Raw genomic sequence first — 72,089 nt, forward strand, 5'->3', positions numbered from 1 at the left:
GGTAAACAGATGGAAATATTATGTGCGGAGGTTGAGGTCTGGAAGGATAGTTGTGGGGGACTGTGGGGTTCAATTGTTTGGTCGCAGGTGATTCTGGTCATCCCCAGTGGTTCTTCAATCGTTCATTGCTTGTCGGTTGGACTGTGAACGTTGCCTGGAATATGAACCTTGCCCAAAGGTGAAGGTTGTCTTATACTCTTATTTTACAGGTTTCTTCTTGTGTAATATATGATTTAAGAAATAAAACTTGGCTTTAGGTTGGGGTTTAAAATTGTGCTTTTCGCCCTTCCTATATTTTATTATTTGTTATAATGATAATATATTTTGTTATATGGTCAACTTATTAGTGATTGCTTTATTGTTGCATTTGATGATTTTGCACTTTCAAAGTGAAATATAACCTACAGAGATTTTATCTCAAACTTGATCTGAAGTGAAGAGTTTTCATGAAGTAAGGTAGGTCTACAATGTATTGTCTGCCAGTGAGAATATCACATAATGTGTTTCCATTACGATTTAAGCCTAATGGAAGCCAATAAATCACTTGTTAAGTTTTTTCCTAAAAGGGTTTCATGCAAAAATTGAAGGTTGCTTTAGTTCTCTGACTTAGCCTAAAGAAGTTGGTCTTCTGCATATATTGGATCTCTCACCAGCTTAATTGAAAGAAACATGGATGCACATAATTTGCTAACTTGGATTAGCTGATTGCAATGGCTGTGTAGTGGGCTGTAACCAATGATAACGCCCGACACCAGTCATAAAATGTTTGGCATAGTGAGAGGTTGAATAGTTGTGGCCCCATGTATTTTATGACTGGTCTGGGGCGTTGTCATTGGTTCCACAGCCCACTGAACAGCAATTGCATTCAACTAGTCCTATCTCATAGTTTGCAGAGTTATGATTGATATGCACAAATACATTATTGGTTTAGTTGTAAAAACATTTATTCTTAACTACTGCTTACACAAAGTTAGAGATAAATTTAATCTGATGGATCTCAGGAGATTTGAAGAATATAAGCTTGAAAAAAAATGTTAGCACCACAAATTGCAATAAAAATTCTGGTGACTGTTAATGTGAAGGTCAGGATATGAGGAGGTACTGCACTAGATCTGTGTTACCAGTAGTTAAAGTTGAAGTTTATTGCTATAGAGATCACTTGACTATATCAGAAGGAGAAAAATTCAAAATTAGGGTGATTGTTAAGATGGGTCTCACAAAGCATCAATGGGTTCCACAAGAATAGCTTCTTTGTTAGAGTATCAACCATGCTCTGTAGCCTGTAATTGTGGTATTTGGCCTATTCATGTTTCAGTATTTGATTTTCTTCAAATTTTTCCTCGATAATGATGTTTCCATAATTTCTTTTTATAAATCATGGTTGGTGAATCATCAATCCAAATCCTTTTAGGGTTGGCACTAAAACTGGTATTTGAATGAATGGAGTTCACATCTTGACAAAAGGGATTCTCTCATGGTTTGCATAATACTTCATGGTGGTTGCTTGCCTGTTTGGATATCATGCATTGTCCATTACAATATGGTTTATTTATTTACAGGTCCTCCCATTAGAATAAGTGGTACCGTGTCTGTAACATCCTACCCCTTTCTTTCTTTCTTAACAGTCAAGTAATTGTAATAAAGTACCTTGTGTCTTAATTTCTTTTAATTCTTAGTTTTATGTTCTATTATATTCAACCACTTGTTTCACCCATGAATTTACATTTACTCCAATTGTGCTGCTAGATGGGCTCATTTCATTAATTGGAGCTAGTTCATTAAAGAAAATCGTGTATATGCATGTTCACCTATTTTGCGTTAAACCACTGGATGTCCACAGTTTTTCTTGTAAACAAGCACCCATTGCCAAAGGTTAGGTTGATATTCAGTTCTCCCCTTCCAAGTCCCTGGAAAGATGGGGCTAACATTGGGTATTGGCCCTTTTTTATAGTAATCTGGTAAAATTTTCATTTAAAGGAAAATGATTACGATCCATTGGAGAAGAGATTTCACAGCAAACTAGGCCCAAAATAGTCTCTGTTTTAAGTCTTTAAATTCCAGATGAGCTAAAGACCAATCCACACTCAATAAACGTATTTCAGCAATCTGCCCTTCTAGAACAATATTTTGGAAAAAAAATAAGGCATATATCCTTTCTCTTGTTAGGTAACATGTTTGAGCTGATAAAAGTGTGTGGTAGGGAAGCAAAACTCTTCCGGTGGCAGTTAACAGGATTTCAGTTGGATTATCAGAATTTCTGCATAGTGTGGTAGACTTAGAAACCCTGTAGAATTTTCTATATGCCTTCCGGTGACCTGCAATATCACATATCTAGATTTTATTAGGTTTGAATCATCATCGTCGTCATAATCCATGCCTTATCAGGGTCGGCTACATGAATCCTGTTTTCTCCGATCCGTAAAGCCATATCCTCTGTTAAATTATTAGCGTTTATGCTATTAGGTTGAATGATGTACATTATTAAATGCTTCCTTAGTGAGCCAGAAACCCACTAATTATCATCATTAAAGAGCAGGTTGAGGCATTCACATTGTTCTTCTGGTTTGCCTGAGATGAATGGCTAAGCCTCATAATCGGCAGTTAGACTTTATGGTGTGTTTTCCATGCATGTTTTATGGTAAAACAATAACCAGACCTTGCACCATGTCTGGAGTGGATGCCATAAGGGCAGAAGAATTCCTGTAATGGCTTGTAATCGTTTTTTTTTTTACCTTTTTTTGTTGATGCATAAACAAAAATATGTACAAATGGTCCTCCAACCATACAGGTGGCATCAAGTAGCAGATAACTGTTGTTTACCAAACTGGCTAATTTATGGACTGGAGCATTAAAATTTCTAGGAACATGTAAGAAGTCTACAGGCCCAATATCGACACACTTCTTAATTTCAGCTAGCTAGACTGCCATGAAATACTTTAACCAGCAGAATTTAGAGCCAAAATAACAGCTATCGTATCATAGAACAGTGTTTTTTTTTCCAATTCTTAGCTGTTTGCAGTGCTTTGAAATTGCTAGGAGCTCTGACGTTTACTTGCAGAGGCACCCAAAAATTGGAGATGATAGAGAGAAGCAAATAAATAAATAACAACAAGAAGAATCGAAAGTACCCCTATCACACAACAGATGACACTCTGTCCATGAAGAAATTCGATTTCTAGAAAGGATCACATGAATCGTCATGTGTAGGAGCAGTGGGTTCAGAATTATTATCGCATTGGCGGTGAAAAATCCATTGAAAAAGAATTTGTTTATTGTCAAAGATCCTTCTGTTTCTTGCAAACCATTAACCATATATAATAAGCTCACACCACAACCATTTAAGCAATTGTATGGCCTCCTTTTCCTCTTCAAAGTAAGAAGAGTGAAGAAAATTATCAGGCCAGGAACCCATCAAAGGACCAGATGGTCGAAGGTGAGGCAAACTAAATAGTAGCAAGCGAAAATCACAAGAAAGCAAAATAAATGTTCAAGGTCTGATGCATTCCAAAGTTGGTTTTTACCATGAGAAAATCATTGATGAGTCGCCACAAGGCCCACAACAAAAAGTTTAAAGGAGGAGGTAACTTAAATTGCCAAATCTAAGGCTCAATTTGGAAGGGAAAATCCTATGGACAGAAGAATTAACACCACTTGTTTAGAACAAGAGAGGACTTTAAAAGTAGGAAATTTCCAGATTACACCAACTTGTTTAGAACAAGAGAAAACTTTTAAAAGTAAGAAATTTCCAGATTAATATCTTGTACTATTTGAACTCTCAAAAACTGTCAATTTAGTCCCACCCTTAAGCAATTTAAAACTTTTGAAAATAGCTTAGAAACTACCTTTGTTATTTATATCACATGTTGATATGTGCGATTTAAAACTTTCGAAAATGTAAAAACTACCCTTGGAAAGAAGACAATAAATCTATTCACCTCTCAGGTCATCATAATGTTCCTTCGGGAGGCCTGGAGGGCCTGAGCACAGAGGCGTAACCATTTCTGATTCTTGGCAGGATCGTCCTTGGAGTTGGATACTGTTTAAATTGTGGGTGGTTATGGACAGTAGTTGACATGGCTACTTTGCCCAGCTGAAATCTAAGGGGAATTTGAAATCAGATCACCTAAAGGAAAATCTCCATTGCAGTTGCAGGTTGCTCTTTTAGTAAAGCCAGAGATAAGGGATGCATTTTCCGATCACAGCATGGTACAGAGGGTGAGTGGAATTCGAAATCAGATCAAAATGGTCAGACTGTTAAAGAAACAAAAACATTGTAACTAAAGGAAACCCGTAAAAATTTAGCTACCATATAACACTTGAGGAATTATTCCTCTGACTATAACTCGTTTTTTCCACCTGTTGTTTTATCAAAAATCAGTGTTGCTCCACCTGAGATGGTAGGCGGGGATCCATGAGCCCCATAACCAAGTTTTGCAATTATTTTAAACTTCCGCTTCTCCCCCACACACATTCCCAAAAGCCCTTTGTTTAATAACTTGTCCAATGTCCACTGCCAAAGCTCAAACTCAATTCGGTCACCTCTTTCAAAACTGGAATCAAAGACAGTTCCATCTGTGAGTTTGCCCCGGTAGTGTACTTTGATTCTCTCACCTCTGTAGGAGCATCACAACATTCTGGCTTAAACTTCATGCCAATTGCAGATCCGTAACGTCACCAGAATTCTTGGTAGAAATAAAAAACGTTGAAAAGACCATCACATTTAGCACTGATACTACAATCATCAGTAAATAGCAAGGCTCCATCTTTTCCATGCTCTGTCGCACCCATTCTTTTTCCTTCTCTGGTGAGTGGTGGCCACTTCACCATGTGTACTTCATGAGCATGCTTTGCAAATGAACCAGCTAGCTAACTTCTCAAACAACTGTCACCGGGAAGGGCCTCCTGGAGGAGACCGGATCTACTTCTCACATACATATCCTACCATGCATTGGGAACATTTCCCGTACTTATTAGTTATTATTCACGGAAGATGTTTCCAATGCACGGTGGATGTGCCTGTGAGGCACCCATTTGTGAGAAGCAGATTCCGCTTCCTCTTGGACAGCCTCGTAGGTGCATCTCAAGTCTCAACCAACTGTTATGTCTGTCATTATTGTTCGTCAGAGGAAGCCACAAGGCTGAAAGAGTAGTGTCCACATGTACTTCGAAGATAATTCTGGGGTGATTGTAAATTGCAAGGGAGAAATGAAAGGGTCTGCTATCACTGGACTAATTGCGAAGGAGTGTACAGACTTGTGGCCAAGGTAGAAGATTTTGCAAAACGAATCTATGATCTCCATTCTCAATCTCAATCTCAAGGAAGAAGACAATGAGCAGTCTTCTTTTGAAAGGTAATTTTGATATTTCCAAAAGTAATTGAGGAGTAATTAACAGTGTGGGCTAAATCGACAGTTTTTTAGAATTCAGGTATTACAGTGGAAAGTTTTGAAGTTTGGGTACTAAATTGAGACTACAATATACTAATCTGGAATTTTCCCTTAATCCACAGCCATCGAAGTTTGGGAAGTATTGTGAACTGAAAATTTACCCGTGTATTCTTAATCCACAGCCATCGAAGGTCACAATCAACGAATAATGAGAGTGGACAAAATCTACTCAAATGTAATGAGCGTTTGCCATATCTCACAATGATCCCAATATATATTTAGATCAATTGGATTTTGATTCAAAATTTCCATCTCCTCCAAACTGAGTTTGTGTTCTCAAAACTTCCCAAATCTCAAATAATCCAATATTGGTGTCCTAATTCTCACATACTTTTTTGCTTACATTGAAACAAAAATTAGCATTTTACCATGAATAGGTCCATTGGCCAATTCATACCCTAAAAACTGAAAATGATGAAATATTGGCCGATCCAACTGAAGAACCAGTGAATCAGTCCTGGTTTCATAAAATAAAACTGCATTGCTTTTAATTTTATTTTTTTAGTTATATGCACATTTACAGAGGCCGTGACTTTTTGCTCAGTTATCCAATTAGAGTGATTTTTTTTTCGGAGAAATACGGACAGGCCCGATGCAGATTTCTGATTTCCACAGCAAAACTATAAATATTCAAAAGATCAAAAATCTATATTCTATGCACCAATACCCACCCGTGAATTGGCATCAATTCCAAGCTGGCACTTACCCAAAATGTACTTTGAGCCTACAAATTCTGACCCTGGGCTGAACCATCATTCTCCCTTTTTTTTTTAATCAACTTTTTCGCAATTGATATGTTCCCAAAAAGCACCTTGCCCCACTATTTTTGCCAAAAAACTATCTTTTTTTGTCTCAAATCTTAATTTATAATATTAAAAAATAATAAAAATGAAAATTATGGTTTATCCATCTCACAAATTTTTATTTATTTTTTATTTATTTTACCCTCCCCTTGTAAGTGACAAATTTATAAGGTGGGGGAATCAATAATTTGCCCATAATTTGGGGATTGACAGAATAACCTATTACTTCACAGCAAATAAGGGCCTAGAAGGCTGAAGTTTTGGTTGGCTTGTTAATTTGGGTGTTTGGAAAACCTTATTTTTTTCTGGCTGAAATATAGCTAATTTGGGCTTTCATATTTGTTTTTACCATACAATGCTTATAGGCTACCCAGGTGGGATCCACCTTGCAAATCCAAAAAGCCACATGAAAGTCCTCCCAAACAGGCACTAAAAGCCCCAATCCAACCTCTTTATCTTCAGCATTGGTTTAAGCTTGGAATATCTGTATCCAATTCCCAGGACATGAACAAAGGCAATGCAGATGGTTCTCACAAAATGGTTAGGACTGTGGGTAAGCGAGAAAAGTACTCGTTAAGAAAAAGATAGGAAAAGAATGAATGAATAAATACACAGTCACTAGACAGTAGAGATACAAACTTTTACCAATAGTCATTGCAAGAACACTTGCCTCCTCTAAAATGATGAAAACGAATTCGATCTCTTATGGTTATATCCCTCTTGTAGATACCAGATATCAACTTTGTGACCGAATGGCAATCTCTACAAACTCGAAGGTTTTTCACTATTCGAATAGGAGACCCCTCAGGCGTTCGAAGCAGTCCATAAGCTATTGCCAGCCTCTCACTGTGAAGACCCAATGCGTGCTCTTTCTCCTCTTCATCTATATCATGCAAAACATCGTTTGTGGTTGATGCATATCCCTCCTGCTTCAGCCTCCTACCCATCTGATCTAACATCTCATAGATCTCCTCTGTTTCAGGATGCGAATCATCTCCCATCACAAACTCGTGCACAGTGAAGTTCACCTCTATAGAGCTCCAACCATGCTCTTTTCTTGCTTGTTTACGCTTCATTAATCTCCTAATCTTGCCTACATCAGACCATTTACCCAAGGAAGCATACACATTAGACACAAGCACATAGTTCTGGCCGCTGTGAGGCTCCAGCCGAAGTATCTCCTTGCTTATGTGCTCCCCTAATTCTTTATAACCATGGGTCTTACAAGCACCAAGTAAAGTCCGCCATAGCACGACGTTAGGTTCAATAGGCATGTTCTTGATTAACGCATGGGCCTGGCTTATAAGCCCCGCTCGACAAAATAGATCAACCATGCAACCATAATGCTCAATTTGCGGAGCAATCCCATACTCAGAGCACATGCTGTTGAAGTTCTGAAAACCTTCCTCAACCAACCCAGAGTGGCTACATGCACATAAGACACTAGTGAAGGTAACACAGTTAGGTATCACCCTAGCTCTTTTCATGCCTGCAAACACTTCTAAAGCTTTCTCGCCATGACCGTGTATTGCAAACGCTCCAATCATGGTAGACCATGCCATGACATCCCTCTCACTCATTTTTTGAAACACCCGATGTGCATCATCCAAGCTACCACACTTGGCATACATGTCTACGAGTGAGGTACCCAGAACAACGTCAACTTTGACACCCTTTCTATCAATATAAGAGTGCACCCATTTCCCCAAATCTAGAGCCCCCAAGTGTCCACAAGCACCCACAACGCTAGCCAAGGTGAACCCATCAATCTCCACATTTTCAAGCTGCATTTCCCTGAACAAAGCCAGTGCCTCACGTGGGCCACCATTTTGAGCGTACCCAGAAATCATCACATTCCAAGAACCTGCGTCTCGGTCGTCCATTTCATCGAACAAGATGCGTGCAGAGTCCGTAGACCCACAACTTACGTATAATCTCATTAAGCCGTTGGTCACAGGAGTTTCAGAGTCCAAACCCATCTTTATAACTTGAGAATGGATCTCCTTCCCTTCATCTAATCTTAGTAACCGACAACAGGCTTTGAGAACAAACCCAACGGTGAAGCTATTCGCATAAAGGCCAGATGCGTGCATGTCCCTGTAGAGGGAGATGGCCGTGGCAGATGAGTCGCTGAGTGAGTAGCCTCTGATGATTGTGTTCCACATGAAGAGATTGGGATGGTGGGTCCAGTAGAAGATGCGGTGGGCGTAGTCTACGTGTCCTGTAAGTGAGATGGCTGAGGACTCGATCAGCTTGCTCGTTAGGAAGAAGTCTTGGGTCAGACCATTTCGTACCATGTGGCCATGGATGGTCTTCAACTCCCTAAGTGACCTACATCGCTTGATCACGGCAACCAAACACCCATGCTCTAACATGGGCTTCACTGTGATTGACATATTTTTCTTTTTCTCGCTTCTATGTACACAACTATCACTTTAAATACCTAATTGCCAGTCTCATCAATTTCCAATACCCAAACCGCCTTAGCCTTTATTAAAACTTTGATTTAAATTAGGGTCCGTTTGACTCATGGGAAGAGGGGTTTGGAATCCGAATCTAACTGTTTTGAAATCATTCATGGTGAAATAATATTTTCCCATTTGAAGCAATGGTCATTTGCTCCCCCTCCCTTTGGAATAAATATCCATTTCAGTTGATTCCGATTTTAGTCTCAACCAAATGGATAGGAATAATAAACCATTCTGGCGGTTCCAATTTGATGGAATACAATTCTGATTTCAATTATAAACCAAACAGACCTTTAAAGGTAAATCACCAAACAGACCCTATCACCAAACGTTGGGAGGTTAAAGGGCTTGGGGGAATCTATGATAGCACTAAGTTATAATATCTAAAGAGCTTTGACCAATTAAATATGAATACCACTTGACTTGATTAGTTACAATTTTTATGATATCAATTGATTGGTTATAAATTTTTCTGATATCATGTATTTTCAGTATCAAAGAAGACCGAGTATTTATCTGAAGAATTTTTTACTACCACGTACTAGACGGTACCATGGGTAAAGAATGGCTATTAATGTTCTGTACAAGTAGGGCTGTAAATGGATTGGATGGAATCATATTGAAATTCGATTTTATGATATGATATTCATACTTAAATTGAATGTTGTTCGTCCGATTTAGATTGGATTTGGATTGAATTGGACGTTATATATATATAATTTATTAATAAATTAGACTAAAAATAATTTTGATATTATATATTACAAAAAAATGACTTGAAAATAACTTTTATGAGACTTGAATATTATAAATATGATAGCCAATCAGGTGTTATTTACAAAATTTATAGGTTTGTTTTGTATAGATTTTCTATACAAAATGCATTAATAATACACACTTTTATATATGCTTAGAATTTGAATTTTGAAATTGTTTTAATTTGGGTTGAGTTAGTCATAAAAAAAAAAGAAAGAAAGAAAATTGGGTTGAGTTCGAAACAAGTGGATGACTTTGGCGCCTAGTTACGAATTCACATCTGCGTCCCAATGGAAGGCACCCCACAGCACATCCCAACCGTGTATTGGGAGCATCTCCATTGGGATGTGCTGTGAGGCACTTGTAGGGCGCAGATGTGATTTCCCTAATTACCATCTCAACTACGGGTCATTTGCAATAGACATTAATGTCTGCAATGATTGCCCTAAGAATGAGCTCTTTAGTAGCATTAATGTGCCCCATGGGAAATCTTTGTTGAAAATTCCCCCAATATGTCCTTTTGTGTTTCTTCTATGACGAGAATATCCCTCATGATGATTGTAAGGCAATGAAATCAGGCAAAGTTTAAAGGGAAAGTGAATGATTTCTTTTTTCTTTGTAATGCAATTTTATTGCACTAGTACCAATGTATAAAGTATAAATCAAAAGAGTGTAAATTCTGGTCCACCCTTGGTTTTTCTTTGCTTTGCATTAAATTTTAGGGTAAATAACAATGACCCCCTTATATTATGGGTAACTGACAATTACCCCTAAACTTTTACTTTGCAATAAAAGTCCCCTTAACCGTTAGATCAGATGATAAAATGTGTTAAATTATTAAAATATCCACTTGAATTTTACTTGTTTTCTTTGCCCTTTTTTCTTAAGCCTTAATTGACCTAAAAATACCTCCATTTTCTCTAGACAAAAACTAGCTAAAATAACAAGAATCATTTTACTAATAGAGAAACATAAGTTTCTTTGAATTCTTGTTTCATTTTGCTAACATGAATGCCTCTCTTAAACTTAAAATATAAAAAATATCAACTCATTTCTCTAATAAATTAAGAAAAACCAAACAAAACCTTAAAATTATATCTATCAAAAAGAAACTTCTACAATTTCATTTGAATATTGAATCTAGAAGACTTTAATATTATATTTTAAAAACTAATCAAATCATAAACCGTCAAATAAATAAGAAAATGGCAGTTTGTGCGGTTTTAAAAAAATAAACAACTGAATGGGAATCTTTTTTGAATTTAACAGAACTATAACAAAGGGGGTATTTGTCATAAAGTAAAAATTTAGGGGGTTTGTCGCAAATTAATGTTCAAGAAGGTAATTGTCATTGACCCTATAGTAGAGGAGGGGGTCTTTGTAACTTACCCTAAATTTTATTTTGCTCTATTTACACTATAAACAAACAAAGTAGATCATAACTTGAATGTACATTTGCATTTCCTATGCATTTGCACAAATGAAATTGCATTACAAACAAACTAGGCCTAGGATTGAAATCAATGTTATTGGATTGGATTGGATATATTTAATTCAATAATAATCAGATATAAAAAGAAAGTTAATTTATCAATACATTATACATACATTAAAAGCTCATATTAGGGTTTTAGGGTCATCAAACAAACCTAGTCAACACTCAAACAACAATTATCGAGATCTTCATTTCCATACATCGTTTTTGAATCCATCCATCTTCTCCATCAGGAATTATTTGTAGAATTCTCATCTTTTCATGGTGATCTCAGCCAAGCTATTCAAAATAATGTGATTTTCAGTACACAAAGTTGTACTTTTCTATGTTAAAAGCATAGCTAAATACCAACAAAAAAAATGATATACCTAGTCTAACCATGTTTCTGGCAATGTGCCAACTGGTTTGGTAAGGCCTCCTGGTTGTAGTGGAGACTTGGGATCAAATCCCACATACACTAGGGTTGGAGGGTTTACAGATTTGGGGAAGGCCCTTATATATTGGGAAAAAAATCCACTCTAAGCACCCTTCCAAGCACTCTACCGATGGATACAAACCCATCATTGTATTGAAGTTAGAATTTTTGTTTTTTCAAGGAGACATGAGAAGTGGCTTATATGTTTACAAGTCTTGAAAGGATTGACAGTGAAGATCAACCCTCATTTTTGTTATGAAAAGGGAGTGATTTAGACGTGGATGATAAAGGAGGCAAACTCTAAGTAGGTGTTTGGCACTGGAGAATTCACAAGTTTGCTTGATCTTTGCTACAATGATAGTTTCAGGATTTGAGAACATAGGTATTTCTTGAATCGTTAAATTTGATGATTCTTAAATTGCGTTGGTGATATTGAATTAATAAGGTGATGCGGCACATTGAAATTTGTCATGGAGTTGTCATCATAAATATATTTATACTATATATAAAAGTATTGATGAAGTGTGAAACTTTTTTTTAATAGAATTACCCTCTATTTCTTTGTTTGATAAAGAGTACAAAAGTCATTTTATTATAGTTTAAATGGCTACTAATTGTATCCATTTAATAATTGAAAATGTAACTTCAATTATTACTTTCCACCTCATTTAATCTTTTCTCATTAAGTCTTATATTTAAGGTATTAAATTGTATTTTCTCTACTTAAATCCTATATTTAAGTTACTTTTCACTAATAAATGCTACTAATTAGATCTATGTCAATATTTTTAGCAATATAAACCCATATATTTTAAAATTGACTCAAAAACAAAACCACTCTTTATCCAAGTGGTGGCTAAGCAATTCAACATTTGAATCAAATTGACCAACCTATGAAGTCATAGTTATGTGATGAAAAAATTTAAAATATAAATAAATATAGAAAATTACAAAATGTAGAAAAAAATATTTATAATATTTTTGTTAACCAAATGAAAAAATAAGTGTAATAAACAATAATTACTTTCATTGATAATGAAAATGAAATACATAATTTAGAACTGACCAAAAAGTGAAATATAAAAATTAATAATAAATAGTTCAACTTTTGGGTTAAACGTGTTAACCTTTAATGTCATAAATAAATAATGAGAATTAATAAAACATAAAAATACAAAAATGAAAAAATACATAAATTTTGCAAAAAAAGCATTCAAGCACATGTCTTAATATCATATTTTTATCATATTAAACAAAAAAGTATGGGTGACATATCAAAATTATTTTCATACACAAAATACAAAAAAAAATATAGAAAAAATTTAACACATCTACAATTCTATTTTTACACTACTATTAAAAATATGAATAAGATTGTGAAACTTTCTTATGACTAAAATACTCATTTTTGAATTTAGTCTCTATTTAATTATTCAAACTAAATTGTAAACTGAACTACTACTTTTCACCTTATTCAAATTTTTGGATGAGGTGTTTATGTAATTAGATTTGGATTTTGCAATTTGCATACGAATAATAATAAAGCACAAAAAATAAAAAAAAAAAATACATAAAGTTTATAGAAAATGTTGGATATATTATTACTATCATTATCATCATCTAGAATTGTCATGTGCAATGCATGTGCACACTTACTAGTTATAATAATAAATCAAAACACTTTAAACACCCAATCAACCTACTTCTACTATTCTACACCAAATGCAATTTTCTTTTGTATTTTTTTTAAAAAAAAATAGGCCCGTTTGGTGCGTCTTTTTGTGCGGTCTTTTGGCTATTTACAAGTTAGGCATACCGCACCGCAGTCTTTTTTCCATTTGCTTTGTAACAAATCTAGCCACCAAAAGTTGGTTCACTGAAAAGACGCGAGAATCCCATTTTGGGCTGATTTCGGGAAGCTCTAAATGGAGATTTTTGCGTCTTTCTCGCTTTATTCTCATGCAGAAAGAATGGAAAGAAGTTCGATAACCAAACTAGCTCTGGGTTGCTCAGATCTTCCTACAAAAATGCAATGCATCTTTTAACTGTCAGAACTACCAGAAGATCTTCCCAAAAAGACTTGCCAAACGGCCCTTAGATTAAACACTGAAACCAAATGCTTGTAAATCAATAACGCTTGTAAGATGCTATGGTGGCAAACACCCACTAAAAAAAATTAATTATATTGGATTTAATTTTTTTTTTAATTTTAGTTGTAAACTTGTAATGAGGGGTACAACTTTGCATGGACTTAAGATGGGCTTTTTGTTAAAATTTGAATAGGTCCGGCTCGAAACCAAAGCTTGAAACTTTGTAAAATGTTAATTCAGGCTGATCCCGATTTGCACCTGTATTACAATGGATCAAATCGAATATGAAAGAATGATTTATATAATAATTTGGATCAAATAATGGTTTTGTTTCATTTGATCCATGTATTTAATTTTTAGTATTAAACATCTCTAAAAAATTAATTGGGTTTGAGGTTTATATAAATTTATGATAATTTTATATAAGCCTTATTGATATTTTAATCTAATTGGATTGCCTTGACTATTAAATATGTAAACAAATTGAATTCGACTCTATGGTTGCATTTGGAAACGACGCAATAAGTGTGAATGCAAATATGAAGAGTGTAAAACGCTCCATATAAATTGCAAAGTTGGGTTAGTTTTACATTGACAAATTTACCTTCTTACCAAACATACTTATAGTTATAATGGATGCAAATACAAATTTTAATAAAGGATATGCCTATTTTTACCAAAAGCCCACTTGAATGCAAATTTACTTCTTTTTTTATTGATGTACTTTTACATATTATTATCAATGTAAATATGCATTGGTCTACCATTTGTCAATGCATAAATGTAATGTTGCCAAACACAAGCAAAAGTGAAGCAGAGTGCAAATTTACCCTGAACTGGGATTTACACTATTGGAAGGGTTAGGATCCATCATATGGATGGTCGTATCATGCTAGATGGTTGGACGAAATTTCAAAAATTTTTTAATCCTTCTTGGAATCGAATTCCCTATGTTTTGAAAAACTGCATTTTTCAGGGTCGGTCTTGCACTGAATTAGACCAGATTTTAAACCAATCAAAGAGTGAGATTTATACCTAATATGGATACCACAAATGCAGATCCCAAGGTGGAAGTTCACGCCCAAATCAGTCCTAAAACCAGCCTTCACTGAAGATGGCATAGTATGTAGGTGAAACTAATTCAGCAACACGGTTTTCAACAAAATTGTAACTCAATTGCTTGAATTGAACTAGGGGAGTTGAGCCTGATATTTCTAGAATTTTTCTTGCAAAAATCATAGGAAAAATTGATCTATATCAATCCTAGATAGTTGAGGTCGAACTGGAAAAAAAAAAACTAGGAGACAAAAGGGTACAGAGAATGACCAAAAACTACAAAAATATGAAGTTGTCTTTGACTAGTCTGCCCCCTCATCTTTTATAATCTCTTATGTAGCTATCTCCTAATCTAATTAGGAGATAATCTAGATCTAAATCAGATCTAAACTCTAATTAGAGATATACCTTATATTCTTATAAGATTAGGTGCTTCATACCCAATTCCAAATCCAAATTCACCCCATGTCACGTGACAGGTTTATTAATCATATTAATTATGGGCCTTAGGCCCATCAGATATAAGGCTCACAACCCAAGGGTGTTGCATGGCCAATTTGGACTTAATTTGTATGGCATAGGACTCCATAATGACCTCACATAGGTTCACGTGGGTTCGACCTAGCCTTTATGAAAATGTTTGGCCGAATTCATTGCTAAACGCAGTAAACCCTTGAGCACATCACTATGGACCCAACATTTACACTTAAATGATCATTGAATTCAACCATCCTATGAAGACCCAAGGATAATGTACTTAGTAAGATAAAGCCCATCAGGTAATTAACCTTGTAATGGTCTCTTACACTTAACCTCTTAGCCCATAATAATCACACACTGCTCTATAGGGAAGGACCTCTCCTCTAGCTACAAAGTGCAGTGTCACACTCTCTATTCGGATGGATATCGAGAATTAAAACCTTTTGCAAACATTTTTCATAAAACACTAATATATATATTATATATATATATATATCATATAAATATATTTTGCAAAACCAAATCTCAAACACAGTTGAAATCAATTGTCGACAATTTAGGTTTCCATCAAAGAGAGTGTAAGCCCTATTATTCATTTTGTCCGACAAAGGGGCCGATCCTATCATTGTGATCGCCCACTCAGATGAATTCTCAAACTGCCTCAACATACCCAGGTTTTGACCATCAATGGATCTCACCGATCAGCATATCAAAGACAACCAAATTCAACACCTAATGCAGTACCATAATCAAGTATAGGGATTATGTGTAACTTTTCAGTTTTGCCTATCAATCTTCAAGGTCTAGGGCATATCTGGAAAGTGGTCTGGGTTCAGTGTTTTAACCAAACACAGTGTTTTGGGTCTAACCCTAACAGATAAGACAAGCTACCCCAACTTCTTTGGTAGCATATAAGTGTCAACATCGGCAGGATAAACTCCCCAAATCTATCCAATGACTAAGAACATTTTAAAATAACACGAGTGTCCAGTTTAAGGTGTAATTTCATAGAAACATACTAATATCAACATGAAACAATAATGTACTTTTATTCATTTACAATAAATGTATCTATACATCAATCTGATTGGAGCTAAGGGCATACACTGTCTAACATACACTCCATTTGCATGTTTTCAAATGCAGATTATGTTTCACATATTCGTCATATATCAAATTAAGTTTAACTCTGAGATTAATCTAATTTGGATCAAAGCTGGAAAAATAAAAGGAAAAATTTCACTTTAGTATCCTAAATTTTGGGATAGTGTCAAGTTAATACCCAAACTTTCAAACGTGTCACTACAGTACCCAAACTTTCAAAAAGTGTCAAGTTGGTCCCTGTTGTTGATCGACCATCAGTTATTTGATTACATGATGACATGTGCAACTTAAAATTTTGAAAATGTCAAACCTACCCTTCAAAAGAAGACACCGATCATTATCTTTTACCTTAAGACTGAATTGTGGAAGTCAACTCAAAGTATTAGAGGGATCCATAGGTTGCTAACGTGGAAATGGAGCAATTAGTCAGCCAATGGAAAAGGTAGCGTACCCAAAGAAGTGGTCGTTGTAGGTGCATGTCTGCTATCCACGTGTTTGAAGCCCAGGGGTTGGGCGTCTATAAAATCTTTACCAATTTGAATATAACAATCTATTCATGAATTGTTCATTGCTTGTGTTTTTTCAAATGCAATGTCGCAACCAGAGTTTAAGAGGGAAGCGAGAGGAGTCGGGGCAGTTGGGGAAAGCAGAAGAAAAGCTTGGAAGCAAAGATTAGTTGAGGAGGAGGAGGAGGGAAAAGTCATCATGGCGAGCAAGCTTTTCGCATTAGCTTGCATTTGAAATGAGAGCTGTCGAGATTCATCGTCGATGCCGCATTACCCTTCGTTGCCCAAGTACCCCAAGGGCATTCCTGTTTAGAAGAAGATGGAAGGATTGGAGGTGAAGGCTTTGTTCTCAATATTGGGAATGACTTGTTCCACTTGCGTTGGTTTTATTGAGAAAGCCATCAAACAACTTCCTGGTATTCGAGATGCTGTAGTTGATGTTCTCAACAACAAAGCCCAACTACCCGAGTTCTTTTTCCCTCCCCAAAAAAAAGATCCAATACCAATCATAAGAAAATTAGATAAGTGAAGGGTATTTTTATCCTTTTATATGATAGTTAATGTCTGTAACAGTTTTGGATTAATTTGACACTTTTTAAAAGTTTGGGTATTATAATGATACGTTTAAAAAGTTCGAATACTAATTTGACATTACCCCCAAAGTTCAGGATATTAAAGTGAAATTCTTCTAAAATAAAAAAACCGACCCAAGTTTCATCATATAGAAATGTGAGTCCAACCGACAGGTTCCTTGCGAAAGAACCTGGCTAACCCGCTCGACCTCCGACATCCATCATCCATAAGCATCCGATTTATAATCTTGTTTCCAACCCGAACGGTTTGGCTCCCGACTCAATACGGACCCCTCCTGAATAAACCAACCCCTTTCCCTCTCGGTACATCGGGAGGCAGATTTTGCCGCCGAACATCTCAACAACGGTCTACGGTGCGCTGCGATTGGGCCCTGCAACGTCAAATTGGACAAGGAAAGAACGAAGACCGAGGGAAGGGCAAGAAGGAGGAGGAAAAGAAGCAAGTACGAAACTCTCAATCTTTTGCAGACGAAGAATGCCGAGAAGGAAGAAGATCAACCTGCTCTTATTCGTTTTCTTGCGATAGATGGCTAGCTCTCAACACCGCTGTGTTTTCGGTTCGTCTCCTTCACTTTCTTCCTCTTTCCTCCTTTCTCTGAGACACGCATAGAGGGAATTCGAATTTCGTTCCTACCCTCTCCATGCGTTACAATTTTTTTACAATAGATTTCAAAAGATGGAGCTTTGACTGTTAGCTATATTGATCCGTTCTCTTCTCTTTGCTGGTTTTGTTTGTTATCTGATCATTGTTTGGATTCCTGGCAGTTGGGAATATACCATATGATGCGACTGAAGAACAGCTTATACAAATATGTGAAGAGGTTGGACCGGTTGTGTCATTTAGGTCAGACTTTATTTTTTAAGTTCATATTTTAATCACAGAAAGAAATTCTCCAAATTTGGTCTTTTTCTCTTATTGAAATGAATTCCTTCTGTCCAGTGTCAGTTTCCTTAATTTTTTTTTTTTTCTGGCATCTGGCTTGATTTAACTTGTTTAGAATATTAATGCTCAAACGAACTTGAATTACTGAGAACACTACTATGTGCTTGCACAATTAGACCTTATCAGGCCACGCATTTTGTTTGTAATTTCCAGAAGCTAGGAATAAGAGAAGAAGAAAATTTCGCAGAGAAAATATTGGGGAACCCCACTATCTTTTCTCAGATAAAGAAAGGGACACCTGTTGGACCCTTTTGTCATTCTATCCAAAAACTAGTTAAAGTTTTCTGCCTTTTTGTTGTATTGTTGGACCATATGCTCAATATTGCTGAATATTAAGAAAATTTAGTGAAGAACTCCATTGATCTCTGAAGGCAATTATAAATAGTTTTTCACATGACTTGGGAGTGGGCAGTAATTCTCACATTCAAGTGAAAGATAGTAAGTTGTCCTATCATATGTGAACAACTATTTATAATTTTTGTCATGTAATGCAACTGTGAATCACTAAATTCTCACTATGCTGACAATTGATGGCTTGGGAAAGAATGATCATTTGAGGGCAAAAGGATAGATAGTTTAGGTTGCTGTGGGTTTATATCTTTTTAGTTGATACTTCTTTAAATTGTATGGTTGAGATGCTTTTCAACATTTTTTTTGATTCATACTATTTTCATATTTTTTTTTGATTGGCTTTTCAACATTTTTGTATTTCAGATTAGTTATTGATAGAGAAACTGGGAAACCAAAAGGTTATGGGTTCTGTGAGTACAAGGATGAAGAGACAGCTCTAAGTGCTCGCCGCAATCTCCAGGGTTATGAAATTAATGGCCGTCAATTACGGGTTGACTTTGCTGAAAATGATAAAGGTGCTGATAGAAATCGTGAACAGGTAAACTATTAAGACATACAATATGAGGTGGAAAACTCACTATAACAAACTATCTCTACTATTATGTTATGGTGGTACTCTGTTCTTGGATGGTTTCATGTGCATGAAGTGTTGAACTTTTTACATGATTCTTTTAGTAATTTTTAAACTTGTATTTCTTAAATGGCTACCAGATATTTTTTTCTTGAACTTATGGATGCATCTTAACAATTGGGTGGACATGCAACTGCTTAAAATGAATATATTTTCTAATACCTACTGATAAAAATTATATTTTATAATAAATATTGTTATGAGAATGCATATATTCTGATGCTGTGAATCAAGACGGTTCTCTTTTTATATTGCCCTAATATGTATGTGTTGTAGCTATTTGTTAAATGTTGCCTTTAATAATTATTGGTATTATTAGTATATGCTGTTGACTTCACCAAATATTAATAATTAAGGCTGAGTCATTAAGTTGAATTTTATGCTATTGACTTCTTGTTAAAATTTAATAACAACTTTGATACCTATCTTTTTTTTTCAAAAAAAAAAAGAAAAAGAAAAAACCTATTTTGTTTGATGTTCATCGTAAATGATAACATGCATAATTGCATTTAGGAAATGTTTTCATTTGTTTGGTGATATATGCACTCTTGTAAACTTTTTTTTTTTGGGTGATATATAAACATATCATGTGCTATGGTTGATTATGTGAAGAGGACAAATGGACTATCAACCTAAAGGAAATTATTTAAATGTTTTAAATGGATTTCAAGGCTCAAAGCATTAGCACAAAAAATGAGGTGCTCAATTGTTGTGCCTTGATCCTGGGATGTGACAAATCAATCTGGCCTATAGAGTATTTGCCTTTTCCAGTGGGTGGAAATCTTAGGTTAGATGAGTTTTTGGATCTTGTATTGGAGAGAGATAGTAGAAGGCTGGTATTTTGAAAAAAATATGGATTTTCTTAGGGGTACGGATGACCCTCACTAAATCTAGGTTTCTTAGTTTGTTTCTCAATATATTGATAAAAGAAAGTTTGTTTCTCAATGTACAATATGCCATACTTAAGGTTTAGAAGATTAAAAAGAGAAAATTTGTGAGTGGATATTGATCCTGAAGCCACCGAATAACCAAGAGTAAATGCCACATTTATCACTTTGATTCCAAAGAAGAGGGGGGCCAAAACTCCTAAAGACTTTAGACCAATAAGCCTCATCGGGAGTGTTTACAAAATTCTTTTAAAGGTCTTATCAAAAAGACTTAAAAAAGGTGTTACCCTCGATCATCTCTCCTTTCCAAGGTGCTTTTGTAGAAGGAAGACAAATTGTGGATCAAATCTTGGTGGCCAATGAATGCGTTGTGGAAAGACGAAAGGGTAAAGTAGATCTAGAAAAAGCCTATGACTTGGTTAATTGGGAAGTCCTCCTAAAAGTACTAGAAAGACTGGGATTTGGAGTTAGATGGAGGTCTTGGATTAAAGAATGCTTAAGTTCAGCTCATTTTAAGTCCACTCCCTAGCAAATAGGAGAAGACGGAAAAACCAAATCTCTAGTATAGAGGTGGAGGGAAGAGTAGTAAATGCAAAGGAGGAAATTGAAAGGTGCTTCGTGGATCATTTAAAGTCAATTCTTGCATCCTCTGATGAAAACAATGCAGAATTGGGAGATTTACAGTGGGACAGAATGCCAGAATCCGAAGCTAACCTCCTAGAAAGAGCTTTCAGTATTGAGGAGATACATGAAGCAATATTCTCGATGGATAGATCTAAAGCTTCGAGGCCGGATGGATTTTCAATGGCTTTCTATCAGGATTGTTGGGAAATCTTGAAAGATGAATTAATGGATGTATTTATGGAGTTGTATCAAGAAGGAAATTTATCACCTGGAGCAAATGTAACTTTTATTGCTTTAGTGCCAATAAAGAAGGAGTTCAAAACCCCCAAGGATTACAGACCGATAAGTCTTGTGGGTAGCTTGTATAAAATCATTGCTAAAGTCTTGGCTAGTAGGTTGAAGACTATCTTGCCCTATGTTATCTCTTAGAACCAAGGAGCTTTTGTAGAAGGGAGACAAATTGTGGATCAAATCTTAGTGGCAAATGAATGTGTTGTAGCTAAGAAAAAATAAGGTGGCAAAGGTTTGATTTGTAAATTGGACCTAGACAAAGCTTATGGTATGGTGGATTAGTCCTTCCTATTGAATCTAATGGAAAAGATGGGGTTAGGTGAAAGATGGAGGATGTGGATTGAAGAATGTATTAGCTCAACACATTTTTCTATTCTAATGAATGGGGTAGCAAAGGATTTTTTCCAGGCTAAAAGAGGGCTAAGACAGGGTGATCCCTTATCCCCATTCTTATTCACCTTTGTGGCCGAGGTTTTGAGTAGACAAATCACTAAGGCTGACCAAGAAAACCAGTTTAAAGGTTGGAGGATGGGTAGATCATAAGTGGTGGTGTCTCATTTGCAATTTGCTGATGACATAATCATTTTCTGTGAAAGCTTTGATGAATCCAGTTAAGGAATCTAAAAAGATTGGTGGATGAATTTCAACAGGCCTTCAAACTGAAAGTCAATTGGGGAAAAAGCTATGTAGTTGGAGTCAACATTGAAGGGGGGGATATCCAAGCCATGGAAAATATGCTAGGCTGTGAAGTGAAAAATTGGCCTCTAGAATACTTAGGTATGCCCTTGGGTGGGAATCCGAAAGCTGAAAGTTTCTGGAAACCGGTGCTAGAGAGGTTCATAAAGAAGTTGGCAATGTGGAAGAGAAATTATATATCCTTGGGGGGAAGAATCACCTTGATAAAATCTACCCTAGCAAATCTACCCACTTATTTCCTCTCCACCTTTAAGATCTCGGTGAAAATAGCTAGGAAGTTGGAGAAGATTATGAGGGACTTTTTGTGGAAACCAGGCGATGAAAAGAAAGATCATTTAGTGAAGTGGGAGCAAGTTTGTTACCCTAAGGAGCAGGGTGGATTAAGTATAGGGAACTTATTAAAGAAAAACAAGGCCCTTCTAGTGAAATGGCTGTGGAGATTCCCTTGTGAAGAAGATAGGTTGTGGCACAGGGTCATTAAAAGCATTCATGGTGAAGCAGATAACGGCTGGGATGCAAAACTAGCCCCCAATGCAGCTCCAAATTTTCCCTGGAGGCAATCTATGAGGTATATCCAACCTTTCTTTAATTTATCAGGTTTTATGTCGGTTGTGGCAATAAAGTTTTATTCTGGGAAGACCTTTGGGTTGGGGATGTGCCTCTTATGATCAAATTCCCAGACCTCTACTCCTTATCAAACCATAAAAACAAACCTGTTGCTAGGTTTGGTTTTCTTTCAGATTTGGGTATCTCTTGGGATTTTGGTTTTAGAAGAGGGTTGAGGGAAAATGAATGTGAGTCTCTAGTGCTTTTGATTTCAACACTTGAGAGGATCAACTCTCAGTTTGGTTGGGTCAAATGGGATGGTGGATACCCTAGCAAAACAAGGGGCAAATAGATCTTCATTGTATTGGGCAGAATTGTAACTGATTGCTGGAGATTGCAGTTTAGATTAATGTCTCTCTGCAATCTTTATCTATTGTAACTGAATTTCTCTGTTATTAATGAAAATTTCTTGCTGATAAAAAAAAAGTTCAGCTTATTACTCAATCCTAATCAATGGTGCAGCAAAGGACTTCTTCCCGGCCAGGAGAGGAATTATGCAAGGTGACCCCCTATCTCCATTCTTGTTTACCCTAGTGGTAGAAGTGTTAAGCAGAATGATAGCAAAAACTGGTGATCAAGGCCTTATTAGAGGTTGGAGGGTAGGTAGGAATCAGGTGGTTGTTACCCATCTCCAATTTGCAGACGACATCCTCTTTTTCTGTGAAGGAAACAATGAGGAAGTGGTGGAAGATCTGAGGGTGTTGCTGAATAATTTTGTGGGAGTGACAGGGCTGAGGATAAATTGGACCAAAAGTGGAATTGTAGGGGTCAATTTGGAGGAAGGAGAACTACTAAGATTTGCTGAGATCTTGGGGTGGGAGATAAGAAGTTGGCCTATCAGTTACCTAGGTTTACCTTTAGGAGGAAACCCTAGGTCAATTGGGTTTTGGAAACCAGTTTTAGAAAGGTTTGATAGGAAGTTAACCCTGCGGAAGAGGAATTATATTTCTTTGTGTGGAAGAATAACCTTGATTAGAGCCGCACTGGCAAACCTCCCCATATTTCCTTTCAACCTTTGGAATCCCTTCTAGGGTAGCGAGGTGCTAAAGAAGTATATGAGAGATTTCCTTTGGGATCCAGGAGAGGAAAGGAAGGACCATTTGATCAAGTGGGAGTAGGTTAGAAAACCTAAGGAACAAGGGGGTTTAGGAATTGGGAACATCCAATTAAGGAACATAGCTCTACTAGGCAAATGGCTTTGGAGGTTTCCCTTTGAAAGCAACAGGCTATGGCACAAAATGATTGAGAGCATTCATTGGGTGGATGGAAATGGCTGGGATGCAAAAATTTCCCCTCAGTTCTTCGGCTTCTCCTTGGAAAGCAATTCATGAAATCTACCCTACTTTCCTCAATTCCATCCGGTTCGATGTGGGACAAGGTAATAAAATTATGTTTTGGGAAGATCTATGGGTAGGGGAAACCCCACTTAAAGACCAAATTCCTGATCTATTTGCATTATCTAACCTCAAGGGGGAGGCTATATCCATGTTGGGAACACCGTGTCCAAATGGTGTGAATTGGAACTTGGGCTTCAGAAGGGACTAAGGGAAAATGACGTGAGTCTTTAATCCTATTTCTAGACCTTCTAGGGCAAATCCACTTGGACCCTTCGCTGGAAGATTCTAGAATTTGGGTAGGCTCTCCAGACGGTCTCTTTTCTTGCTCTTCTTTCTTCAAAGTACTTTCTTCCCCCAACCCCCTAGGTGGGGATTTCCCTGTGAAAGAAATTTGGTGCAAGCCTATTCCCTTGAAGATTCAAGCCTTCTGTTGGGAAATGTTCCTTGGCAAGGTAAACACTTGTGATATGCTACAGAGAAGAAGGCCATACATTTGCCTTTCTCCTCATGTGTGCTCTTTGTGTAAGGAAAGTGGTGAAACCCTATCTCATTTATTGATATCCTGTTCTTTTGTGCTTTGAATTTGGGAATTCTTTTTACTCTCTTTGGCTGCAGGTGGGTTCCCCCTCGAGATGTGGCAAGACTTCAACTGTGACTTCTTGAGACAACGAAAGAAAAGAGGGATGGTAATGTGGAAAGCAACAAAGACAGCAATTTGTTGGGTAATATGGGAAGAGAGGAATAACATGATTTTCTTGGAAAAAAGTAGAACAGTAGAGGAAGTGATTGATAGCATCAAGGTGAAAGTAGCTTATTGGGTAAAACCCTCGGATAGCTTTCAAGTTTTCTCAATAACAAGATTTTCTTGGGAAAAAGCAGAACAATAGAGGAAGTGATTGATAACATCAAGGTGAAAGTAGCTCATTGGGTAAAACCCTTGGATGGCTTTCAAGTCTTCTCAGTCATAGACATTCTAAGAACCTGGTCTAAAGTAGCGCAGTAATTGAGAGTAAGAGATAAAGTAAGGTTGGAGTGGAAACCACTAGAAGGCAATAAAGTGAAACTGAATTTTGATGGGAGCTCCTTTGGAAATCCGGGCATTCCAGGAGTAGGGGTGTAAACGGTATTCGAAAATCTGATTTCGAATTCGATATTCGAATAATCGAATTGAATTTGGATAATTCGAATATCTAATCGGTCGAATTTGGATATACTATTCATACCGAATAGTTAATCGGATTTGAATTCGGATATGATCTGATTCGATTCGATAAATATCTGAATTCGACCGATTATTTAGTTCTTTTTTTTTGATAATTGAAATAATTTTTTTAATCAACAATAGACAATAGTACAAAGTCCCCAAGGAAAGGCACGAGTTGCAACCTCACTGGGCTAGTTAAGTACAGATTTCCAAATTAATAACAACTTATAAAGAAGCACAAAAAAGATCTTCCCTAGAAACCCCCTGTTTGGCTAAAGCATCAACTAAAGAATTAGCAGACCTACTAACCCATTTTACCTCAACTCTCATATTGTTGGTTAACCACTTTTTTGATGAGATCTTTGTAGCCCCAAATGGTGGTATCCAAGTTTAGGAGCCACCTTGTTACCACCTGAGAGTCCCCTTCAACTAGGAGATGCTCCACCCCAAGCTGGTTGGCGATCTGAATTCCTTGTACTGCAGCAAGGATTTCTGCCCTTGTGGAATCCCCCACTCCCACCAGTCCTGAGAATAGGGAAATTATGTTGCTGTCCTTATTTCTCAGGATACCCCCTATACCTGAAGGCCCGGGGTTGCCTTGGCTGCTTCCATCAAAGTTCAGCTTGATGACACCTTCCAAAAGCGGAACCCATTATGATAGAATTCTATCCTTCTTTGTTGAAGTGTTAGCCATTACTAGCCAATTCCTCCACAAGTCATCAAAGATATCCACAGTTTTCAGCCAATGGATTGCTCTTGTTAGGATATAATCCTTCATTTCATCTAACCCTCTTTCCTTCTCTAAGAAAATTCTTGCATTCCTTTCCTCCCAAAGAGTCCACAGAGTGGCTGCCCTGACACATTTTGACATGACCTTACCTCTTCTAGTGTGCCAAACAAAGACAGATGGGTTGAATAACAAGCTTAAATCAGAAGGCATAGACCACCTACCTCCAAATAAACAAAGGCTCCACCTCCATATAGCTGTAGCAAAGGAGCAGGAGATCAACAAATGGAAACAGTCCTTATTCTCGGCCTTACACAAGGAACACCAATTTGGGGGAAGACAAAGAGAGGGTCTCTTTTTCTGTAAGTTTTCCAAAGTATTGATTTTCCCATAGAAGACTTCCCAGCAGAATACAACAATTTTTAGGGGAATAGGTCGCACCCAGACTTCTTTGACAGGGAATCCTTGGGAAATGGGGTTAGAACTGAGGGATTTTAGAAAAGAAGAGCAAGTAAAAGTACCTTTTGGAAGAGGAGTCCAAACCCTTTGATAAGAAGAAGTGGGGTCCAAGCAAACGGATTCTAGTAAATGAATTAGCTCAATAACACAACTTGACTCACCATCCCTTAACCCTCTACGAAACCCAAAGTCCCATTTTAAAGATAAGGGGTTTAACGGGCTCGGGAGAAAAGTTGCAATTGGCTCATGTTTGTGAAGGGAAAGGGAATAGAGGGAGGGGAAACAATCTTTGAGGGGTTGAGTACCCACCCAAATATCCTCCCAGAACAGAATAGCATTACTAGAGCAAGCATCATACCTGATGAATCTGAGGAAGCGAGGGAGAATACCATGTATAGCCTTCCAAGGTGTAGTAAGGGTAGCTCGGCGAGATATCCCGGTTATTTAGTTCTTATAATATATAAAATATTATATATAATAATTAAGTTATATAAATAATTTATATATTTATGTAAAGGTGTAAACTAGGCTGTGTCGGGCGGGCAAGACACGTCCCGTGGGCGGCCCGCGCAAAAGGTGAGCCGTGCCGCCCTTCCCGATGGAAATTTTGGGGGTTGGCCTAGCATGGCCCACGGCCTAGGCCCGTGCGGGCCAGTGCCGTGCTGCAGGCCTGGGTTGAACCGGGCTACACTTTTTTTACTTTTTTGTTTTTTTTTTTGAAAATTTTGATTTCTTTTCTAAGTAAAATTGTAAAACTAAAATATTTAACTTTCCTTTAAACTTTGGGAATCGGGAACTATTTAAAAAATTAAGAAATGAGAAATCTAAGTTATCTAACACATAAATGAAAAAAAAACTTAACCAAATTGAAATAAGAATGATGGAATAACAAATCGGAAGAAAAATAGGAATTTTATTTCATTTAATTTTGAATGGTACAAATTACAAATACAATGATTGGATCATTGGATACTTAGATGAATGAAATATGAAAATTGAATAAATTAATAAAATATAAAAATACAATATAGTTACAAATTGAAAATACAAAATTACATTGTTAGAAATTAAAAAAATCAAATAAATTAAATAAAATTAAAAAAATTTACAATAATTTGAGAAAAATAAAAAATTCTATACAAGTCAAATTCATGAATCATGATTCATGACTTTCATCATCTGCTTCGGGTGAAATATCCGGTGTAGTATCATGCACTCCTTTGTCTTGTAATCTATCTTCTGCATCTAGCCAATCCTTGAAGCAGATGCACATCTCTATGCTTTCATCGTTCACGCATCTTCTTTTGTCATCCAGCACCCTAGTACCTGCACTAAAACAAGACTTTGATGGAACTGTAGACACCGGAGGGGTTAGTAGATCACATGCCATGGTGACGAGAACTAGATAATTTTTGAATGTTCACTCCACCAGGCTAAAATATCAAAATTATTTGATCCTTCACCTAAATTAGAAAAAAGTGCTTGTAAATAAAAATTAAGTTCAATAAATGAACTTGTTGTAGAAGTAGCATATTTCTGCCTTTTACTTATTAAATAAAAAAGTTTTTCTCTTCTATTACTGGGCTCAAGGTCAGAAATAGAAGATGCTGTACAATTCCTACAACTTCAGATTCATATAAACTGTACATTTCAAATAATAAATTATTAATTTCTTCTTTTTTATTTCCTATATCAATATTCATATTTTCACAATATGATTCAAGTAAAATATCTAAACCATCTTTCCTAATCCTAGGGTTTAATATTGTAGCTAAACAATAAAGAGGAGAAATGTTCTCTCAATATTTTTTAAATTTATTTTCCATTATTTCAACAATACATTGAAATCGTGGATTATTTCTATATTTTGCAAAACAATCACTAATTACTATTAATTAACAAGGTAAATTACAACTAATTGGATAATAAATTTCAGATAATTCATTAGTTGCATCGTAAAAATGTTTTAAAAAATTTTTTATACAGACTGCCATTTCCCAGTCTTCCTCAAATATCATTAGGCATTTTTGAATTATAAAAATCAGTAAGAATTTGTTTATGAGAAATACAACTTTCTAACATAGCATAGGTAGAATTCCACTTATGCTTTACATCTAATATAAAATGTTTATATTTTAAACCATAATTTTGACATAAATATTTAAATTCTTGTTTTCTTGCCCCTGAACTTTTTATATATGTAATACAATTTCTAATTTTTGAAATATGAGTAGAAATAATATTCAAGGCATCTTGAATACATAAATTTAAGATGTGACATGCACATATAATATGAAATAATTTACCATTTAAGCATGGTCTTAATTGAGATTTTAAAATATTTATTGCAGAATCATTGTTGCTGGCATTATCAAAATGAATAAAAAATAATTCCATAAGCATGCAAAGTATTTAAAATACTTGCAGCAATAGCTGGGCCAGTATGTTGCCATTCTAGTCTAGTAAAACTTAAAATTCTTTTATTCAAAATCCAATTTTCATCAATGAAATGGCCGGTAACACAAATATAACTTATATTAAATTTGGATGTCCAAACATCCGAAGTAATTGCAACTTCAGAATTAAGATTTGTTAACAAAGAAATTAAATTTTGTTTATATGAATAAAAAATTTTTAAAGCATCCGACCTAATAGTATTCCTAGAAACATTTTTATATTGTGGGTTTACGTAATTATGCAACCATTTTTCAGGCTTTGGATCTTCAGCTAGTATAAATGGTTGTTCTGCATGTACAATATACTTAGCAAGTTGTCTCCTTTTTTCTTGTGAATATTTAAAAGTACCGAAACTACTCCCCCTCCCAATTTGTGTTTGAGTTGTTTCTCTCCCTTCATCTTCTTCTTTCTCATGTGTGAGTAGATGTCTGCTCAAATGACCTGTACCACCCTTGCTACAATAATTAAAGTCCTTCCTACATTTTTGGCAAATGTCCCTTTTCCCCTTCCCCTTAATATCCTCTACTTTGAAAATTTTCCAAACCGGGCTACTCAACTTAGAGGCCCTCCTTTTTCCCCTAGTATTAGTACTGGGGGTGAAAGTTCCACTTCCATCGACATCAATCGCATCAGTGCTAACACTATTAAGATGCGATTGAATATCATCAATGGTGAACATGTTGGGGAATTGGTTTTCAGAAGAGTCCGCCATTTTTTTTTTAATTCTAAAATGATAAAAATTAATCTAATTCAACTTACTCGGATTACCGGTTCAAAATCCCAACTTGATTTTTAACGGTTGAAGCCTTTCAACACCCAAGCTTTCCAAATTGAGATACTTGAGCTGGTTGAGCAAGCCTTCTTCTTGTTGAAAGTTGAAACTTCAATAAAGTTGAGACTTGAGAATTGGAGAATGCAGAATCAGACAATCAGCTAATCAGAATTACTCAAATTAAAAAGAATTGAGAATGTATGAGTATGAGAGAGAGAGAAGAGATTAAGAGAATTGTTGAATTGGTGTGATGAGAATGGTGGAGGATAGGGCTATTTATAGGAATTGAACATAATTCAATTGCCCAAAATACCCCAAAAACTAGTTGTTATTTAGTTGTTGGGAGGGGCATTTTGGTCATTGTAGAGTTATTTATAACTTTACCCGAAAAGCCCCCCTAAACTAGTTGTTATATAGCTGTTGGGGGGCATTTATGTAATTTTTTCAACCCCCCATAAGCAAAATACACAAATACCCCCCTTATATGGCTGTTTATTGTTGTTGGGGGGTATTTCTTTAAACCCCCCCAAAAAGTTGAAGGGGCAACAACTATATTCCGAGCAGGCTGTGCTCGGCCCGCTACGGGCCCCGTGGGCTGTGCCATGCCGTGGACCTCGAACCCCCAGCCGGCATGGCTCGTGGGCGGCCCGACCTGATTTACACCTTTATATTTATGTACTTTATATCAATAAAATATTTATTTTATATATTTATTAATTAAAATAATTAATTAGTCGAATTTGAATCGAATCGAATTCGAATATCGGATTTTCTAATCAGATTCGAATTCGGATGTTGCCTGATCTGATTCAAATTCAATCCGTTTACACCCTTATTCAGGAGTAGGAGTATTCAGAAATTCTGAAAGGAGGATATTGGGTATATTCTCAGGATCGATTGGCATCGGAAACTCATTGAAGGCTGAACTTTTGGCATTACTTCAAGGGTTAAAGTTAGCCAAACAGTTAGGATACAGACATGTTGAGTTGGAAGTATTAGACAGAGTATGCCCTTAGCTCCAATCAGAATGATGTACATTATGACATTTAATGTAAATGAATAATGTACATATTTGATTCATGTTATTATGGTGTGTTTCTGTGTAATACCCTTAAACTGGACACATATGAGACTCGTGTTAGTTTAGAATCTTCACAGTCGTTGGATAGATCTGGGGAGATTTATCCTGCCAAGGCTAACACTGATGTGCCGCCAAGTTGGTTGGGGTGGCTTGTCTCAGCTGCCAGGGTGAGACTTGAGGTACATGCAGTGTGGGTTTTCTTGAAACCCTGAACCAGACCAAAATTCCAGTATTGCCCTGGACCTTGGAGATAGATGGACAAAACTGGAATGTTACACCTGACCCCTAGACTCGATTATGATACTACACTAGGTGTCAGATTTGGATCTCTTTGATATGCCAATCAGTGAGACCCTTAGAGGGGGTCAAAACTTGGGTATGTTGGGACAGTTTGAGAATTCATCTGAGTGGGTGATCATAGTGACAGGATCAACCCCTTTGTCGGACAAAGTGAATGATCGGGGATGCATTCTCTCTGATGGATACCAAAACTGCCAGCAGTCGATTTCAACCGTTGAAATTTGTTTTGCAAAATATATTTATATAGAGATATACATATATATATATATATATTATGGTTTCAAAATGTTTGCAAAAGGTTTTAATTCCCGGGATCCATGTGAGTAGAGAGTGCAACACTGTACCTTGCAGCCAAGGGAGAGGTCCCCTTTTGTCATACAGTGTTTGATCATTATGGGCTAAGAGGTTAAGTATAAGACCATTGAGGGTAATACCTGATGGGTTAATCTTGCATCTGCCCACATTCCTTGGGTTCTTATAAGGTGGCTTGACCCAGGGACCATTTAGTGTAAATGTTGGGCCCATTAAGAGCCCATGGTGATGGACTCAGGGGTTCACTGTCTCCTATAGTGAATTCGGCCAGGCCTTGTAACAGAGGTTGGGCTGAACCCATGTGGCTGATGTGTAGATCAATGTTTGGGTCCCACGCCATACAAGGATATCCAACTGGGCAGCAGTTTGGAGGGTAAGTGAGTAGATGGACTTAATGGGCCTAAAGCCCAATTCGAACTGGCTTAATGAGATTAATTAAAAGAGGGCGGTTCTGGGATTTAGATCAGCAGATAGGATAAGGGATTATCCCTATCTACTCAGAGATTCCCGATCCAAATAAAGATTTGGATAAGGAAACTCCTAATTAGATTAGGAGGGCTGATCTTTATCTGCAGATAAGATAAGGGATTGTCCTTATCTCTTAAAGAGAGTTCAGATCCAAATACAAGATTTTGATTAGGAAACTCCTAATGAGATTAGGAGAACATCTCTTTTAGGCTATACATAGGAGAGCAGGGCGAACCCTCAGTACACAACAGAAATCATCTGACTGACTGCTGATTTCCAGAGAGAGACAACACAGTTTGACTGCACTGTCTCCTTCTCTCTTGCTCTTGCTGCCATACCGGTTCGATCTCCACTTGTGGGAGTGATCAAGAAAGGTTCTTGATATTACCTTTTGGTAGAAAAGGTAATTTGAAGTCGTGCTTACTAGCCCTCCATCACATTCTTACTGAAGAATTCAGTTCTTGCTGAAGAGCCGTTCTACTGATTCTGTTTCATCCTGCACCGTGTCATCTTCGGTGGAAGCAGTCTTTGGATTTTTCCTTGGGCATGAACATCTTCATTGGAGGTTATTATTACTTTGTATCAGGTATATCCCTCCACTCCCTTTTGGTTTTAGATCTGGTCCGGTTTGGTTTCAAGATTGATCCTTGAAAATGCTGTTTTCTAGAATAGGGAATGTGATTCCCACATGGGAGAGAAATTTTTGATATTTCGCCCAACCTTCCTGCAAGGTTCGGCCATCCATATGATGGATCTCTCATCCCTTCATGAAGGGGACTCAAAAATAGTAATTTCCTGGGCAGCAAACAACAGCCATACCCCGTGGACGTTTAAACATGTGATTAGGGAAGTGGAAAAGATTGCAAAGGAGGTTGAGGCTGAATTTAAATGGGTTCGAAGAAGTGCAAATGGGCTAGCTGATGTTTTAGCAAAACAGGGGGCATTGAGAAAGCAACTATTTTGGGCTGCACTGTAATGAGAGATAGAACAGAGTGATTAAAGGGATCAACAGTCCCATCATCAAGTTGTATAAACTGTTTACAATCTGAAATTTAATAAAATACATGTTTACTAATAAAAAAAAAGAGAAAATTTGTGGGAACCTGGGGATTCATATATAGATAGTCTAGTGAGTTTAGAAGCATGGATTGATGGAATAAAAGAGAAAATTAAAGGAATATGCCATTACTAATGGATGGCTATTGCTCGTTCCCAACCAAAAAATTGAATTTATACTGTTAATAATTAGAAGCAAGTAAGGCCTTAACTAAAATAGTTGGTCTTCTAGATTGATAAGTACAGCTTTTGCCTGCTAGAGGAGTTCAAATATTCTTCTTTTATCCATTTTTCTCAAACCGTATCTTGTATTTTGTAAAGTTCTGTGGTAAGTTTAATGGCCTATTTGTCATTGATTTTCCTTGATTTTATTTGGTATCCTCTTTCAGTCCTTCTGGGATCAGCCTGTGCCTTTTTTCTGTTGAATTTGGAAGTCTGGTTTGACCTAGAACCTAGGTTTTAGGAGATTATAAAGATTTAAAAAGTAAGGATTCTATCTTGTTTCTTGATAGCATTGGAGATGTCTGTGTTTCCTGTGAGGTTGAGGACTACTGTCTAGGTCTTGAAATGCTTTTGGCCATCATTGTTCAAGGTGTTAGTCTGTGTGGCTAGTAGCCCTACTTCTTTCTGTCAAAAAGAATTGCCAGAGATTCCTACCCTACAAAGCGACGAATTTTTTGCTGGAGGGTTTCTTAGAGGAATATCAGTATGTTGGAGATGTTATGAACATATGCATGACTTTGTCTCCGTCCTCGTGTTTGCTGCTTGTTCTAACTAATAGGAGATAGAGAACCGCCTTTTTCTGTTGAGTGCATTTTTGTAACTCAAAATTATGGCCACTTTTTGATACTCATGCAATATCTGTTACTGTCTCAGAAGCTAATGCTCCAATGAGCGGACTCTTGGTTTTAAAGGATCTGTGGTTTTATGGACATACTGTCTCAGAAGAAGGGAATGCTGGAGTAATAAGGGATTCTTCCCGGAAATTATTGATCTACTAACCATTTCAGTAACTCTTTGTCAGACATTGGAGATGTCTAGAGGAATACTGACTAATGTGATCATTAGAGAGTGAAACATAGTGATCAGATCATACTCTCATAGAGTTAAATTGGGTGCTTGTGTTTTTCTCCTTTGAGGATAGCTGAAGATGCATGTGATAGGTGGGGATTTGGGGGTAGATCTTAATGTTATTCCTTTAATATGTCAGTATAGAGGGAGGAGTAAAACAACATGCAATTAAGAGGTTCCTTGAAGACAAACAAGAGAAACTGTTTTAACTAAAAGAACAGGACAAGAATACTTGGTTTTTTCATTAACCCACAAATGCAAAGGGATTATTCATTAGTCAGATTTGAATGGAGGCAAATTGCACACAATGGTAATTCTGAAGATCCTCAGAAAAAAGATGAAGATGCCTCCTATTGGTACCCATAATTTTAGAATCAATGTAATTTCATGCAATCATTCACTCTGAAAGTTGGGAGGTCATCAATGCGAGGCTGGGGTGTGGCTCCTCATGATCTCATTTAGATCCTTGAGTTTTCTTCTTTTCTCTCCTCGTATTACCTTTTGATCATTTTTAATAATGTTTTCTTGTTATCAACAAAGGAAAAGATACAAGGCAGCTGGGACAGGAGCCAGACGAAGTCCAAACTTCCTATGGGAGTTTGATGTGGAAAGCCATTGGATAGGCTCACATCTTTACTGAAGGAACCATATATGGAACATGGATTGGGAGATGGAGGCTGATTATGGTGTGATAGATGAGGTGTTCTTGGCCTTGTATACTAATACAATTGATAAAGCAGGTGTAGTTTAATACTACTGCAAGATGGATCTCTAGGTGTTATTGGCATCCTAGGACTTGGTCATGGGACCAATCTGAAAGTTTCATGGTTTGTTCTTTCTTTAGGAGATCACACACACTGCTTGGAAATATTTCTTTTGCTCATATTTTGGATCCCCAGGTCCCTTCCAAGGTGGCATTCATGGCTTGAACTACTACTCTAAGAAAGTGCCTAACCTAGGACAAGCTGGTGGCTTGAGGCATAAAATCCTCCTCTTCAACTTGTAAATAAGAGTTTGATCCTGGATTTTACACTCATGTTCAATGGTGAAAGAAACATTCTTTTTCTTTTCACTTTTAAGAATAAGATTTGAGGATGTAAATTAAGCTCCTAGGTACAAAGTGTCCTGGTATTTCCAATACTCTCCAAGGTTCTCTTTTATTCCTTATGCATAAAGTAGCTGGTTCATAATATTCATAGTTCGTCTAATGTCTTGGGCTGCAAGGTGTACGGTGTACCAACTCCCAATTACTTACCTCGAGCTGCCCCTTGGTGCCAATTGTTCCTCCTGTTCTATCTAGGACCCAGTAATCAGAGGTGCCATAAAAGACTCTCCTCTTGGAAGGCAAGGTATCTTTCTAAGGGTGGAAAACCAACTTTCATCAAAAGTTCTCTTTCAAGCCTCCCTAACCATTATCTATCTCGGGCCCTACTAGAGTTGCTAGCGGCTTGGAAAAGATTCGAAGAGATTTTGTGGAAAGGGTGGAAAGAAAATAAAAAGATCCACCTAGTGGACTGGGCCAGTATTTTCTCTCCTAAACAGAAGGGGGGATTGGGCATCTATCATATAAGAGACATGAACACTGCCTTATTAAGCAAATGACATTGGAGATTCATTGCTAAAAGAAACAGTTGGTGGGAACTTTTTGGTTACAGGTAAATATGATTTGAGAGAGGTTAAGATACAAATCATGATGTCAGAACCTCTAATATAGCTGTTTAGAAGGGTATACAGAAAATCCAATCTCATTTGCTTGAAGGCACTTATATCAAACTGGGTAATGGTAAGGTTTTGGCAGGATAATTGGTGTGGTGATAATCCTTTGGTTGAAGCATACCCCAGCTTCTTTTATGCTGCCACCAACAAGATGCCACAATTGCACAATTATTCTCTAATGGTGGCTCTAAGCCTCTCACTCTAATTGTGTTTGAAACCCCACTTTCGGAAGGAGCCTTTTTGACTAGGCAATAAAGTTATGATTTTTATTATACTGGTTGCAGCAATACCAGCCCATTGCCTCTGAGAGTAATGGTAGAATTTGGTGGTGGGATGCAAATGGGTTTTCTTCTGTTAAGTTTATGATGCAACACCTCAGCCTGTGTGGTTCATCTTTTCCTCATAAAGTTTGGGGTAGTGAAGTACCTCCAAAGGTCTCTTTCCTGGTTTTGAAAGTAGTGTTGGGCAACTGTCTAACAAAAGACAAACTGAACAGGAGAGGCATTCAGATCACCTCCCAAAACTGTCTACTTTGCAATGTGGAGAAGGAAAGGAAAGATGATTTTTCTTTGGGTCATTTCCTTGGAAATCTGAGTATAAGTTAGTTCTTCCCTAAAACCATCTTAGATTTCTTAAAAGGCTGGTATGTGGAGGGACTTCCTAGCAATGGCAAGTTGGTGTGGCGCATGATTCTTGCAGCTACCTTTCGGACTATCTGAATGGAGAGGAACTGCAAAGTTTTGTTGGAAGGGTTATGATCCATCATATGGATGGCTGGGCGAAATTTCAAAAATTTTCTAATCCTTATGGGAATCGAATTCCCTATGTTTTGAAAAACTGTATTTTTCAGGATTGGTCTTGCACTGAATCAGACCAAATTTGAAACCAAACAAAGAGGGAGATTTGTACTTGATATGGATACCACAAACGCAGATCCCAAGGTGGAAGTTCACGCCCAAATCAGTCCTAAAACCAGCATCAGTTGAATATGGCGCAATGTATAGGTGAAGCTGATTCAACAACACAGTTTTCAGCAAAACTGAGATCCAATTGCTTGGAGCAAACTGAGGATGATGAGCCTGATATTCCCTGAATTTTTCTGCAAAAATAAGAGGAAAACTGATCTAAATTAGTCCCAGATAGCTGATGTTGAATTGGGAAAGAACTGGGAGACAAATGGGTGTAGAGAGAACTAGAAACTGCAAAAATCTGAAGTTGTCTTGGACTGTCCGCCCCCTTCTCTTTTATAATCTCTTATGGAGTTATCTCCTAATCTAATTAAGAGATAATCCAGATCTAAATCAGATCTGGACTCTAATTAGAGATATACCTTATCTTCTTATAAGATTAGGTGCTCCATACCTAGATCCAAACCCAGATTCGCCCCATGGCACATGACAACTTAGTTGTCATGTACTAGCTTAATTATGGGCCTTAGGCCTATCAGTTATAAGGCTCACAACCTAGTGAATTTGGCCTTAGGTTGTGAGCCTTATAACTGATAGGCCCAACCTAGTGAATTTGGCCTTTTCACATGGGCCCAACCTAGTGAATTTGGCCAAGCCTTCCCATAATGACCTCACATAAGTCCACATGGGTTTGGCCCAACCTCTGTGAAAAGGCTTGGCCAAATTCACTACTAAATGCAATGAACTTCTGAGTACATCACTATGGGCTCAATATGAGTCCAACATTTACACCTAAATGATCATTGAATTCAACCATCCTATGAAGACCTAAGGATAATGGACTTAGTAAGATAAAGCCCATTAGGTAATCAACCTTGTAATGGTCTCTTACACTCAACCTCTCGGCACATAATGATCACACACTGCTTGATAGGGAAGGACCTCTTCTTTGGCTGCGAGGTGCAGTGTCATACTCTCTACTTGGATGGATCTTAGGAATTAAAACCTTTTGCAGACATTTTTCATAAAACATTAATATATATATCATATAAATATATTTTGCAAAACTAAGTTTCAGACAGTTGAAATCCATAGCCGGTAGTTTAGGTTTCCATCAAAGAGAATGTAAGCCCTATCATTCACTTTGTTCGACAAAGGGGCCGATCCTATCATTATGATCACCCACTCAAGTGAATTCTCAGACTGCCCCAACATACCTAGGTTTTGACCCTTGGTGGATCTTACTGATTGGCATATCAAAGACAACCTGATCACTTAGTGTAGTACCATAATCAAGTCTAGGGGTTATGTGTAACTTTTCAGTTTTGCCCATCAATCTCCAAGGTTCAGGATATAGCTAGAAAATGATTCGGGTTCAGTGTTTCATCCAAGCACACTGCATCCGCTTCAGGTCTAACCCTAACAGCTGAGACAAGCTGCCCCAACTTCTTTGGTAGCACATCAGTGTTAGCCTTGGTGGGATAAACTCCCGAAGTCTATCCAACGGTTGAGAACATTCTAAACTAAGTCGAGTCTCATAAGTGGCCCGTTTAATGGGTAATTACACAGAAACATACCAATATCAACATGAAACCATATGTACTATTATTCATTTATAATAAATGTATCTGTACATCAATCTGATTGGAGCTAAGGACATACACTATCTAATAGCTCCCACTTGCACTTAGGTCCAATTGGGTACAAGCCTCAGTTCCATACTTTTTATGTGTTTCTCAAACACTTTCTATGTCAGTGGCTTAGTCAATGGGTTTGCCACATTCTCTGTTGATGCTACCTTTTGAATCTGGATGTTCCCTTTACTAACAATCTCCCATAGATCCAGTATTGTCACACAATAGTGGAATGGGTGATATGGTAGGATTCCAAATTCTATGACGAATTTCTTCATCCATACTACTTATTAGGTAGCTTCACTTACGACAATGTGCTTGGCCTTAGCTGTGGACTATTTTTCTTGCTACACAGGGTCCCAAAGTATTTAGATATAGACTTTCTATCATATGGGTTAGGTTGGAAGTCAGCATCAGTATAACCGACCATCTATAGTGAGCTACCATCGAAGATAAGACAATAGTCTTTAGTCCTCCATAGGTACTTTGTTTGGCCGAGCACACAACATAGCATACATGATACTCCTTATGATTGAGGCATAGGGAACCTCTCTCATGTCCTCTATCTCCTCAGGGGTCTTAGGTGACATTCCTTTGGAGAGAGTGACTCCATGCCTAAAAGGAACAAACCCCTTTTTGGAGTTCTACATGTTGTATCTGTTGACGATTTTGTCAATGTAAGTAGATTAGGATAATCCAATTATCCTCTTCGATCTATCTCTATTAGAGTTGAACTCCCAAGATATAAGAGGCTTCTCCAAGATCTTTCATGGAGAATTGCTTTGAAAGTCATACCTTCACCATAGTCAACATTCTACATCATTCTCAATGAGTAGAATCTTGTATACATACAGAACCATAAACGTAACCTTATCTCCCACTATCTTTTTGTAAACACAGGGTTCACCTGGATTCTACTCAAAATCAAACTATTTGACTGTTGCATCAAATCGAATGTTCCAGCTTCTGGAAGCTTGCTTCAACCTATAAATGGATCTATTCAGCTTACACACCATGTGTTCCTGACCCTTGGCAACAAAGCCTTGTGGCTATTGCATATAGATATCTTCAGTAAGATCTCCATTCAAGAATGTAGTTTTGACATCCATTTGCCAAATTTCTTAGTTGTAGTGTACAACTATGGCTAATAGTATCCTTATGGATTTGAGCATGGCCACCGGTGAAAATGTCTCCTCATGGTCGACTCCTTTCTGAGTTTTCCCTTTCGCTATAAGTCGAGCTTTATAGGTCTCAACCTTTCCATCATGGCCCTTCTTTCTCTTGTATATCCATTTGCAACTGATTGCTTTCACCCCAGGGGTGGGTCTACCAGAGTCCAGGCTTCGTTGGGTTTCATCGAGTTCATTTCGACTTTCATGGCATCTACCCACTTCAGGGAGTATACGTCCAACATAACTTCCGTATAAGTCACGAGATCTTCCTTACTATTCGCAACTTTCATCAAGTAACTTTTTTGATCATCGCATAACGAACGGGAGGTCTAGAAACCTGGGTAGATCTTCTAAGTTGGATATTATTATCTGGAATCTATGGGTTATCTCCTATTACTCCTGAGCTCTCTTCGTCAAGAACAACTTCCTGATGGTGATTGTTTAGGATGTAATTCTCCTCCAAGAAGTAGGCATTTCAACTAGCAAACAATTTTTGTTATCATGGGTCATAGAATAGATACCCTACGGAGACCTTGGGGTAGCCTACAAATAGGCAACGATTGGTTTGGATTTCAATTTGTCCGCATTTGTCCTTTTGACGTGTGTTGGACAACTCGTATTTTCAAGTGTCTTACACTTGGTTTCTTGCTGGCTCATAGCTCATAAGGAGTCTTAGGAACCGATTTGGTTGGAACCCTATTTAGCACCTAAATTGTAGTCTCTAATGCATGCCCCCAAAAGGATATGGGTAACTCTGAATGGACGAGTAGTAATCGGACCATATCTAATAGAGTTCAATTATCTCTTTTAACACACTGTTTAATTGTGGTGTAGCAGGAGGAGACAACTGTGATATAATCCCATTGTCCTTTAAGTAGTTTCTGAATTCGTCAGAGAGATATTCACCTCCTCGATCTGATCGAAGGGTTTTGATTTGTCTCTCCAACTGTTTTTCGACTTCTTGTCTAAACTCGAACTTTTCAAGGATTCAGACATATGTCTCATTAGGTACATGTAACCATATCGAGAATAATCATCGGTGAAAGTTATGAAATAATAGTGTTGGTTCCGTGTCCTAAAATTCATGGAACCATATACATCAGTATGTATAAGGTCAAGTGTGCTTGTACTTCTTTTAGACTTGCCTGTAAATGTTCTTTTTGCCATCTTGCCTTGGACGCAAGGCTCACATAACTACTATGGTTCCCACCTCCTATCTAACAACTAACATAAAACATCTACTCAGAAAAACATCATAGAACTGATTAATGTTCAACACTCCCTCTTAAGTTGGGAGTAAATGTCACACATTCCCTGTTAGACAGTCTATGCCCTTAGTTCCAATCAGAATGATGTACATTATGACATTTAATGTAAATGAATAAAATACATATTTGATTCATGTTATTATGGTGTGTTTCTGTGTAATACCCTTAAACTGGACACATATGAGACTCGTGTTAGTTTAGAATCTTCATAGCCGTAGGATAGATCTGGGGAGATTTATCTTGCCAAGGCTGACACTGATGTGTTGCCAAGTTGGTTGGGGTGGCTTGTCTCAACTGCCAGGGTGAGACCTGAGGTACATGCAGTGTGGGTTTTCTTGAAACCCTGAACCGAACCAAAATTCCAGTATTACCCTGGACCTTAGAGATAGATGGGCAAAATTGGAATGTTACACCTGACCCCTAGACTCGATTATGATACTACACTAGGTGTCGGATTGGGCTGTCTTTGATATGCCAATCAGTGAGATCGTTAGAGGGGGTCAAAACCTGGGTATGTTGGGACAGTTTGAGAATTCATCTGAGTGGGTGATCATAGTGACATGATCAACCCCTTTGTCGGACAAAGTGAATGATCGGGGATGCACTCTCTCTGATAGAAACCAAAACTGCTAGCAGTCGATTTCAACCGTTGAAATTTGTTTTGCAAAATATATTTATATAGAAATATACATATATATATTATGGTTTCAAAATCTTTGCAAAAGGTTTTAATTCCCGGGATCCATGTGAGTAGAGAGTGCATCATTGTACCTTGCAGCCGAGGGAGAGGTCCTCTCTTGTCGGGCCGTGTTTGATCATTATGGGCTGAGAGGTTAAGTGTAAAATCATTGAGGGTAATACCTGATGGGTTAATCTTGCATCTGCCCACAGTCCTTGGGTTTTTATAAGGTGGCTTGACCCAGGGACCATTTAGTGTAAATGTTGGGCCCATTAAGAGCCCATGGTGATGGACTCAGGGGTTCACTGTCTCCTACAGTGAATTCGGCTAGGCCTTGTAACAGAGGCTGGGCTGAACCCATGTGGCTGATGTGTAGATCAATGTTTGGGTCCCACGCCATACAAGGATATCCAACTGGGCAGCAGTTTGGAGGGTAAGTGAGTAGATGGACTTAATGGGCCTAAAGCCCAATTCGAACTGGCTTAATGAGATTAATTAAAAGAGGGCGGTTCTGGGATTTAGATCAACAGATAGGATAAGGGATTATCCCTATCTACTCAGAGAGTCTAGATCCAAATAAAGATTTGGATAAGGAAACTCCTAATTAGATTAGGAGGGCTGATCTTTATCTGCAGATAAGATAAGGGATTATCCTTATCTCTTAAAGAGAGTCCAGATCCAAATAAAAGATTTGGATTAGGATACTCCTAATGAGATTATAACCTCTTTTTAAGGCTATAAATAGGAGAGCAGGGCGAACCTACAGAGATACAACAGAAATCAAAGATAGTCTGCTGAATTAAGAGAGAAGACAATATACAGTTCGACTGCTTCTGTCTTCTGCTCTTGTTCTTGCTCTTGCCGTCCCACCTAGTTCGATCTCCACCAGTGGGAGTGATCAAGAACAGTTCTTGATATTGCCCTTTGCTAGAAAATGCAATCTGAAGTCGTGCGCACCAGCCCTCCATCATATTCTTGCTGAAGAATTCGGTTCTTGCTAAAGAACCGTTCTGCTGATTCTGCTTCACCTCGCACCGTGTCATCTTCGTTGGAAGCAGTCTTTGGTCTTCTCCTTGGGCGTGAACACCTTCATTGGGGTTTTACTATTACTCCGTATCATGTATATCCCTCTACTCCCTTTTGGTTTCAGATCTGGTTCGGTTTGGTTTCACGATTGATCATTGAAAATGCAGTTTTCTAAAACAGGGATCGCAATTCCCACATGGGAGAGAGAAATTTTTGAAATTTCGCCCAACCTTCTTGCAGGCTTCGGCCATCCATATGATGGATCTCTCATCCCTTCATTCCCAACTTGCATAGATCATGTTCAAGCTTGTTCTTTGCCACCCCTTTAGTAAGAACATCAGCCAGCTGAAACTCTGAAGAGACATAAGGCAAACAAACTTCTTCGGTTGTTACCCTTTCTCTTATAATGTGTCTATCAACTTCAATGTGTTTTGTCCTATCATGCTGAATTGGATTGTAGGCAATTTTGATTGCAGCTTGATTGTCACAGTATAACATCATAGGTTCCTCTGCTTTCACCCCAATTTCACTCAAAAGAGATCTAACCCAAAGAAGTTTTGAGACTCCATGAGCCATGGATCTATACTCAGCCTTTGCACTTGACCTTGCCATAACCGCTTGCTTTTTACTCTTCCAGGAGATCAAGTTTCCACCTAAAAAGGTACACTCTTGATGTAGATCTCCTGTCATCTATGCATCCTGCCTAGTCTGCATCTGTATAGAATTCTAGCTTCAGATTCTCATGATTTGAGAAAAGAATGCCTCTGCCAAGGTGCTTTTTCAGATATGCAAGTATTCTCCCAATAGCTTCCCAATGCTGAACTCGAAGTTCATGCATGTACTGACTCACAACACTGACAACATAAGAAATATCTGGTCGTGTCATACACAAATGCAGCAGTCGGCCCACCATTCTTTGATATCTCCCCACATCCTTTACCAACTCACCATCCACACCATTAATTCTATTATTTGGATCAATAGGAGTATCTGCTGGTTTGGTCCCCAGCTTCCCAGTCTCCCGTAGTAGGTCAAGTACATACTTTTTCTGTGAAATGAAGATCTCATGCTTGGATCTTGCAACTTCAATCCCCAAGAAGTATTTGAGCTCACCAAGATCTTTGATCTCAAATTCTTGCTGCAATGATTTTTTGAGATCATCAATCTTCTCCAGATCATTTCCTGTCACCACTATATCATCCACATACACAATCAAAATTGACACTAGAGCATCTCTCCTCTTCACAAAGAGGGTGTACAGACTGTGTCCGTGTGTATCCAAAACGGATGAGTGCCCCTCTGAACCTGTCAAACCAAGCCCTAGGTGATTGTTATAGTCCATATAGAGATTTTCTGAGTCTGCACACCTTTCCTTTACCAACATTTTCATAAAAGCCTACTGGAATGTCCATATATACCTCCTGTAAATCACCATTGAGGAAGGCATTTTTGACATCAAGCTGGAACAAGGGCCATGAATAGGTGGCTGCTAGAGATAAAAGGATACGAACTGAACTCATCTTAGCTACTAGTGCAAAGATTTCCAGATAATCAACACCATAGGTCTGAGTATACCCTTTTGTTACCAACCTTGCCTTGTACCTCTCTATCTTGCCATCGGCCTTATGCTTCACTGTGAATATCCATCTATATCCGACTGTCTCCTTGTCTGGGGGGAGATCAACTATTTCCCAAGTTTGGTTTTTGACCAAAGCATCCATGTCATCTTGCATGGTTGTTTTCCACTCAGGTTTGGAGAGAGCCTTAGTAACATTCCTACGCATAGACACAGAATCCAGGGAAGAAAGAAAAGCACGGTAGGAGGGTGATAAGGCACTGTAGGAAAGATGGTGAGAAATGCAGTGGGCTGTACACTTTCTCTTCCCCTTACGAAGTGCAATGGGAAGATTAAGGTCAGTGGGATCAATTGCAACAATGGTGTTTGGGACAGAAACATTATCATTAGAAAACATAGCAGGCTCAGGCTCAAGAGGAATACATGCTACTGTATCTACTGAATCTGGAGTTTCAGAAGGACTGATAGAGAGTGGTGTGGGTTGAGGATGTGTGGAGTCAACCATCATTTGCCAGCGCTAATATTTCTGTGAGGTTGCCTGTAGTGGCTTAGGTAATGAAATTGGAGGTGCAAGTGCTGGCTGAACTGATGCAGATGCTGGCTGAACTGATGGAGGCACCAAAGAAACAGGAAGAGGAATAGATTGTGAGTTCTCCTCTCCAAAACTCTCCCCCTGAGGAGAACCACTCGAGAAGAAGGTGGATTCAAAGAAGGTAATATCCATAGTGACAAATCTGCTCCTCGACACTGGGTCATAACAGCAATACCCCTTTTGGTTCTGAGCATACCCAAGAAAAACACATTTCTTGGCCTTAGGATCCAATTTCTTGCGATGAGGGCCAAGAATGTGAACAAAAGAAACACAACCAAAAACCCTCAGAGGTATATGAAATATCTCCCCATCTGGAAAAAGAAGACTAAATGGCACCTTAAACCCCAAAGTCTGTAAAGGAACACGGTTAATCAAATGCACAACTGTAAGAATTGCATCTCCTCAGAACTGCACAAGAACTGAAGCACACACCATAAGACTCCTTGCCACCTCCACAATGTGTCTGTTTTTCCTCTCAACAACTCCATTCTGTTGCGGCGTATATGCACAATTGCTCTGATGAGCTACACCATGTTCTAAGAGATACGTTGTCAGGTCCTTCTCAAAGTACTCTCAGGCATTATCTGATTTAAAAGCCTTAGTTCTCACTCCAAATTGTGTGAGAACCATCTGGCAGAACTGTTGTACCAAGTTAGGAACCTCATCACGTGATCTTATCAAATATATCCAAGAATATTATGTATAATCATCCACAAACAAGAGAAAGTAACAGAATCCTCCCATGGAAGGGATATGATATGGCCCCCATACATTAGTGTGAACAATATTAAAAGTAGAAGTACTTTTATTACTTGGTTTAAAAGACTGTCTACAATGCTTTCCTAACTGACAACTCTCACACATGATCATCCCATCAATGGACCAAATTATCTAATAATTTTGTCTTGGTATATGGGCTAAACTACAAAAAGTAGTTTGACCCATATAACAGTCAATGCTGAAATGGGCTAGTCTTGCTTTAATCTAACATAAAAAGGTTTTGAAGCATGGGCCAAATTGGTCCATGCAATGGGCCATTAAACCCTTGGAGTAGATTGATTTTGGGTCATTTAAACAGTGATCCAAGGGGCTATGATCAGACCCCAAAGAACCATAGGTTCGGCCCAACAAGATTGGACCAAAGCTAGGTCAGATCGGCCTAGGGTTTGGTGTCCAAAACATGCATCACTTCACATAGGTAATGATATGAAATTCTCAATTAATCATATCAGCAAATAAATAGCAGATAATCAGAAATAAATGGCTAGATGGTCTGAATCCAATCTGGACAAAAACTGCATCCTTGTGAAACTGCAATCTGTAGATCGATCTCCATCTGCAATCTCTGTCTTCTCTGCAAGCTCCAACGATTTCTCCAACGTAAAAAATAGAAAAACCCTAATTTCTATTGCTTACATAAGAAAAACCTAATACATTCTTTCTAGAAAAGAAAAATAATTAATTACAGACCAAATAATCAAGTTAATAAATTTGGTGTGTATAGATCTTGCCACCATCAAATTTGGTGTGTATAGATCTGAAATAAATTTGGTGTGTATATATTTCAGATCATTGATCCACTTTGAGAACCGAATTCTCAGCGGTTTCTGCTAACTGCTCAAATCGGCTAGACTAGTTCTTGCTGATTTGAGTTTTGGTTCAGTCCAAGGGCTGAACTGCTCTGATACCACCATAGTTTTCAAGGCGCCTAGGTGATTCTGGGCGACACTGGGGCGCCTAGTTGCCTAGGCGATAAAAATTTTATAATATAAGAAACTGACTTTTGGATAGTTTCCTAGTTTTATATACCATTCAGCATGTATGTTAATTGAAAAAATAGCAATTCTCTTTATTAAGAACATTAAAATTCCTCTAAAAATGTGGCAAATCATCACATCTAAAAGATAAAAGCTTTTACATATAGTAATTTCATTATTTTCAAAAGTAATACTACTATAACAAGTATTTAATAGAGCAGATTCATATTAATTAGCATCTAAAGAAGGTTATTAACTTTATATGATAAATATTCAAGATAGAAAGTAAAATAGAAAAAAAAAACAAGGATGGAGTTTCTGTTTTATTTAATTAGAGAGAGAAAATAGAAAAAAAAGAACTTTATTATTCTATTTTTTCTTTCCTCTTTCTTTTCTTTTCTTTTCTTTCTTTCTTTTTCTCTTCTTAAAACCCTTTGATCTTTTAAATTTCAATAGTAAAACATTAAAACAAAGTATAATTGATATATATAGCACATAATAAAATGTATTAACACATACATTAATAAGATACAACAATATAAATGATATTATAAAGGCACCCTCCTTGTCATTTTTGTCGCCTAGGTGGGCGCTTAGTTGCCTAGTTGCTAAAATTCAAGGCACCCAGCCAAGGGCACCTAGTCACTTAGGCGAGTGCCTAGGCGACAACACCTTGGCAACTATGGATACCATTGTTGGAAGGGTTAGGATCCATAATATGGATGGCCGGATCATGCTAGATGGTTGGGCGAAATTTCAAAAATTTCCTAAATCCTTATGGGAATCGAATTCCCTATGTTTAAAAAAACTGCATTTTTCAAGATCGATCTTGCATTGAACCGGAGCAGATTTGAAACCAAACAAAGATGGAAATTTGTACTTGATACGAATACCACAAATGCAGATCCCAAGGTGGAAGTTCATGCCCAAATCAGTCCTAAAACCAACCTCCACTAAAGATGGCACAATGTATAGGTGAAGCTGATCCAACAACACAGTTTTCAGCAAAAGTGAGATCCAACTGCTTGGATTGAACTGAGGATGATGAGCCTAACATTCCCTGAATTTTTCTTGCAAAAATAAGAGGAAAACTTATCTAAATTAGTCCTAGATAGCTGATATCGAACTGGGAAAAAACTCAGAGTCAAAAGGGTGCAGAGAGAACCAGAAACTGCAAAAATATGAAGATGTCTTGGACTGGTCCGCCCCCTCCTCTTTTATAATCTCTTATGAAGCTATCTCCTAATCTAATTAGGAGATAATCCAGCTCTAAATCAGATTTGGACTTTAATTAGAGATATACCTTATCTTCTTATGAGATTAGGTGCTCCATACCCAGATTCTCCCCATGGCAAGTTAATCATATTAATTATGGGCCTTAGGCCCATCAGCTATAAGGCTCACGACCCAAGGGTGTTGCATGGCCAACTTAGGCTTGATTTGTATGGTGTGGGATCCCATAATGACCTCACATAAGTCCACATGGGTTTGGCCCAGCCTCTGTGAAAAGGCTTGGCCAAATTCACTACTAAATGCAGTGAACCCCTGAGCACATCACTATGGGCTCAATATGGATCCAACATTTACACCTAAATGATCATTGAATTCAGCCATCCTATGAAGACCTAAGGATAATGGACTTAAGTAAGATAAAGCCCATTAGGTAATCAACCTTGTAATGGTCTCTTACACTTAACCTCTCGGCCCATAATGATCACACATTGCTTGACAGGGAAGGACCTCTCCTCTAGCTGCAAGGTGCAATGTCACACTCTCTACTCGGATGGATCTCGGGAATTAAAACATTTTGCAAACATTTTTCATAAAACGTATATATATATATATTCTGCAAAACCAAATCTCAAACACAGTTGAAATCCACTGCCGATAGTTAATGTTTCCACCAGAGAGAATGTAAGTCCTATCATTCACTTTGTTTGACAAAGGGGCCGATCCTATCATTGTGATCACCTGCTCAAGTGAATTCTTAGATTACCCCAACATACCTAGGTTTTGACCCTTGATGCATCTCATTGATTGGCATATCAAAAGATAGCCCAATCCAACACCTAGTGTAGTACCATAATCAAGTCTAGGAGTTATGTAACTTTCCAGTTTTGCCCATCAATCTACAAGGTCCAAGGTATAACTGGAAAATGGTCCGGGTTCAATGTTTCATCTAAACACACTGCATACGCTTCGGGTCTAACCCTAGCAGCTAAGACAAGTTGCCCCAACTTCTTTGATAGCACATTAGTGTCAGCCTTGGCAGGATAAACTCCCTAAGTCTATCCAACGGCTGAGAACATTTTAAACTAACACGAGTCTCATAAGTGACCAGTTTAAGGGGTAATTACACATAAACATACCAATATCAACATGAAACAATAATGTACTTTTATTCATTTACAATAAATGTATCTGTACATCATTTTGATTGGAGCTAAGGGCATACACTGTCTAACAAGTTTTCGATGGCAAATATTCTCAAATAGATGAATTGATTTGGACTATGATAGCAAAATTTTATTTTTGGGTCCATGCTGCTAATCTCTCAATCAAAGCCCTCTTTTTTGAAATTATCATAGTATCTGAAATACTGTGTATTCTTTCTGCTTGTACAGTTTCTTACTGTGCGTACTTTACTGGGGTTTACCCTTTTAATCATTAATACAAATATACTTACTTTTTCCTAAAAAAGCAGTTTTCTTTGCATGATTGGATGGTGAAGTTCTTTATGACCTAATGATACCTAACCTTGCAATTGATTTATACAGAGGTTGGAGTCAGTTGATGTACATCTTCTCATGTCTCACTACTGAGGACTTATTTTCTAAAAATATGCCATCTGGGGACCCTCTTTAGTCAGGGCAGACTGGGGGCATCCTTCAGAGCAGCAATTCTTCTCAATCTTATGGGACCGTTTGTGAATGATCCCAAGATATCATGGATGTTGGCTTACTTCTTAGGGACTGGCCTCTGGTAATGAAGAATTTTAATGGGCTCATTAGGGTTCATTTTGGAGGGATTGTGAGGAATTGACTTCTTGTTCTTTTTTGTTTTCATTTTAGGGGGCCAGCTTAGCCCCTTCTATTTGTTTATGATTTTCTTTTCTCACCAAACAAAAAAATCAAAAGTTTTGTTCTCAGATTTGCATTCTGAATGACTAAATAAATAGAGAAATAAGTTGTGCAAATTTCACTTTTCTTTTGCAGGGTCGTGGTGGGCCAGGGTTGACTTCAAATGTTGGTCAGTTTTCCCTTATCCCTAACTCCAATCATTGTTTGCTCCTCCTTTTCACATTAATATTGTCAAGGTCATGTGACAACCTGCTATAAAAATATCACAGATACTCAAAAACAAGTAGGTGGCCCGGCAATTTTTGGGGATTCTACTCTCCATCAGCCAATTGGCCTCCCATTGGCTGCCACTGCTGCATCAGTTATGGCAGGAGCACTAGGTGACGTTCAGACTGGTGGCATGTCCTCCAAGCAAACTGGTTTGCAAAATCAGTCTGGTGTGATCAATGATCCTTTAACCCATTATCTGGCTAAAATGTCTAAACATCAGTTGCAAGAGGTTATGTCAGAGATGAAGGTATGCATTTCCCTTCTTTTAATTTGTCCTTCATGAACAGCTTCATGTTTACAATGTAATCCCAATGACAGGCAATGGCTACACAAAAAAAGGAACTGGCTCGCCAACTACTGGTAGCAAGTCCACAGTTGTCAAAAGCTCTTTTTCAGGTGGTTATCTATACTTTGATACTAATGTAGCTTTAAGTCTTTTCTTTGTTTTTTTTTCCCTTTTCCCCTTCCATTTTCCCACTAATTCATTTTATGGTTTGAGACAACATGCTTTACTATAACATGTGAGGTGTTTGGATAATCTTTTGGAAGTGGGCACACACAGAGTAACCAGTTTGGAAGTATTGCTAAACTTCATGCATATATAAATATATTTCCTTTCAAGTGGAGCATTGTGCCATTTGGAGTTTGAGAATCTGCTCACTTTTCTTCTCATAAATGTCAGAGAATAACTAAACTTGCACGTATGGTACAGGAATACCTGAACATGCTAAATATGCATGTGTTGACACAACAAGGTAGAATACTGATAATGACACCAGATAAAGTGTGGATTTGGCAACTCTAAAATATGTAATGGTATATATCAAAAGCAGATACTATGATAACCAAGAAACTTTGGAAATGTTAGGTTCATCATATTGGCAGATATAAGCATTGAGAAAGACATGTACCTTGAACAAGATTGAAAAGAAGAATACCAGAAGTGAAAGCATGTCACCATATGCTTGATGGGATATCCATATCTGCATCCATGTGGTGAATTTCTAGAATTGAAGATCTTAAATATTACCAGAAGTTTACTTTCTTTTTCTTTCAAATTTGCAATTTTATTCTTCTAATATTGGGTGAAGGCAATGTAGGAAGTTCTAGTTCTTGCAGTTCATGTATTCATTTTTCTCTGTGCTTTGATAAGTACTATTTTGAGGTTCTTTAAGTTCCAGCCTTTTCAATTTCTAACAAAGTTTCCTTGTAACCTTTCAGTGACATCTTGGTCTATTTGCATCTGTGCTTCCATTCATTACTGCTATTTCAGTTCCCTTGTTTGGGATAAGGATTAAATAATGATGATAGATATAATTGTTGGATTCGTTGTGATATATTCATACTCAACTCAAATTAAATTAAATTATTTAGTTCTGGTTCTGACTGTGCAGGCACAGATAATGCTAGGTATGGTGACACCTCAAATGGTTAGTTTAATGTACCCTGAAGTTGTCCTTGTCTTTTGGTTAATTCTGATATGTGTGACAAACAATTAAGGTTATTGTTTGACACTGCAGCTACAGATGACAAATATTCGTCAGTCTACTGTTTCACAGCCTCCGGTGCAAGATGGTCTTCACAGCCAGCAGCAGGCAGCACTTCCATCTCATCCTCCAGTTCCTCAAGGTGCTTTGTACACTAACCAGACCTCTGCAATTCCACAACAGCAGGTTCCTATGCAACATCGATTTCAGCATCCACAACAAGCACAAAGTCAAGTTCCGTTACAGACAACAATTGTAGGCCAGTCTGGAATTTCAACAGTTCCATCCATACAGCCACAGCCTTTCACTGGTTTGCCTCCTCGACCACAAACACAAGCTGTAGCAACTTCCACTGCTCTGAAGCAGCAGATGCAGCAAGCTCTACTACAACACCCTAGACAAGTTGGAACTGCAAATTTGGGGCATACTTCTCAGTTGGTTCTTCCAAATGCAGCTCTTCAGCATCCTTCACTCTTGCCTCGTCCTCCACTGGCACAACAGAGCTTTCAGGTGCGAGCATTTACTGATGCAAAGCATGCCCTAGTTTAAGGTGTTCTGTGATATTGTTTTCTGATTTATTTATGGGCATTTTTTTTGTGAAGCCAGGTTTGAGTAACAGACTAGTGATTCCCATTTTATATGTTTGGAGAAAAATGGAACTAGAAGGAAAGAAAATGAGTGGCCCAAAGGGACTACCAATACTTTATTCAAATGTAGTTTTCTTTATCTCTACAAAAAATGTGGTTTTCTTTATTGTTGGATACTTTAGTGCCTGATAAATATATTCTCAATTTTTGACATCTGAAACTATTTGATGAGGACAAGGGATATCTAGTATGTTCTAGAGTTGAAAACGTGAATGCTATGGTTAATACTCTTGAATCATTTGAAATTGGGTATATGTTTGTTTTCTAGAGACTTGGATAAAGTTTAAATAAAATAATTTTCATGGTACACATTTAGGTTTTGAAAAGTTATTGCTGGGAGGGAATTATAGAAGTTTTAGGGACTGTTTTAAGTTGGAGAAACAAGAAAAGTTTAGTAGTTGGAATTAAGTGAAGGTTTGAGGGACGGGAATGGGTATTAGAAAGACCTGATCAATGGACAGCCATTTGATGTGAATCCTTTCTGGAATCTGAAATACCCTTAGGTGTTTTACTGCTTTATTGGTACACAGATCTTCCAGCTATTTACTTTGTTCTATATCATTCTTTTGCTGTATCTGATCTTCATTAGTTAACAGCCTGTGTCGTCAGTATTATCGGGTGGACCAGAGACGATTCACAAAGATGCTGAAAGAGCTACTCAAGCTACTGATGATGCAACTTGGATTCCCAGAAGCATAGCTGGTGACGGATCAGATCCAACGATTCATCCATCCAAACTGGCGAGGTTGGAAGATGGAAGGAGTGCTTCTCACAGTATGATTAGCAAGAACACTTCTGTTACAACTGGGCTAACTCAAGTTGTTGGAACTGGCCCATTATCTGCAAACCAAGTTGCTAGTGAAGGGGTGCAACATTCTGAAAATCAAGTTCCTCAGGTATTATCTTCTCTATTGACCGTCTGAATAGGTTACTATTCTTTTAGTTTTTCTTTTCTTCCTGCATCAGCTAGTTTAGCCAACTTCTGAAACTGGTTCTACTTAGAACAGAGCCAACAATTTCCTTCTAAGCACACTAAGATGGTGTTTTATCTGCCAACCTGTTGAAGCATAATCAGCAACACAACACACGTGCAATTATTTAACATTTTTTCATTAAACATGTTTGTTAAAGATATATATTGACTAGGCATTTAAAGTGTCGTATTTTTCTATTAAAAAAATTGTTGCAATGAGAATATGACAACTCAGAAAAGTGGTTTGCCTTTTCATTTTCCAAAGTGTCAATCAGAAAATAACATGTTTGTTGATGATAGGTAAGTACAAATGCCTTCCTACTAGTTTTTGAAACAATCCTTCACTATAGATCTTCCCCTATCTAAGCTTGTAATTTGGATCTATATGAATATCAGCATACTGAGCACCCAACTTCCTAGTTTATTTTGGTAAGTGCACCACATTTTAGTTGAGAAACAAATATCCTCTTCTTGGATACTTTGAGGAAGTACCTACTGTGATACTTTGAATCTCCTTTTGATTATTTTCAGTCATGACAATGCCACTTGCATAGGCAATTATGATAATGCCAACTGCATAGGCAAAATATTTTGCAAGTAAATCAATGCTTTTAATGACTTTGCTAAACTTATCAAACCAAGTGTGGGGTAATTCCTTTAGCCACTAAATTGTTCTAAAGCTTAAATGCTTTCACTTTATTTCCTGGTTAGGTCAAAATAAGAGGAAGGTGCATATACATGATCTCCTGAATCCGTAATGAGAGGCATAGACGGCCTATAAGGAATGCTCAAGGAATAAGGGGACAGAATCAAGAGGTTCAAACCATCTTTGAGTAAAGTGTCCATTGGAAAGCATTTGGGGGACCTAGGATCTAGTTTGTATGGTCTGGACACAAACAATAGACATAGCCAACACATCCAAGACATAGACAGGCATAGGAAACAAAGATGATTAAAGATGTAAGGGCTGATACAGGGCCTTCAGGTCTATTACCCTTGGAGGTGTTGGTTAGTCAGTAAATCTGGAGGAGTCGAACCTCAAACCTAAGATTGAACCTCACCTTGACCATGCCTACTACTGATTGTTAACAAGTGACTATTGCTCATAAAAAATGAAATTCCCACAGAACTCTTTTGGCATGTTTTATAAAGAAGAGTTCATGGGATATTTGCCTATTTCCAAGTTCCAACAGATGACAATTCTTATATTCAACCAGCTTCATACTGTCAAGAAGTAAACGACAAAAATTACTTTGAGATGTACATTGTTTGGACAATTAATTGACACAACTGCAACTTCACCCTTAAAATGTAATTCTTACATAAAATAGTTCTCAGCAATCAGCTATAAAATTGGCAGACCTTGACACAACATTTTGGATCTGAGGGATCTGGCTTCTGATGTGTTTGAGGTGTCTAAGAAAAGTGAAAATATTTTTTATTATTTCTATATTGTAGTTATCATAAAGCTAAAGCTTCTATTGACACAAGTGAGAAATAAAGCCAAAGTTTAGTAAACATACTGCTTTAAATGGATATTGAATGTGAGACCTCAGACCTGTGAACCCCAAAAAAGGGTTCAGAGGCTTGGTGGGTAATATTAATTTCTAAAATTTTAAATTTTCTTAATAATGTAATTTTATGTTAAATAAATAATTGAGTAATCATTGAATAAGAAACAAATAAACCAGTGCAAACAGTTTTAGTGAATAGGAATAAATTTTCTTGTGCCACCCAGCGAACAGCAGAGGTGGTTAGGGATGCAACAATCTCATTATTCAAAAAAATTTGAATTTGATGCTTGGAGCAAATTAATGGGCATGCGATTTCTTTATGTTGATATGACGTTTTCTCTTTCCCTTTTGCAGTTACAGCTTCCACCTGAAGTGGAATCTGCTTTACTGCAGCAAGTGATGAGTTTGACAGCAGAGCAATTGAGTTCATTGCCTCCAGAGCAGCGGCAACAAGTGATTCAGCTCCAACAAATGCTCCGTTGAGTTCACCAAGATGCTCTTTCTGGAATGTCATATCAGTGGGCCTCAAATGAAACCATTATGATCAGTGATCCTCCCTTTCCCTTTGGGCCTTGGCTGGTTGTCAATTGTCATCTTCCTGAATGGACTGAAATTGATTAATGATGGATCAGGTTCTGAAAAAGCCAAGGGAAAGGGTGGTTATGTAACAATAATGAGATTGTTAATAGCAGCTGTGGTAGAGAGAATTGCAAAGAAAATATAGTTCTGGATTCTTTTCTTAGGGAAGGCTCAAAACTCTGGGCCTACAGATTGCCTTGGCTGCAATTTTGCCATTTTGAACAACCCTTATTGTTTCCATACATGAGATGAAGTTAAATAAGACTCAACTTGTCAATTTATTCAGTTGTATCTGCTTTGCACTTTCACAAGGCATATTCATAACTTTTCTCCCCTTTTTTAAATGAAAGACACCCTCTCCACTTCGAAACTTATCCTCTTTCATAGATGTACTCTTATGTAGTAGGAACTAGGAAATAGAGTAGTAATTAGAACTAGGGTCTTGCTGAAGACACTACTAGTTATTACAGAAAAAGCATATTCGGGATCGTCAGGCAACCAAGTAGTGTTGTTTTGTGGCAATGCGCACCCGGCACCACACCTACACTATATATCCTATTTGTCTGTTATAGGAAACACTGAGGACAGGCATGGGGGCGAATGCAGAATGAAATTGAAACAACTCGTGTTTAACAACACGTTTTAGGTTTGAAAAGAACAAGATACGGAATATGGGGGTCGGCTAGACTCAAAAGAATAAAGAAAGCCGAACTGGCCCAATTATATAGGGTTTAGGTCTGCATTGTGTGCTTAATAATTGGGTCAGTTTTTGTTTTGATTCCATATCCGGATTATAATGGGGTAGGGATTTGTTTTAGTTCTGAACAGGGTTCAAAGTATCGGCCAATATGTATCATTCCAGGACTCCTTTGATATGCTTTTACAGTGGGTGTATTGTGGGTCTGACCGGTTCAGGGGGTGGAGGAGTTCTAAACTCCCCCTTAACCGGTTTTGAAAAAAAAAATAAAAAAAAGTATTGATTTGCCCGAATTGGTCTATCGGGCGTATCGATATTTTGAACTCCCAGCCTGATATCTGTGTTTCTCATGGAATGAGTACTTTGTAATATTATCATGTCGATACTCAATATGTTAGTTTAACAATTTTGCCGGTTTGTTGCAAGGTCTCCGTCTGGTTTGGAAATGGTTCTACACGCTGTGTTTGGCATGTTTTTAAAGAATTAATTTTAAATTTGATTTATGAAAATTGTTTGAACTAGTTCTTTTTTATGTTTGAGTTTAAAACCGATTTTAAGAATTGATTAATTTATTAGAAAACTATTTGAAATACCCCTGGGGTTTCTGACAAATACCTGCTGTTTTAATAAATGACGTAAAATACCCTTATCCTTATGATGTATGACAACAGAACAAATACCTCAGCTCCATTAGTTAGACCTGTAATGTGGGCCGTGCTGTGCCGCACAACACGGAATGAAGGTGGCCCGGACGCCATCCGTGCCGTGCTATGCCAGGTCTTAGGCCTGGCACGACCCGTGGCTTGGTTCCTAGTAGTGCCGAGCCCTAGGAATTGGATCTATTTTTTTCTTTTTCTAGTTTTTCTAAATTAAGAAACATTAGAAAAAAAATAAAAAATAACATATAATAGTAGAAAATTAACAATAAGTTAGAAAAAATTGTGAAAATTTTATTTTATTTCAAATTTAATGTGTATAAAAAATAAAAAATACATTCAAAAATAATAAATGGAGTTGAATTTATAAAATGATAAAGTTGAAGATAAAAATTACAATGGGATTGAGTTACTGGAAAATACACAAATACCTGGCATGGAGCTGTAGTGATCATGTCATACCAGGCACAACCCTGCCGGCCCAACCTGCATTACATCTCTATCATTAGAGTTCTAATAAATGACTTATACCCCTATGACTTGAATATCCCCATCTTCGATAATTTTTTGTCAATGTTCTGAAAACTGGACCGGACCGACTAGTTAAACCGTGACCAGCCCCTGGACGGTCTGAATACACCCCCAAAACTGGTTTGTTAAAAATCCGCAAATAACTGTTCGCCCGACCAATTCAACCAGAGAATCAGTCCCGGTTTTGTATAACCGGCAGTTTTTTTCACATTTTCACTTTTAGTACAAAAAGACAAAGAAACCTAAAATTGGGCCAAACAGGCCCTAAGGTCCAATTGAATCCCTATCCTAGGGATGCAAATGGATCTGATCGAATTCGAATAAGGGCACATCCAAATTCGATCCGACATTATTTATGTTGGATTTGATCCGAAGATCTGATTGGATCTAATAGGCCTCGATTTGAATTCGAATCCTATCGGTAAGTCAAATCTTCAGATTTGATCCAATCCGACTTGTTTTCTTTAAAAAATAATAAATTATTAAAAGAAAAATAAAATATACCAATTTAAATAAAAAAAAACAAAAAATACAAGTATTTTTAATTATTTTCATCATATATATACATATTTTTTATAAAAAAATAAATAATATAACAAATTTATAAAAATACAATATAAATAATATATTTATAAATAAATAAATAGCATATATATGTATTATATATATATTTATATTTATAAATATATATATAACATGTATTGGATCAAATCTTTTCAGATTGGATGGGGGGGGGGTGATCCGAATCCGATTTGATTTCTAATAGGATCCTATTATCCGATCCAATCCGAAGATCTGAACAAGGGTGATCTGAATTCGACCAAATAGGATCGGATCAGATCATTTGCACCCCTACCCAATCCTATCCAAAGCAAAAAACCCTCTTCAATCATTCTTTCTTCTCTTCTCTATTCATTTAAACCTAACCTAAGTCCAGCCACTACCACCAACACCTCCAGCTCCGCCATTGATGCCATTACCGATCAGAACAAGTAGTCTCTCCCCTCCTCTCTCTTCTTCTTCTTCCCACCAATGGACTCTGTTCACCATGTCCCTCTCCCTCCAACTCCACCAGTTGGTTTCCTTTCCTCCCCCTCTTCCTCCTCCTCCTTCTCCTCCTCCTCCTCCTCCTCCTCCTCCTCCTTAGGGGTGTCAATGGTATTCGAAAAATTTTGAATTTGAAATTTGACATAATCAAGTCGAATTCAATAATTCGAATATCTAATCGATCGAATTCGGATATTTTGTTCATATCGAATAGCTAATCGGATTTAAATTCAGATATTACCTAATTTGATTCGATAAATATCCAAATTCAACCAATTATTTAATTCTTATATATAATATATAAAATATTTAAGTGTTTTATAATATATATATGCAATAATTAAATTATATATTTTATATAAATAGAATATTTATTTTATATATTTATTAATTACAAAAAATAATTAATTGGTTGAATTTGAATATTAATTTTCAAAATCCATCGGATATCGAATTTTCTAATCAAATTCAAATTCAAATATTGCCTGATTTGATTTGAATTCGGTCTGTTTACACCCCTCCTCCTCCTCGTCTTTATAACTCTTCTTTATAGTTTAGTACTTTAGTTTACACTTAAATTTTTAATATTTATTTTTTAATTACTAAACTTGAAATTAATTAATTACTCATATTTTTGTAACTTTTGATTACTAGTTTGCTCAAATTGAAATTCCAATTGGATTTTGATCTTTCCTTTAGGCTTTCAGTCCACCAAATTTGGCCAAGATACAAGACAATCCACTTAGGGCCCATTTGGTGCGTCTTTTTGGGAGGATCTTTTGGTAGCTCTAACATGCAAAAGACACATTGAGCTTTTGCATGAAGATCTAATCAGCCCGAAGCACGTTTGACAGACGTGCATCTTTCCACATGAGATTAAAACGCGAAAGACGCAAGAAGCTTCATTTGGAGCTTCCTGAAATCAGCCCAAAATGGACTTCTCACATCTTTTTGGTGTCCCGTCTTTTGGCGACTAGATCTTCCGCGTGCCAAACAGAAATAAATCGAAAATCAATCTTCCCGGCTTGTAAACAGCCGAAAGACCGCATGGAAAGATTTACCCAACGGGCCCTTAGTTGTTTAGTTTTGCAGTGAGCCTAATTGCCTAAGCCCTCTCGAAAACTTGAAATAGAAATTTAAACTTGAATAAATTGATTTCATATTTCAAATTTAGGTGATATCGATAAAGACAATTTTTATCTCTCCCTTCTTACACGTATGGCTATATTTATGATAAAGACAATTTTTATCTTTCAAACTTCTTAATGTTTATCAAAGTTACCCATATAGCCTTATTAAGGAATCATAATCATGAGTTATTCCACTTTAATGTTAAGGGGCATTGTTGACTTTACAGAATATGAGTACCCAAGAGGTTTTATTCATCTATCACGTCCCCCGTTTGTAATCCTACTCTCAATCTTTCTATGTAATGGCTTAGATGTCATAAACCTCATATATTCGTTTCTTTCTTTCCCAGTCCCATAGCATTCATTCCCTTCCATTTTCTATTTTGTTAATGCTCTCGAACCTCTCTATGTAATGACTGTCTTAGACATTATAAAAAGCTTATTTATATGTTCAAATGGGCTTTCAACTTCAGAAAAAGTAGGAAGCAGAGTTTCATTGAAACACCATATTTGAAGCTCAAATAGATCAACTTCTCTGCCTTTGTTGTTCATTTTCATATTTGTTGTGTCTATCATATTATATTTTTATTTTATTTTTCTCTTATTATTTTCCTGTTGAGGCTTTTATTCATTTTGTGGTACATTGATTGATGATAGTATTCTAATTCATTTTTGGCTAGATCTGTTGCTTGGGCTTCACTTCATGTAGGATTTTCCCACCAAAAATTTCCGAACCATTACCAATTACAACCCTGGAAATTGAATCTCTACTAACCACTGACAGTCATGGGCATGGCTGATGGAGACTCACCTATGTAATGAAGTTATGGGTGAGATATCTTCTTCTTCTTTTTCTTCTTCTTCCTTCTTATTATGGTATGGAGGCTTAATCTATGATTGGTTAGTCAGTGCCATATTTGATGTTGAGATAGACAAGTGGCCTCTCTCATTTCTTTATCTGTTATGTTATTTTTTTATTTGCTCTCTCTCTCTCTATTTGGGTGTAAGAGTCCAAAGTCGAGCTTTATCTAATGTAGTTAGGTTTATTAACTTAATGGATGTTTTTGAAATCAATAATCAGTTCAACCCAATCTGCTTTAATTCCCCTCATTTTTTGAAATAAAAAAGGAAATATGAACAAACTGTTTCCAAAGATGAATAGGTTCTCTCATTTTTAATAAACAAGACATGTATTGGGACCCCTAGATTAAGGGTGTAAATGGTCTTCTGTTTGGTTTTAAATGTGGTTGCGGAGAGTTGTTTAGTAGGGCTAGCAATTGATTTCATCTTTGGAGAGGGTCAAGCCCCTATATCTACATTTTACTTCTCTTGACTAAATAAAATGTTTGATTTAAGTATAATACAATTCAGTTCAACTTTAGGTCCATTCAAAGTTGGAACTCGTAGCCTCTCAACAATTTCAGCAAATAGATCTATAATTTATCAATCACTAATTCAAGAATCCATATAATTTGATCAATTCTTGTCAGAGATAATAACAAGTACAGAAAAATGCTTTAGTTTTTTTTTTTTAAACAAGAGAACCATGGTGTTAGACAAAATAAAAAGAAAAAATAGGTTATATCATTTATAAAAGTGATAAAACATTTAAAATAGTTAAATAGACCATATGCCATTTCTTTTATGGACACATCCATTTAAGAAATAGTAGATATCTCCAATAAAATGGACATTTGTTCCTAAAATTTGGTTTTGGCACAAATGCGAGTCCTGTAGCAACAACATTCTCATCTTTGTTTCTGAGACTTTTAAACACCCATTGGATGTAAAATGACATTCAACATCGTATATCCCAACTATAACAATCATACTAAAAAAGAAAAAAAGGCAATTCCTATCCGATGTAGGCGCATTTGGCTGGCCAATACGGGGCTGACGCATGTCAGCCAGCGGGCGCCAGCATGGGTCATCATGAGGGTGCGTGGAGCCATTCGGTGTGAATCGGATGGGCGCCGCGTGGCTCCGCTGTAACATCTCGCCCAACCCTCATACGACTCGCATTTAGTCCATCCGAGCCCAATTACTCCTAGGCAGCTCCAACTATAAATGCAAGGCACCTCCCACAAGGTAAACGATCTAGAACCTCTAAGACTCTTAGCATTCTTCTTACCGAGGACTGGTTGTTTACTAGTGGCCTCGTCTGTGCACCTCAGCATTGAACCTTCTACTTACTTTGTGCACACACTAACTTGATCATCGGAGTCCTTGCCTCAGGTCTTCACTTGAGGCCTCTAACATTTCTTTCCTTGCAGAGCAAACTCGTAGGGCCCCCTACGGACCCCTCGTCTGCCCAACCAAGCATCCAGACTTCGTCACCAACTCTCCCAAGATCATCCACCTCGGCCCCTAGGCTTTGGTATCCTCAACAGCCAAGAAGGTGGTCTGCCTTGGCTTCGGCATACCCTTATTGATCACCAACACCCTCATCTTTGGCCCCCCTCGCAGAGTACTCGGGGCCTCGAAGCCCTCGGTCAAGACTCCAGATCTTAGGAGTAAAATTACTATGTTTCCCTCGGCCAATCTGAGCGACAACAATTGGCACCGTCTATGGGAACCACCACTAAGACACTCCCATTTAACTTAAACCTTGAAACTCCTAAGCACCGGTCAACATGGTACGAAGAGCCAGGAACACTCAGAACCTGGTCACTTATGAACAATTCCAAGTGGTCCTCGACCGTCTAGACCACCTCAGACAGCGCGTGGAGCAAGCCTACCCCTAGGCGAGAGGTCCCCCTCGGGGCATCAGAACACCAAAACCGGCACGAGAATGCCGAACTTCCAGCTCTTAGCCTAGCCAACCCCCAACGGGCCGAGCCCGCAGAGTTTAGCAGTAGCCGGCCTGCCAACCCACAGTAGAGGAACGTGAGACCTCCCAGCCAAAGGGAGGAAGAGCCAGTGCAGTCCGAAGATAGCCGCCAGCCCTTTGAACAGCACCACTGCCATAGGAGGAAGAACCCTCGGGACGAAGGCAGGCACTTCGAACGTCGTAGCACTCAAGGGCAGAGGGCCGATGCCGTGCCTCTCCTCCACTAGTCTTAGACCTCTGCGACTTCTTGAATGATCTCCGCACTAGACGGGAGGTCCACGGTCCCGCCTCAAAGTACTCCGGAGTTTGTGTCGACCTCCATCAGGCCCACGAAGACAAAGATGGGGAGCAAGCTCCGCCCGACCCTCGGATTGCGGAACTACAAGCCAAGCTCGAAGCTGTCAAGGACAAGCTCCGCCAAGTTCGGGAGAGCCGAGCTGGCGCCTTGGCCAGCCAGAGCAATTCGACGGGGAGGATGGACACCTTCACCCCAGATATCATCTCCAAACCTCTCCCCCAGCACTTCAAAGCTCCCATGCTAGAGATGTATGATGGGAACTCAGACCCTAACGACCACCTAGAAAGTTTCAGAGCGCTCATGATACTTTATGAGTGTTCTGAAGCCTTGATGTGCCAGACCTTCCAGGCCACTTTCAAAGGGGCCGCCCATCGTTGGTTCTCCAATCTCCCGCCTCGGTCAATCAACTCATGGGAGCAGTTCGCCAACCTATTCCTTGCTCGCTTCATCAGCAGCAGACGATACCAGAAGAGCGTGGTCTCGCTAATGTCCATCAAGTAGAAGCAGGGAGAGAGTTTGCGGTCCTATATCGATCGCTTTAAGAAAGAAGAAATCGAGGTTCATGACCTCGACCCCATGGTCTCCATGCACACTACTATCAACGGGCTCCTCCCCGGGTTGACCCTGAAGTGCTCAGTCGCCAAGACCCTACCAAAGACCAAGATGGAGTTCTTCAAGAAAGCCCAAAAGTACATCGTGGCCTAGGAGGCTTCGGCCGAAGATCACCATGAACGGGAATCCGAGCGACAACCCCCAGAGAAGAAAAGGAAGAGCGGAAACCACAACAACAACAACAACAACAACAAGGACAACAAGAAGCCACTAGCCTTGGCGCTGGCTTACAATCAATATGCGCCGCTCAACTCCACTAGGACCCAGATCTTGATGTAGGTCGGTGAGGAGAAGTACGTGAAGTGGCTAGAGAAAATGAAGAGGAACCCCAAGAGGGGAAACCCAAAAAAATATTGCAAGTATCACCTGTTAGACAGTTTTGTATGCCCTTAGCTTCAATCAGAATGATGTACTTTATGAGTTTATTGTAAATGAATAAAGATACATATTTGATTCATGTTCCCTTGGTATGTTTCTGTGTAATACCCTTAAACTGGACACTTAATGAGACTCGTGTTAGTTTAGAATGTTCACAGCCAGTGGGTCGGTCTGGGGAGACCTATCCTGACAAGGCTGACATTGTGGTGCCACCAAGTCGGTTGGGGTGGCCTGTCTCAGCTGCCAGGGTGAGACCCTAGGCACATACAGTGTAGGATTAATTGAATCTTTGAACTGGACCAGATTTCTAGTATTGCCCTGGACCTTGGAGATTGATGGGCAAAACTGGAAAGTTACACCCGACCCCTAGACTCGATTATGATACTACACTAGGTGTCGGATTGGGCTGTCTTTGATGTGCCAATCAGTGAGATCCTTAGCGGGGGTCAAAACCTGGGTATGTTGGGACAGTCCGAGAATTCATCTGAGTGGGTGATCATAGTGACAGGATCAGCCCCTTTGTCGGACAAAGGTAATGATCGGGGATGCACTCTCACTGATGGAAACCAAGACTGCCGGCAGCCGATTTCAACCGTTGAGATTTGTTTTGCAAAGTATATTTTATATAAGATATAAAAGTATATATGTATGGTTTCTAAATTGTTTGCAAGAAGGTTTTAATTCCCGGGATCCATATAAGTGGAGAGTGCAACATTGTTCCTTGCAGCCGAGGGAGAGGTCCTCTCTTGTCGGGCAGTGTATGATCATTATGGGCTGAGAGGTTAAGTGTAAGACCATTGAGGATAATGCCTGATGGGTTAATCATGCATCTGCCCACAGTCCCTGGGTGTTACAAGGTGGCTTGGCCCAGGGACCACTTAGTGTAAGTGTTGGGCCCATAGAGCTCATTTGATGGGTTTCAGGGGGTACACTGTCTTCAGCAGTGCATTCGGCCAGGCCTTGTAACAAAGGCTGGGCTGAACCCATGTGGCTGATGTGTAGATCAATGCTTGGGTCCCACGCCATACAAGGAAGCCCAACTGGGCAGCAATTTGGAAGGTTTTTGAGTACATAACCTTAATGGGCCTTAAGCCCATTTCGAACTGGGCTGATTTGATCAATCATTTAAAGGGGGCGAATTCTGAAGTGGGTCAGCTAAAAGGATTGGGCTTAGACCCTATCCACTCAGAGAGTCCAAGATCTAAATAAGATTTAGATCTGGAAACCTCCTAATTAGATTAGGAGACAGCTGATCTGATTTGCAGATAAGATAAGGATTATTCCTTATCACTAAGGGACTTCTAACCCAAATATGATTTGGATTAGCAACTCCTAATCTGATTAGGAGCTGATCCCTTTGAGATTATAAAAGGGGAAGGGGGCGGCAGCCTTTTAAATGATCAACAGCATTCTTCTCTTAAAGAAAGAGAGATTGAGAGATTTCCTGCATACTGCGAATTCTCTCCTATCGCCACCTTCCTGCCATTGCCATTCCTTCAGTTCGATCTCCAGTTCTTGGGAGCAATCAAGATTGGATCTTGATTTCAATCTTTTGTGAAAAGATTGGTTGGAGCTGTACTCAAGTCGTCCAGTTGATCCTTACGAAGGATCAAGTTCTTTTGAAGAACGTTGCTGATTCTGCTCCACCCTGCACTGCGCCATCTTCAGTGGGAGCAGATTTTGGATCCTTCCTTGGGCGTGAACACCTCCATTGGGAGATAGTATTTCTCCGTATCAGGTATAATCCTCTCCCACTCCTTTTGGTTCAGATCTGGTTCAGTTTATGGTTCAAGATTGATCCTTGAAAATATGATTTTCTAAATGGGGAATACGATTCCCAGTTGAAGGGAGAGATAAAATTTTGAAATTCGCCCCTTATTCCGCAATCTTTGGGCGTCCATAGGATGGATCTCTCATCCCTTCATCACCACGACACCGGCCACAACACTGAGGACTGCTATGATTTAAAGAATGAGATAAAGTCCCTCATCTAGCGAGGGCACCTTAAGTAGTTCATTAGAGGCGAGCTCGGTGGCTCGTCCTCCTAACGACATCAGCAGCAGTAGCAACAACAACAACAACAACAACAACAAGAAGTAGCCAGCGTCATCGACGTCATCGCCAGGGGCACAACCTCGGGTGGGGCCTCAGCCTCGGCCTGCAAGAAGACGAAGCCTCAGAAAACCCTTTCCATCACAGACGAGGACCTGGTTGGGGTCATAGTACCCCATGATGATGCCCCCGTAATCTTGGCCATCATCGCCAATTCGTGGTAAAGAGAATTCTCGTCGACAGTGTCTCCTCGACCGATGTTATCTTCTATAAAGATTTTGAGAAGATGAAGATAGCACCCGAGCGCCTCCAGCCCGTCGATGTTCCACTAGTCAGCTTCTCCGGGAACATGGTAAGAACAGAGGGGAGGATCACCCTACCTGTCATGGTAGGAACCGAGCCTCGGCAGGTGATGAGGATGAACGAGTTCCTAGTCGTGAAGATCAACTCACCCTACAATGCCATCATGGGGAGACCGACCTCCATGCACTCAGGGTAGCCATGCCCTCCTACCACCTCGCCCTCAAGTTCTCCATCGAACACAGCGTCGAAGTCGTTCATGGGGAACAACAAGGCACCCGCCAGTATTATGTGGCAGCACTGAAGGGCAAGAACAAGGAAGCGTTGCCACTAGAGGGCCTTGACCTCAGGGAGGAACCAATGAGCCGAGGCCAACTAGTCGAGGACCTCACCTCGGTTCCCCTAGATGAGGCCGAGCCTGAGAAAATAGTCCGTGTTGGGTCCGACCTTCCCCAGAGAGTCTATCCAAATTGGTAAGTTTCCTCAAAACTAATGCCGATGTCTTTTCTTGGTCCGCCGCTGACATGCTCGGAATTGACCCCTCGGTCATCACTCATAGGTTGAGCGAGGACCCGAGCTCTATGCCAGTTCAGCAAAAGAAGAGGAACTTTGCACCGGAGCATTGGAAGGCCATAGGAGAGGAAGTTGGCAAGATACTCGACGTCAGCTTCATCTGAGAGGTATACTACCCTAACTGGTTGTCAAATGTGGTTTTGGTAAATAAAGCTAATGGGAAGTAGCAGATCTGTATTGATTTCACAGATTTTAACCGTGCCAGCCCTAAGAATAGTTTTCCTTTGCTGAGGATAAACCACCTCATCCACGCCACTGTAGGATACGAACTACTTAGCTTCATGGATGCCTTCTCTGGATACAACCAAATAAAGATGCACCCCGAAGACGAAGAGAAGACCTCGTTCATCACCGAGCACGGGACCTACTACTACAAAGTGATGCCCTTGCCTACGTGGACGATATGGTGGTAAAGAGCTTGAAAGCTGAGGCGCACACCTCGGACCTGGCGAGACCTTTGACACCTTGTGGAAGTCCAACATGAAGCTTAATCCTAGCAAGTGTGCCTTCAGTGTTGCCTCAGGCAAGTTCTTAGGCTTCGTCGTCACTCAAAGAGGCATTGAGGCCAACCCTGACAATATATAGGCCATACTGGACATGGCACCCCCTTGGTCGGTGAAGGAGACTCAGAGGCTCACCGGTCGGGTAGCTGCTCTCAACTGCTTCATGTAGAAGTCAACCGACCACTGCCTTCCATTCTTTCGCGCCATCAAGAAACTAAAAGATTTCCAATGGATAGAGGAGTGTCAACGCGCTTTTGACGAGCTAAAGAGATACCTCACCTTACCTGGCCTACTCCAGGAGAAACTTTGCACTTTTACCTGTCAGCTGGGGACGAGGCAATCAGTTCAGTCTTGATAAAGGAGGACGGGATGCAGAAGCCAATATACTATGTCAACAAGGTTCTCTGCAACGCCGAAATCAGATATCTCAAGGTGGAGAAGCTGGCCTTTGCCCTCATAATCTCGTCCAGAAAGCTTAGGTCGTATTTTCAAGCTCACACCATCGTGGTTCTGACGAACTAGCCCCTTAAGGCTGTCCTCACCAAGCCTGAGATCTCGGGACGCTTGACTAAGTGGGCCGTCGAGCTCTCTGAGTTTGACCTCAAGTACCAGTTGAGGCCTGCAATCAAAGCACAAGCCTTGGCAGATTTTGTAGCGGAATGCACCTTTGGCCGAGCCCTCTGCCGAGCCCCAGAGAATGAAGGAGAAGAAGGGGATAGGTCGAACGAGGGGGTTGAACCCATGTGGAGACTTTTTTGTTGATGGGTTGTCCAATGCCAAAGGAAGCCTCATTCTTCTCACCCCAGATGATGCAGTAATAGAATATGCACTAAGATTTGACTTCCTGACGTCCAACAATGAAGCTGAGTACGAGGCTCTCCTCGTTGGACTGCAGCTCGCCAAGGACCTCGACTCCTAGCATATCAAAGTTTTTAGCGACTCACAACTAGGGGTGAATCAAGTTAACAGTGAGTACGAAGCCAAAGAGCAGAGCATGGCCAAGTACCTCACCAAAGTTCAGGAGTTCACGCCCAAGGAAGGATCCAAAGACTGCTCCCACTGAAGATGGCACAGTGTATGATGGAGTAGAATCAGCAGTGTTCTTCTCCAAGAATTCTGTCCTTCGCACGAAACAACAGGATGGCACGTGAGCACAGCTTCCAATCAATTCTTTCACAAAGAACTGATGTCAAGATCAAATCTTGACTTCTCCCACAGAGTTAGAAATCGAACTGGATGTCTAGCGACAACAAGGAGGAGGCGCAAGAAAGATTTTTGCAAGGATTGCAGAAATCCTTCTTCTGTGATTTTCAGCTCTGAAGAGAATGTGAGTATCTTCCTCTAAAGGCTGCCGCCCCCTCCTTCTTTGTAACCCCAAAGGATCAGCTCTTAATCCAATTAGGAGTTGCTGATCCAAATCTCATTTGGATCAAAACATCTCCTTAGGTGATAAGGATAAACCCTTATCTTATCTGTTGATTGGATCAACCTTCTCCTAATCTTATTAGGAGGTTTCCAGATCCAAATCACATTTAGACTTGGACTCTCTGAGTGGATAGGGTTAAGACCCTATCCTATCTGCTAATCCATCTCAGAATTCGCCCATATTTAACTTATTAAATAAGTCCAGTTCGAAATGGGTTTTAGGCCCATTATGCTTATATGCTTACTTAACCTTCCTAATTGCTGCCCAATTGGACTTCCTTGTATGGCGTGGGACCCAAGCATTGATCTACACATCAGCCACATGGGTTCGGCCCAACCTTTGTTACAAGGCCTGGCCGAATACACTGTTATGGATAGTGCACCCCCTGAAACCCATCAAATGAGCTCTATGGGCCCAACACTTATCCTAAGTGGTCCCTGAGCCAAGCCACCTTGTAACACCCAGGGACTGTGGGCAGATGCAAGATTAGCCCATCAGGTATTATTCTCAATAGTCTTACACTTAACCTCTCAGCCCATAATGATCAAACACTGCCCGACAAGAGAGGACCTCTCCCTTGGCTGCAAGGAACAGTGTTGCACTCTCTACTTATCTGGATCCTGGGAATTAAAACCTTTTTGCAAACTTTTAAGAAACCATAATATATATACTTTTATATCTCATATAAAATATACTTTGCAAAACAAATCTCAACGATTGAAATCGGCTGCTAGCAGTCTTGGTTTCCATCAGTGAGAGCGCATCCCCGATCATTACCTTTGTCCGACAAAGGGGCTGATCCTATCACTATGATCACCCACTCAGATGAATTCTCAGACTGTTCCAACATACCCAGGTTTTGACCCCCGCTAAGGATCTCACTGATTGGTACATCAAAGACAACCCAATCCGACACCTAGTGCAGTATCATAATTGAGTCTAGGGGTCCGGTGTAACTTTCCAGTTTTGCCCATCAATCTCCAAGGTCCAGGGCAATACTGGAAATCTGGTCCAGTTCAAAGATTCAATTAATCCTACACTGTATGTGCCTAGGGTCTCACCCTGGCAGCTGAGACAGGCCACCCCAACTGACTTGGTGGCACAACAGTGTCAGCCTTATCAGGATAGGTCTCCCCAGACCGACCCACTGGCTGTGAACATTCTAAACTAACACGAGTCTCATTAAGTGTCCAGTTTAAGGGTATTAAACAGAAACATACCAAGGGAACATGAATCAAATATGCACTTTTATTCATTTACAATAAACTCATAAAGTACATCATTTTGATTGAAGTTAAGAGCATACAAAACTGTCCAACATTTGCTACTAACACTCAACAATTTCAGCAGGAAACAAGAGCCAGCATTCAGAATTTGGGGAACCAAATCAGCCAACTTGCCACTTCCATTAGCAAGTTGGAGGCGCAGAACTCCGGGAAACTACCATCACAAACGGTAGTCAACTCAAAGGAGAATGCAAGTGCAGTAGTGTTGAGAAGCGGAAAGGAGTTGCAGCCTCAACCGAGCTCAGCATCGATGGCAGCTAAGGGAGACAAGGAAGAGGAGAGACGTGGGTCAAACGAAGACCCCATTGAGGTAATGTCTGACCCCCCTCTCCCTAAGGTTACTAATGCTATTATACCACCTTTTCCTAGTAGGTTGGAGAAGTCCATGAAAGAGGAATATGAGCAAGAAGTGCTAGAAACCTTCAGGAGGTGGAGATCAATATCCCTTTGTTAGATGCTATAAAACAGATCCCAAAATATGCAAAATTTTTGAAAGAATTATGCACTAACAAAAGGAGGCTGCAAATCGATGAGAAGGTAAGAGTTGGAGAGAACATTTCAACCGTGATCAAGAGGACCTTACCAGAAAAACGTGTTGATCTAGGTATGTTCACCCTACCTTGTGTGATTGGCAATAAACGAATCGAGCGTGCCATGCTAGACTTAGGTGCATCTATCAATGTCATGCCATACTCGATTTACTGTGCTTTGAGATTAGGTCCTTTAAAAGAAACTAGAGTTGTTATTCAATTAGCTGATCGTTCTAATGCCTACCCGGAAGGGATTGTTGAGGACGTGTTGGTGCAGGTTAATGATTTAATTTTTCCAACCGATTTTTACATCCTGAAGATGGGGGAGGACACAGTCACAAGTTCAACCCCACTTCTATTAGGCAGGCCATTCATGAAAACGGCTAAGACCAAAATAGATGTGGATGAGGGTACCCTCTCCGTCGAGTTCGACGGAGAGATCGTTAAATTCAATATTTTTGAAGCAATGAAGTACCCCAATGAATGTCATTCGATTTGTTCGGTTGACACTATTGATTCAATTGTGCAGGAAATTTTTGAAGAAGATATGAATGAGGAGCTCAGATTGAGCACACAATTGGATACGAAGGTCCCTATTCCAGATTTGAACCCACCCATGATGGATGGAAGGGGAGAACACCGAAAGCTGCATCCACGAGAATTAGAGGATCCGATTCAGGATTATTAAAAATAGGGAAGTTTGTTTTTCCTTTTTTTCTTTTTTGTTTTTACATTTCTAGTTTAGTTTTTTTGCCCTTTTTTACATTTAACCTCACATTGGGGACAATGTAAGTTTTAAGTGTGGGGGAGGGGATTTAGGTTAGAATTTATGTTGCGTTTTTTTGCATTTTCTTTTCAAAAAAAAGAAAAAAAAGAAAAAAAAACCTCAACTCTTTTGAAATCAATTGAAGCAATGTTCTAGGAAAATTCTTGTGAACCTAGTAATGAGGTACGATCAAGGAGTACATGACTTATCTGAAGTCATTTCTAGTTAAGCTAGTCCTAAATTCAGGTTTAAGTAAATAGGGTAAATATTTAACCATTGTCACAATTGGTAGGATGGAGCATAAAATGCACCTACCAGCCAAGTCATCCGATGGTAGGATGGAGCATAAAATGCACCTACCAGCCAAGTCATCTAATAGTAGGATGGAACATAAAATGCACCTACTAGCTAGCCATTCAAACAGTAGGATGGAGCATAAAATGCACCTACTGACCAAGTAATCCAAAAGTGAGATGGAGCATAAAATGCACTCACTTCTTCAGAGGAGAAAAAAAAAAGAAAATAAAAAAAAGAGAAGATAAAAAGGTTTTCCTTGATTTACTTCCTGGTTTGCAGTAGCAAAAATTGGATTGACTGATGAATGAGTTGTGTATGGCTTGGTTGTGTTGATTTAACGGTTCACATTATTTAACCTAGAATATTTGTGGAAAAAGATGAAGGAGAGTTGAGTTTAAAAAAAAACGGTAGGATAGTTATTTGTTCTTGTTCTATATTTGCTTGAATTTTGTCTTGCTCGAGGACGGACAAAGTTTAAGTGTGGGGGGATTTGATGAGACCAAAAAGAACCATATTTTTATCCCCTAATATTCACTCTTTTACATTAATTTAACACTTAAGTGGACTCATTACTCTTGTATTTCGATTCAGGGCAAGAAAGAAGGCAATTGGAAGAAGGTAATCTGGGCATAACTCTCGATTCCAGACTCCAAATTGGACAATTCAAGAGACATCAGAAAGATGAAAGAAAGGCCCACAACTTTTATGTTTTGAATTTTAACAGATTTGGTCCGCATCGAAGACGAAAATGGTCCCAAAGTCGGAATAAGTTTGCAGCAAAGCCCATTTCACAGCTGAAGCCCAATTCGCTGAAGAGCCTTGTAGCAGCCCAAGATATTAAAGCAGCCCAGCTCGAATTCTAGAGCCAAGAGTCCCAATATCAAATGTAATCTCCATGAAAGAGAGTCCTATCAGATTTAAATTTCAATTGTAATCCTAAAAGGATAAGAGATTGGGATTACTAGATAGGATAGGATAGAAGTAGATCAGATTAGGACTTTCTAATTTTAAAAGTTAATCTCCTAAGGGGAGTTGGAGAGAGCCCCTCCTCCTAAAGCTATATAAAGGGGGGGTGGGGGGGACCAGCTTTAGGCATCACTCAAGCATCCAAGAAATCATCAAGCAATTCAAGCTACCAAGAAGAGCAGTTCGGCCTACTGAGAAGCAGAGCATGGAGGGATCGAAATTCATGAGCAGCTAAGCTTTTCCTTTCTGGTTCAAGGGGGGAGGTTCGATTGTGTCATCGTGAGGTTCTGTATTTAATTCAAGTTCTTGCTTTTTAATTCAAGTATCATTGGTTCTTGTGCATATTCTCATTGGATGTTAATGTTAATTAGTCTGACAAATTAATTAATGTTGATTTTCCTACTGCAATCCATGGTTTGGTGATTCGTAATTGTCACGAATAATGGTACAAGTAGCAATTAGGTTAATATCTTTCTGGGTCAATTGTTCATGACAGCCTTTGACCAATGTATTGGCATGTTTTAACCTAAAGGGAATCGATGAAACAAGATTCGATAATTGCAGCTATCTCACTTAATGTTATTTTGGTTTAACTGTTTTCACAAAGCTTAATGCTATCACTAGTTGATATGGAACGCTATCGTACCCAGTCGATTAGTGATAAGTGTTGATTGAATGCTAGGTTTGGTCAGCTGAATTAGGAAAACACAAGGTTTATTATGGCTATCCTAATAAATGTAAGGTTAAATGCTTGAATTGCAAGACCACCGAAGTCTACCTATGATCGATGGTCAATTGACTAACCCGAACCCTTGAATCAGAAGTCGGTAAGACGGATTTCTCTTGT

At 38.6% G+C, this 72,089-nt stretch overlaps 2 protein-coding genes and 1 pseudogene across 5 annotated transcripts in view; 2 read left to right on the top strand and 1 right to left on the bottom strand.

Moving 5' to 3' along the window:
- LOC104587428 (F-box/kelch-repeat protein SKIP6-like) overlaps nucleotides 1-2,732 on the top strand; it is a 3,821-nt gene extending 1,089 nt beyond the window's left edge. The window contains exons 1-2 of one of the 2 annotated variants that reach the window (XM_010245043.3): nucleotides 1-178; nucleotides 2,537-2,732. The exon at nucleotides 1-178 is cut by the window's left edge and continues 1,089 nt beyond it. In XM_010245043.3, the coding sequence (XP_010243345.1) occupies nucleotides 1-147 (147 nt within the window). In that variant the 3' untranslated portion in view covers nucleotides 148-178; nucleotides 2,537-2,732. Of the gene's footprint in view, nucleotides 179-1,411; nucleotides 1,658-2,536 lie in introns of those variants that run through there. The other variant, XM_088892449.1, reaches the window with a different exon arrangement.
- A 4,072-nt stretch (nucleotides 2,733-6,804) lies between these two features.
- Nucleotides 6,805-8,792, bottom strand: LOC104587427 (pentatricopeptide repeat-containing protein At4g21065 pseudogene; annotated as a pseudogene). Its single transcript, XR_016081328.1, has one exon. The product of XR_016081328.1 is annotated as a pentatricopeptide repeat-containing protein At4g21065 pseudogene (transcript).
- An 8,650-nt stretch (nucleotides 8,793-17,442) lies between these two features.
- Nucleotides 17,443-54,655, top strand: CSTF64 (cleavage stimulating factor 64). 2 transcript variants are annotated; one of them, XM_010245040.3, is made up of 10 exons: nucleotides 17,443-17,770; nucleotides 17,979-18,057; nucleotides 18,871-19,045; nucleotides 49,030-49,063; nucleotides 49,164-49,411; nucleotides 49,483-49,560; nucleotides 50,559-50,594; nucleotides 50,685-51,161; nucleotides 51,895-52,194; nucleotides 54,140-54,655. In XM_010245040.3, exons 1-10 carry the CDS (start codon nucleotides 17,740-17,742, stop codon nucleotides 54,266-54,268), a joined length of 1,587 nt encoding a protein of 528 aa, XP_010243342.1. In that variant the 5' UTR covers nucleotides 17,443-17,739; the 3' UTR covers nucleotides 54,269-54,655. The 2 variants fall into 2 exon arrangements, with proteins under 2 accessions (XP_010243342.1, XP_010243343.1); XM_010245041.2 differs by lacking the exons at nucleotides 17,443-17,770; nucleotides 17,979-18,057; nucleotides 18,871-19,045 and adding an exon at nucleotides 48,618-48,796.
- Nucleotides 54,656-72,089: the final 17,434 nt, after the last annotated feature.

Source organism: Nelumbo nucifera, chromosome 1 (assembly GCF_055504915.1).
Source record: "Nelumbo nucifera cultivar China Antique chromosome 1, China Antique-T2T, whole genome shotgun sequence".
In the NCBI taxonomy this organism is placed as follows: Eukaryota; Viridiplantae; Streptophyta; class Magnoliopsida; order Proteales; family Nelumbonaceae; genus Nelumbo; species Nelumbo nucifera.

Bases quoted from the DNA above. Each gene is read 5' to 3' on its own strand.
- CSTF64 (XM_010245040.3), top strand. From the start codon at position 17,740: ATGGCTAGCTCTCAACACCGCTGTGTTTTCG. The intron at 50,595-50,684 runs GTTAGTTTAATG...TTGACACTGCAG, and splicing joins GTATGGTGACACCTCAAATG to CTACAGATGACAAATATTCG. The intron at 51,162-51,894 runs GTGCGAGCATTT...ATTAGTTAACAG, and splicing joins TGGCACAACAGAGCTTTCAG to CCTGTGTCGTCAGTATTATC.